The sequence below is a fragment of the Gossypium hirsutum genome, chromosome D07 (genome assembly GCF_007990345.1).
Source record: "Gossypium hirsutum isolate 1008001.06 chromosome D07, Gossypium_hirsutum_v2.1, whole genome shotgun sequence".
Taxonomy (NCBI): Eukaryota; Viridiplantae; Streptophyta; class Magnoliopsida; order Malvales; family Malvaceae; genus Gossypium; species Gossypium hirsutum.
The window spans coordinates 55,558,082-55,630,170 of record NC_053443.1 but is presented as its reverse complement, the minus strand read 5'-3'; the positions used below and the strand labels follow the sequence as shown (position 1 = coordinate 55,630,170).

The following is a 72,089-nucleotide window of genomic DNA, read 5'->3' as shown; positions in this document are numbered from 1 at the left end:
GGAATGGAATTAACCCATCAACCCAAAACCCTGTAGCAGGCCTAATAATTAGAAAATTAGAAAATTATTTAATGCCATCAATAGAATAATACAAGTAACATGATTATTGGGCATTAGCAGGGTATCAATTGAAGCAAATTAAAGAATAGCTTAGGCATCCTAACCTCAAAAACACAGCGCTCGAGAACGCACGAGCCACCTCCTTCCCATCATCGTATCCTATTATAATTCACTTCAACTCTATGAAAACAACCTCATTTAAATATCAGAAATTGATGAACTAGTTGAATAAAAAATATTAAGATTGAAAAGAGAAAAGAGCAAAGCACAAGAGATGGGTCAGTAACTCTTTACCTTTTTCCTCTATGCTCTGATTCCAAAATTCAAAGATCCCTCACTGCAGAAGATGATAATAAAACAACCCCAACAAGAATAAAAAAGGGGATAAGAATAAGAAAAACAATAATTGGGAATCAGTTTTAAGAACAAAATTTTTATATCTTTTCTTTAACTATTTTAATATAACAATCTGATTTCATATTAGTAGTAAAATCAGAGATCAACCCTTTCATGAAAAAAACAGAAGGGGATTTAAACAGTTAACCATAATTTTATGATTCACTAATAACCCAAATGGGAAAAGAGAAGACCCAAAAATATATATATCAAAAGTCAAAATTTTCTTGGTTCATCTTCGATTACTGAAGCCAAACCAGTCACGAACGTAATCCCAATCTGTGAGCTCTTGGGTTTTATTTCAGGTGGCTTCCACTCTCCTTTCTCCACCTTTTCCTTCCCTTCTTCTTCAGAGCTCTCAGACAAAGCAAATATAGACTCACCCAACTCAGCATCTTCAACCGAGTATTTATCCTCGGAATTCAATTCAGTAAAAGGTTGCTGATCTTTCTCTTTAGCTTTGGAATCAATTTCAGATTCTCTAAGTGTACCAGTTGTGGGTGTGCGTGTGGGTGTGGGAGTAAGTGGAGGAGGTGAAGGCGTGGCTCGGTTATAAGGAGAGAGCCATTTGGCGCTGACATACTCAGCTTTACGCCATGGAGGAATATGCATTCCCTTCTTCTTCAGGCTCTGCTTTGCCGCCTCGGAAACAATAGCAATTATCCTCTGGAGACGATCGGCTTTACCAACGAAGATGAAGGGAAGAATTTGGAGAATTGATTTATAGGTCTTTGTTGATCGTGCGATTTCGAATTCTGATCTGAAATCGATGTCGATCAGCAATCGCTCCCCGTCGATTATAACATCTATGTATTCATATTCCCCTGCTTGTCAAAAACAAGCTATTTATCATTCCAATAACTAAAAAAGATATTAAAAATCCACCCATAACAGAGGAAATGGATAGCATAACTTTTCCAGAATTATAGAGATTTTTCTAGAAAAAAAATGAGAGAGAGAGAGAGAGGGAGAGAGGGAGGGAGGGAGGGAGGGAGGGAGGGGGAGAGAGAGAGAGAGAGAGAGAGAATTTACCGGCAGGATAAGAGGGAGATTTTTCCCAACGAGACTTGCAGATAGAAGCATCGTATCCAAAGGCAAGTAATCCATCAATAACAATCTTCCTGCAGATATCATCTTTACGTTTAGAGATCTTGTTCTTCTCCATGATTCTCGCTGTATGCGCCAGTAAATTCCTTTCATTCACACTCCCACAAGGAACCAAGCTCTAGTCCATGAAAAAACAAATTAAAATTATAAGCTATGGCTTACAACAACAACAAAATGTTTTAATCTAACAAAAATGAGGCAGAAATTATTGTAATACCTTTAGAATTTCAGATGCTTCAGCTGAAGAAGAGAGATTGGAGTCGCTGAAACCGAAACCATCCATATCGTCATCGGAGCTGTCGTTGCAGTTACGATTGAAGCAGTTAGAGCGGTTACGGCTACACCTAACGGCACCAGATTGTTGTTTCTCGTTGTTATCTTCGATGAAATTTTGCACCATCTTCGCCAAGCAAAAGGAGCTCGGTTCCAGCTCGGCGGTGGTGCATTCTTTGCTAAAAGGCAGCTCATCAGCATCCACCTTCTCCACCGCGGAATTCCTCAGAATGCTAGGGAACTGGCGCTCAAACAGCCTCATGAACCGCGATTTCACCACCGGCTTCACCGTCTCCAAACGAGGCGGCACCACCTCTTCCGAAGGGCTGAAATCGATAGGCTGGATCTTCATTGGGAAAGGCATATTGATAATTTTCACAGCTTTTGATTATAAATAAATAAAAACAGATCAGAACAAAGACCCCTTTTGCTTCCACGGCAGCTCTTCAAGCTCTTTCTGATTCTTCGCTTTGATAACTGGAAGACATATTATGGCTTAGCGATGAGGCCTGCCAAAGGCCATCAACACAGAAATTCATAATATTTTTCTGGGGAGGGCCAAAATTCAATGCGGTTTACCAAGACTCGGGACTCATAAGCTTTGATTATTATATACTAATTCTGCCTCAGTTTTGCCGGACAAAGCATAGAATAACTTCAAAACTCTGCTAAGTTAAGTCGCTTTTGCTTGAGGGTTTTTATTTCTTTTCAGATACGGTTAAAGTTCCCGAAATACGCGACGGCACGAGGACGTAACGTGATTGCCTTGGGAATTCACGCGAACATCATCACTCACCAGTGCCTTCATCTCTCTTTCCCCCTGCGAGATTCTTCCGTTCTCCGGCGAACAATCGCCGGCGGTCGGTACTATTTAAAAAACAAGGAAAACCGATGAATTAAAAGAGTGGCAGAGAAAGCGTGAAAATGGAAATGAGAGTTTTGTTTTTGTTTGGCAGTCTAAGTGGTTCGGGTCATTATAAAGGCCGGTTAGGATTGCAGACGATTTTTAGAGGTCTAATTCTGAATCAATCCCTCTACTTTATAACAATTAAAAATCAGCCCTTCTAAACTTTTCAATAATTTATATGAAAGTAATTGCTAAAAATCAGTAGTTTAACAAATTAGCAAAAATCATGAATTCAAGTTACTGTATTGACTAACAACTGAAATAAATTCTCACTTTTGGTAAACTGCAAGGACTTGAGAAATTAAAAAAGAAGGTTTAATTTGTTAAATTTTATGAAGTATAAGGATGAAATTTAGAAATTGAACCATTTGAGCGGTCACGTTAATATCCTAGGTGGCGGAAGATCTAACCCGTTGAATTTGTGGGGGTGCGTGTCAAACAGTGACCCGGTTCAGCCCTCAGTCTGGGTTAGAAGATGCCACGCAAAAGAGCGTGAAGATAAGGTGCCAGTCTAAATTACTTGATTACCCTTTTACTCTTAGGCGACGAGTCAACTCGACTGACGCAGTGAAAATCCATCTTAAGACAATAATATCAAGAATTAATTTTATGTAGATAATGATTTATGATAATAATAATAGAATAAATTTATTAGTTATCCTCTACAACGGTTTGATTTAAATTATTTATTTTCATTTAACTCAAATTTTAAATTCTGACACCGTATATATAATTCAAAATGGATAGGAAAAATTATAATGGCAGTTTACGTGTATGTCATATTGGTAATTAATTATTTTTTAAAATTTATTTTTATATTTTTAAAATTTTAAAATTTAATTAATTATTGACGTAACATCCACTAACAATACACGTATATGTCACGTCATCAAAGTTAGCAGACATTAACTTTTCAATCAATCTTAAGTTGATTTAACAAACGATATAAATTCAAGAGTTAAAAGATGCGAAATTTTAATTAGAGGACTAAAATGACCCAAATAAGTTATTATGCCTAATAATTAATATCATGCATAAATTTAATAATAAACAACACCCAATTAAAACTTAATTTAAATTAAGCATATTTCATATATGGTAATCGATAATGACACATTGTAGTTTGAAGAAATAAATGAAGTTAAGCATGATTTAAGTAAATACTCATATTTTTATAATTAAAATATTTTTATTTTATATTATAAAACATTTATAATTAAATATTTAAAAATTCAAATGTATTTGTTTTATTAAAATATTTATATAATTTTAAATAACATATTAAGAATATTATTTAGAATTTAAAAGTATTATTGTTAAATTTTATATTAAAACAAAATTGTAATATTGAATAATTTATTAAAATAATAAATTATATTGAATATATTAATAATTTATCATATTATTAAATGTAAGTAATTAAATATGTATGTTTAATAATATCGAACATTATAATATTTGATATTAATATTTTAATATTTTTAAAAATAAAAATAAAAAATTTATTATGTAATATTAGGCTTTATTGAAGCTAGTTTGTATATAAAAATAAAATTACTCATAAATGAATTTTTTTTCCAAAAAATAACTTATACTTATTAAAAAAGTAAATCAATTTACTGAAAAAAATGATTTATTTTTCATTAACTTATAAGTCATTTTTCATGAGTCAAGTTATTTTTCATTAAACAAACATAGAAAAATGTAAAATATATTTTATATAAGTTATTTTCCGTGAAATGAATGCATACTAAGATATAATTTAATTTTCCATTGCGAATTTAAATTATAAATTATTGAAAGAGTTAAAATATAATTTTGCTTTTGCATTAATATAAGCTTTTATAAACTTCTAAGTGACTAAATTATAATTTTTTATTATTAGAGTGGTCATAATTAAATTTTAAAATTTTGAAGGGGCTAAAATATAATTTTACTTTTAAATTTGAATGAATTGTGGTTTTAGAATTAAAATTGCTCGTACAAGGGTCTAGAATCATGAGAAACGCGTGTGGGTAGGATGGTCATTTCAGTAAAAAGTGTAGCAAAGTGGCGAAAAAGGGCAAAGTGGATGAGGAAAAGAGGGGGTCCACAAATCAATGACCGTTTCATGTAGTTCAAATTGGTGAATTTACCACGGGGGACATGCGGTAAAGGTAAGCAAGACGACACAGTAGGGGGCTAAATAGGGAAAGCGGTGGGATTTTTACCTGTGGAAGCTTAAAAGCAGCTAATGTATGTCGTTTAGTTAAGGCACGCGGCGGTATCACGACAAGGACGTTATGTTACGTCTCACACTACGGTTGATGTGATCCGGTGTGGCCGCGTGTCACATTAATGGGTTCCTAATAACCGTTGGATTGATTAATTTTCCAAAACGACGAGGCGAACCTGCCTCTCACGGAAAACTTGTAACAATACGTTATTTTATGAAGCATTTCCATCACATTGTTTATGTGTTTATGGTCATTTCTTAATTATATAATGACATTTTAATGATTTTTTTATCCTGAATCATAAACTTCAAACTAGAAGTATCTATAGACCGGGCCCGATTCAGGTCAAACTCAACAAAAAAATTTTAAATCCAAGCCCGATCTAAATAAAAATACTAAAACTCGAGCCTTGACTAGCCCGCTTGTATTAATTTTTTATATATTTTTTAAAAATATATATTAAAAACATTAAAATAAAAATATTTTTTTGAGTAGTCAAGCTCATGGATAAGTCTACCTCGAACCCCAAATTTTGAATCTTGAATCTCAAACCTATTCAAGGCTCAAGATTCTCAATTTGGGGTTCAAGGTTTCAAGTTCAAGATTTAGATTTAGTGTTCGACATTTAAGGTTTGTGGTTTAAAGGTTTGAATTTGAGGTTTAAGATTTTATGTTCGAAGTTTGAGATTCAGGATTTAAGATTTGGGATTCAGTGTTTATGGTTCAAGGTAAAAAAAAATTTATCAACATTATGTGTCAATAGCATGGAAAAAATTGTTGAAATATCATTATATAATTGAGAAAAGACCATAAATGATATGGTGAGAAAGATCCATAAAATAATTTCTATTTTTTAATATATGTGACATTATCAAACTTCAAAAGATAATATTTACGATTTTCAAATTTGAAAAGAATAATAACACTGTGTTTGGTTCAATGTATTAGGTAATCCATTACTGACCGATTACGCGCCTATTACATTACGCCCCTAATCCGGCGTTTGGTTCGCTGTAATAGGTATTACGCGCGTAATACAATCCCGACCTAATCCCCAAATTCCCTGCTTTTCTAATCCCTTCCCTAATCGAGTAATAGGTATTACGTCTGGCTTCCCTCCCCAACTCTCTATTTTACCCTCCCTCCTACCCGACCCTCTCCTCTTCTGTCCCAAATCCGCAATCGACGGAGGCCCGGAACCCGACTCTGAATCCGCCCTCCTCCTCCGCACATTCCTAAAACCAGAAGACAAATTCAATTTGGGCTACATCATCTACTTCACTTTGGGTGTTGGCTTTCTCCTCCCATGGAATAGCTTCATCACTGCCGTCGATTTAGGATGTTCATGAGCGATATCGTACAGAGTCCCATTCTGAAGCTGCTGGGCGCTTTAATGAACGTTTTTTGTTATCTCTTGCATCATGCAAAGCCTGTGTGGTCATGGATGATGAGCTAAATATATTACCAATTTCATCTCATATAAAATCAATAACCCCAGTTCCAGTTAATGAGGTATCTATCTGACTTCTTTATTGAGTATGGGTCGATTGGAAATGTTCAGGTGTTTTGTACTGTGTATCATGATTCTAGAAACTATAAACATTTTTTTGTAGTGCTGTAGGAAACTTTAATTTAACCTTTTGTTTACAACCACATTTTCCAACATTCAATAGAAAAGTTACCAGAGAATGTGAGTGCCGTAGAAATCTTTGAAGTAACTGTTTGCTGGCAACCACATTTCTGTCAACATAAGTTAGGAAAGTCACTTGGGAATGTGAAGGCATTTTTATGCCTGTAACTTTTTTTCTGACTCTGATTGGCAAAAGGACCCTGAAGGGCTGTCAGAATCTGAGCGGGACCTGAAGAATTTAAAACAAGAACTAAGTGAGGATTTTCCTGTTGGTCCTTTGATAAAGAAGTGTTGTACACTGGATCAGGTAGGAACTGTATCTCCTTTACTATTTTCGCATGTGGCTAACAATTTTGGCTAACTTTTGCTGGAATATTTGATGGGTATATTTTTTTTTCTAGGGAAAAGCTGTTGTTACATTTCTTGATGCAATTTTGGACAAGAGCCTGCGCAGCACAGTTGCTTTGCTTGCTGCTCGTGGTCGTGGGAAATCAGCCGCACTCGGCTTAGCAGTCGCTGGTGCTATTGCTGCTGGGTAAGATGAATTTATGTTATGAAAATCTTTTACCTTTTATATAATTTCCTTTTCTTGTTTCCATTTCATCTTTGTTCAATCTAATGAGAGAACTTATTCTAATAGGTACTTAAAGGAGTCATTAGTACTTGAAAGTTGCATTGATTCGCCAGGTATGCAATAAAGCTCTTGATGACACTATGAACTCTGAATCTTGAACCACTTGTAACATTTTTCCTCTACCACACATGGTCTATGGCTATGCTTTTTATATGGTGTAATAGAAATTAAACCATAGTTACTATTAGTACCCATGTGGTCAGTAGTTTCACTTGAATATTCCTGGATACAAAATTCATTTCTTTCATTTTTTATCTTTTGTATTGAATCATATTATATGAAGAACTGTGCTGCTTCCTCGTCTAATGAAATTTTAATTTGTCAAATTGTTGGGCGCAGGGGTCCTTGTTTCAATGCTAAGGATCCTAACCAAAGCTGTATTTCCACAATGTGCTGATGGCTTGAGAAAGAGTGCCTACCTTTACTTTTTTACTAGCATTGTGTTTATGGTCATATGCATAGTCTTGTACAATGTGGCACACAAACTTCCGATTATGCAGTACTATGAGGAGTTAAAGGCTGAGGCTGTTAAGGAGGAAAAAGTAGAGAAAAGTCCCATGACCGGGCCTGTTTGGAGAGCAACCTTGTAGAATATAGTAGGAACAGTCAAGTGGTATGGATTTAGGATCGTCCTCATATATGTTGTAACTTTATCAATATTTCCAGGATACATCACAGAGGATGTGCACTCATTGGTTCTCAAGGACTGGTATCTGGTCCTCCTTATAACAGGCTACAATGTGTTTGACCTGGTTGGCAAATCGTTGACTGCAGTCTATCTCCTTGAAAATGCAAAGGTTGCTATTTCCGCTTGTGTTGTGAGGTTACTGTTCTTTCCTCTCTTCATAGGTTGCTTGCACGGCCCTCAGCTCTTCCGAACAGAGTTTCCAGTCTCGTTACTGACTTGCCTTCTAAGTCTAACTAATGGCTACTTGACAAGTGTGTTAATGATCATGGCTCCCAAATCTGTCCAGATACAACACGCAGAGACTTCTGGCATCGTTATGGTGTTGTTTCTAGTAGTTGGTCTGGCATCAGGATCAGTCATAGCTTGGTTCTGGGTCATCTGATCATCAGCCAAGATCTCTCCAACAGGTGGCCGCTATGAATTTGTGCTAATGATGTTTTTACCTTTGTAAAGTTTATCTAAAAGCCGTTGTTTGTAGCAGTGTTTTTCTTCAAATTGTATGATGAATACTGTGCCTGAAGTGTGCATATCTGCTTTCAATGTATGCCTGTATCTTAAAAACATGAAAAAGAAAAAATAGAAACATTTGGCTATTATCTGCTTTTAGTCTAGTTTGCTTCCATTGGATGTTGCAGCAAATATAGTTATAGAGTTTAAATAGGAAAATTGGAGTGAGCTACGGTATTGAATTTCTATGATGTTGCAGCAAATATAGTTATAATATATTTAATAATAATTATGTTAATTTATATTTTACAGTATCATATATTATGATTTGAGCAAATTCATATAAGAATATTAATTATTAAGAATTTTATTAAATTATATATTTTAATTAAAATATATTTAATAATAATTATGTTTAAATATGATTAAATTATTTATTATTGATAATAATAATCTTATTAAAATTTAAATAACAATAACAATAATCATTTACCAAAACAAATTTATGCTAAGGGTATTCTAGTCATTTTAGTTTTTTCCATTATGCTATTACACCTCTATTACATTCAACCAAACACAGTTTTACTATTACGCCTCTATTCCATTACATTCAACCAAACAGTTGATTTGCTATTACACCTCTATTCCATTACACCTCTAATCCAATCCAATACACCTCTAATCCAATACAGCGAACCAAACGTGCTCTAAATTTATTCAAAAAGAAAAGAAGAATAAATATATGCATTACGTAAAATAATTGTTATATATTGTCACTTTTTATAATAAAAAATAGTTTTTTAAAGCTTTAACGTATATAATGTACAAAACTAAAATACATTAAATTTATTATGGGTTAATATACGAAAAAAAAAAAACTCCTATTCCTTTTTTTTTTATATACAATGCATATCTTTCTGATTCATAAATAGGAGGACAATAACATTTCAGCATATTCGAACTCACATTCTCCTACAACGACAACAATGCTAATAAAAAATTCTCCTTTGCTATTCATGAAAATCTTTTATATTTGGCCTTTATTTGATAACTGATTGAAAAAATTATGTTAGCTGAAAATTAATATTTTCAGTGATTTAATTTTTTTATAATCCATAAAAAAGGAAATTTTTTTCTATAAAAAAATTTAAAAAATAATAAGTAGATAAGGAGCTACTTATCGAGTGAATTACACATATATGCTGATTGGGTTTTAAATTTTAAACTATATTAAGCAAGCAGTGATAATAGGAGGGACCAACTCCAAACTAGAGTTGATCATGAGTCGGGTCGGGTCAGGTCAACTCAAAATTTTAGGCTCGTTTTCTAGACTTGGGCTTGGCCTGACCTAAAAAATGTGCCTAAAATTTTGCCTAAGTCCGACTTGGCCCGCTCATATTAAAATTTTTTATATTATTTTTTATATAAAAATAAATTTTAAAAATATAATACATCAAATACATTAAAAACATTACAATAAATGTTTCCCAAAAAATGAAAAAAAATTATACTTAAATAACAATAAGATAAGCAAGCAAATACATCTGAAATAGTAATAAAATTAATAATAAAATAAGAGTTATACAATATTAAAATAATAACAAAAAATAGAAATATAATAGTAAAATGATAGTAAAACAATGAAAAACAATGGCCAAACACTAAAAACAACAGTTTTTTTTTTACAAATTCGGGTTGAGCCCGAGCCAAAAAAAGCTTACTTGAGGCCCGATCCATTTAGAAAATAGGCCTTCCTTTTTGTCTAAACCCATTTTTCGGACTTATATTTTTATCCAAACCTCTTACTTTTCGAGTGATCTAACCTATGATCAGTTCTACTTCAAACCCACATTTTCCTGTAAATACACCATTTATTCCAAAACCAAAAGGGATAAGGACAAGAACCATTAACCATCATATTGCTATAATACCATCCCAAATCCTCGTTCTTTGTGGCCCTTCGCCACACACATGATGTAAACCACCACTATAGTCATCTTCAACATCTTGAATAATTCCATTGCTATAACACAAGTTATGGTGTTTAATGATGCTACGAAAAAATTAAAAAATATATTTAAAAAGTTGGATAAACAAGAACTAATTTTGGTCGAAGATGATGAAAATGATAGATTGTAGAACTGATCAAGATGATGATAAGGAGAACTGATTGGTGGAGAAGATCAAGATTGAAAATTTTAAATGTATTTTTAATATTATTATATTTATTTTGAATTATTATATTAAAAGTAAATTAATATTTTAAATAGAAAAAATACGAATAAAATGTTTATATATGATTTATGCTACTTTCAAATTACATTTTTATTGTAATTTAAAGGGATAAATCTCAAAATTATACATCAACTTTGATTTAGTGCAATTATACACATGAAACTTTGATACTTTTATTTTGATTCAGCTATACACATTTAAAGAAATAAATACATCAATTTAATTTTATATTGGATAAATATAATTATTTATGTATACAATATATAAACATTAAATGATGCTATATTGTTAATAATTTGTGAGAATTGGAACAAATCAAAATTTCATGTGCAAAATTACATATTAGACTAAAATATTTTAATTATTTTATATTTTTTAAATTAAAATGTTAATTATGCATCTTTAAATAATAAAAAATTACTTTAAGTAAATAAAAACATATAAATTAATTAAATCAAAACACATGACATAATTAATCAAAACAAAAAGAATTTCCTTTTAGACATAAATTACATTTATACTATACCATATATTTAAAAGGGGCCTTCCTTTCGATTGAGTTTTAACTCGATTGACATAGGCATTGTTATCAATATAGGAGGATATGGGTTCGAGTGCGTTGCAGCACATTATCCTCCTATTTACGGGTTGAGGAGGGGCTATGAGTAGTTCTAAGCATTATGTCAAAAAAAACAAATATTATCAAAATCTATAATGAGATTGTTCAAAATGCAGTTTTGATGATTTTACTATGATATATATTTTATATCTAGTCTTTTTTTGACACAATGCCTATAACTATAGCCCCTTTCTAACCCATAAATAGGAGGATAATGCACTTCAGCGCACTCGAACCCATATCCTCTTGCATTGGTAACAGTACTCATGCCAATCGAGCTAAGACTTAATCTATATATTTAAGATTTATTTAATCTCATTATTTGATATTTGTAATTATTTTTATAGACATATATCAAGTATTTTTTTTAAATAGTGATAAACCTGAAATGGTACACTGAAAGAAATTGGTACCGGTACATACTAATACTAATAGAAAATCGATATGTCCATTGATACAATACAATGACATCAGTTTGTCAAAATAGTTAACATCCTTAGCTATTCTATTTAAAATGATGACTAGAATTTTTTAAAAAACACAAATTTAGTAAAAAAAATATTTTGGATTGAATAGTTGGAATATATATTTTTAAGAAAAGAATTCACCCTCGTCATTTTAATTGGACTAATTAATGGTGTTATCTATTTCGATAAAGTAATGATACTATAGAAGTATAAAGACCAGATCGTGTCAATTTAAAGTATAAATATTAAATCTTAAATTTAAACACGGTGGAAGAATCATAACCACAATTTGGTCTAAAATAAGCTATGCTTGTCAAAATATTTTGTCATTTGATGTAATAAAAAGTTTTGATATATTTTTAGAAAAGCATAATAATAAATTTAGCCTTTAATGTTTACATTTTTTTTGTCAATTTAGCATTTATTTTTTTAGCTAAATTTGATCATTAATTTAAAAAAAATATCAAAGTATTTTTTAATGAAAATGTTGACTAAAACATTAAATTTTTTACAATATTGGCGTGACAATCCACGTGTATTTCATGCTAATATGACACTATTTATCTTATATTCCACGTTACCAAATAATTTAAAATTTTATAAAATATTCAAAAAAGTAGAAATTAGAAAAACTATAAAAAATTTAAAAATCACATTAAGTACACGTGGATTGTCACGTTTAAATTTTAACATTTTAGTCAATATTTATATGGAAAACAATCAGCTCTTTTCAAAATATTAATAGTCAAATTCAACTCGATGTACTTTACAAGGTCAATGGTGAAATTTAACTTAAAAAAATAATAATGATAAAATACGTAAATATTGAAGACTAAATTTATCATTATACATTTACAAAATAAATTATTTTTAATTTAATTTAATTAGTTCAAATACTTATCTATTTATCTATATACTCAAATAAAAAAAACATTTATGAAAAAAAAAGAAAAGGAAAGAAATTGCATATGTGAAACAAATATTCATTTGAATTGAGTAACATAGGTACTAAAAAATACGCTACCTATTTAAACTCATTTTTAGTTCAATTAATATGAGTATTGTTATTAATGTAAAAAGACATGAGTTCAAATGCATTGAAATGTATTTTTTTTTTCAGCAACAAAATCTGTTTTGGCTAGAATTCCTTAAATCTGAAGCAAAGTTGATGATCCTATTATTACTATTATTAGTGGAGGCCAACCTTTTTTATGATGGCAAAAACCAAAGGCCAAATCCAAGAGAATAAAATTCAACTATTACTTTTTAAGAGAGTTTAAAAATGGAAATATTTAAATTAATTTAAATTGAAATATTAGTTATTGAAAGATTAAAAGTATAATTGCTCCATTTTATTAAAAGTATAATTTTATTAAAAATTAAAGTATAATTTTTGCTTGCCTTTCTTTTATATTTAAAATTTTTAAATGAAGGAATTTCATGATCTTGATCGGGATGATCATCATCTCAAGTATGGTCTGGGTTCAATTTACATTAGTTATATTTATTATTCGGGTTTTATCCTAGTTTTATAATTCACCAAAAGAAAATTCTAAATGAAGGAAAATAGAATATTTACCAAATAAGATGAATAAAGGAATTTATGAAAGAGAATTGCAAAATTAATGAAGCAAAGGGTATAAAGAGGCAAGATGATATCATTAAAGAATACCTATGAGGGTATATATATATATATATATTGGTGAGATTGTCCAAAGGCTACCCAATTGCCTAATTTGTGGTGAGATTGTCCAAAGACTACCCAATTGCCTAATTTGTCTAATTCACCTCTTCAATTGTTTAGTTGGTCCAACAAACTTTCTTTTATTATTATTATTTTTAAATCATTATAATATTAAGGGGAAGAATAGAGATAATGGTAATTCAATATAGATTCTACATCTTGGAATTAAGTCAAATTTGGGATCGTTTTAAGATAATGGAAGTATGGAACCAACCGGCAAAATACATTAAGGTCGCAAAGACCAATGCACTAATTTCAGTATAATAGAGTTGTAATTTATTAGTTATTTCATATGCTCGTCAAATATTAAAAAAAGTTAAAAATTATTTGTATTCTTTGAAAACTCTCACTAGACATTAGATCCAATGTGAGTAGGACTGCAACATTTAACTCGTGTTATTTAAATGTTAAATGAAAACTCTAGTGACTACTCTAAACAAGCCTTAACTATTAAAGTTTATTTATTACATTTAAATACCAAATATATTAAATGAAATAATTTGGATAATAATTTACTTTCACTATAGTTCCACCAAAATAATAGTTTTAACATCCTATGATTGCCTTTTCAAGGACATGTGACATTTAAAAATCAAACTATTTTAGGTAGGATTGGGCTGGGCTGCACTCTCTTTGCTTTCAATATGCTATGATTGCCCTTTTTGTAACAAAGAGAAAGAAAAAGTTAAAAACTTTCAATTTGCTATGGTCCTACACTTAAATGTAATTAAAGGGTTGGATCATATTTGCTCTTTTCGACATAATGTCTAGAATTATTCATAGTTTCTTTCCAACTTATAAATAGGAAAATAATGCGTTTCAGCACACTCGAATCTACATCCTCCTATGTTGACAATAATTTTCATACCAATTGAGTTAACGCTCAATCGACTTTAAAATTTTATAATAAAAATATCAAAACTGATTGAATTTAACTATTTAAGGGTCCCATCAAAAAAAGAAGGAAAAAATGGTCCAACCTAATTGATCTGAAATTTGATATGATGTTGGGAGGTATGCTGGGCCATGGAGGTAAAGGACAACCATGTGTCTCACCATAGCAAAGGACCCTTATCTTTCTTGGTGGGCCTTCTTCACAAATGATGTCTCCCCCAATTCATGCCCTCATTTCTAAGAAATACTAATTATTATTTTACTTTTGTATATTTAATCTATATTTTTCTAATCATATATACCAATTAATGGTCCTTTTGTTACTTATTTTCAATGCTATATTTATCTTATGGTGAAGAAAATAAGTTTCGTAAAATTTTTGTTTTGATCACTTAATTATTCAAAAGTTTTCATTTAAATTATTGGACTGTTAAAATCGATATTATATAGTTTTCTCTGTTCGTACAGTCTATATCAATCGAAAACTCTCTTTCTTCTTCTCTTCTACAATTCAACTTTTTTTCATGAAGCAACTTTTAACATCACAAACCTGCGAACCGAAATTTAAATAGCTTTTTCTCTTATCTCCAACATTGACCGTCAGATCGACCTAGATCTAAGGTATGTTCTTCCACTCATCAATAGGTATTGATCCACCGTACTGATCGTCGAATCGTCGCTTGGAGCTCATTGACGGAACTTTTTAAAAATAAAAAACTTAATAGCCTAGTGACTTAAATAAAAAATTTTGAATAGTTCAGCTACTTTAACGAAAACTTTCGAATAATTTAGTGACCAGATTGTAAGTTCTTTTAGTTAAGTAATCACAACAAAAACTGACTAATTGTGTAGTTTACCCTCAAGAAAAGTTAAATAATCATTTATAATTCACATCTCTGTGCCAATTATTATTATGCCCTCCACAACCTTTGGATTGTACTATGTTATGATAATGACCCCATAACATATAATAAATAAACCTTAGAATGCTAGTAAAAGGTAAAAAGGAAAAAATATATAGGACAATCCATTATACCTAAACACTAGCCGAAGAATCATTTTTATAGCCAAAAGAAAGAAGAAGACTAGCCTTTTTTTCTAGTGTACCCTAAGACCCTACTCCCTACATAAGAAAATAAGATCAATGTGGTAATAATTTTTTTTATGATGATTGAGTAAGATTTTAGGTTTGAATTTTGTGAATAAAAAAAGTTGTAAGCACTTTATTCTCATTTTAAGATTCAATTTGACTCGTGTAATACCCAAAATTTTAGTCTTTGAGAAAGTATAAGTATTTAAAAGTTGGATTAAGTATTGGGAGAGAAAGTATGGATAATGAAATTTAGTAAGTATTAAATTGCAAAAATTTGAAAGATAAAGGACTAAAATATTTTTTATGAATGTGATGTGGATATGTATTGAAATGGAGCGTTGGAAAATCAAGATAGGGGCTAAATTGAATAAAGTGGAAAATTATAGGGACTAAAGTGAAATCTTTCCGTTTTATGGGGGAGGAAACTAAATGCAATTTTTTTTTCATTTTTAATTTGTATTTAGGGACATAATGATGAGATTAAAATCCCATAGCTGATAAGGTGGAAAGTTTGGTGGAAATTATTGTTGAAAAGTGTTGACATTTGATTGGAAATTGAAAATAAAAGGATGAAATTGAAAGAAAAAGAAGAGTGATATTTATGATTTGTGAATAAAGTGAATATGTGAAACAAAAATGTCATGAATGCGTTTATGTGGTTCAAAGTGAATAAATAATATGATACAAAGTGATATTTCAAGTATGTTATATGAAAGTGATATATGAATAAATGCCTTGATGAACTCAGAGGGAATATGATATATGATAATTAAATGATTTTGAAGTTGTGTGGGGTTGGGGGTTTGAATAGGAACCAGGTTGGTGATACGGGGGTTTGAAGGGGATTAGGAGAGGAAGTATTGAGTTATGTGATACTTTTACTAGAGTTCTCATATATTTCTCTGGAGTTTCCATTATCAAAGTTTCGTTATAGGGTGGGGGTTCATGTTTGGCCTGAATCTTTGCAATGTATCGAAATTATTGAACTCCTCTAAAACTCATTAAGGGCTGTAGAAGTGATACGTGTTTTAGTAATACATGTGAATTAAATGTTAAATGAAGTATGTGAATTAAGTGTTTATGTTATATTTGCGATATGAGAAAAAGATCTTGATATGTGAATCTAAAAGTTGTTTAGTGACTATACGTGTTAAAGTAAAAACTATAAGTTATAAAGTTAATTTAAACGATTTTATGTTTTGGAAAATGAATTAAAAGTTTAAGTATATTATGTGAATAAATGTTATTAAAATTAATAAATTGTATACATATAAAATGGTAAGATTGAATTCAATTGAGTACTTACTAAGCTATTCACATAGCTTAACACGTTTGTTTAAACATGTGGGTGAAAGAAAGTAGATTGAAGATACGAGAAGGATTTCTACATAAAGATCACATCAGCTCTCAAAGTTTCAAGACTCTTTTAATATATGATCTTGGACTATGTAAGTTTATTCATTAACTTTCCCCCCAAAAAAGTTATTCATTAACTTTGTAAGGATGTTTGTTATTATGGAAATTGATCCTTTTATTGAGAATTTAACTGGTAGAAGAGTGATTCTCGTGTTTGATATATTAAAAGTATTAAATATAAAATTTATACATAAATTTTGGTCTAATGTACAATTTGATATATGAACTTTGATTTTGTATAATTATATACATTAAGCTTGAATTGCGATTCGTATGTATACATGAAACTTTGATTTTTATTAAATTGTATAAATTTAAATAAATGAATACATACATACATACATACATACATACATACATACGTTTATTTTCATATTGTATTAATATAATTGTTTGTATATGTTATATAACAACGTAATATAGTGCTAATTCGATAATGTCGTTAGTGGTTTTTGAAAACTGAATCAAATCAAATTTTCATGTATAAAATTATACAAAATCAAAGTTCACATATGACATTGTATGTTGGATCAAAGTTCATGTATACTTTTGGTATTTCTCCCTCAGCTAAAAACTATGAACTTTCCTAATAATGCGATTCCTTTAAATATTTGTGGGAAAGTAACTTTCCCAATATGTTAAAGTTTATAGGCATTGCAATTTTTACGGTAATCTTGCTATATGTTCTAATTATATCTAGGTTTTTTGATATAATATCTAAATTTATCCATATTCTTTTTCTAACCCATAAATAGGAGGATATCACGCTTCAGCGCACTCGAACTCACATCCTCCTGTATGAATAACAATGTCCATACCAATTGAGTTAAGAACTTTTACACCTTTTTTATCATTGTTTGTAAAGATGTTGATAGCCCCACGGTGTCGGAAACAAAGTCACCATCATCCTATATTAGATTAATAAATTTTAAAATATAATTTTAATTGAAATGATAAAATTCAACTATTAAAAATTATAATATTTTGGTTTCAAATTTTATTATATAATTTTAAAAAAATTATATAAAAAATAAAAGTATTCTCAAAATAATATTTATTATTTTGTAAAATTAAGATTCTTTCAGTAAATTCTTTACTGAATTGATACTTGGTCGATGGATAACACCAATTCAATAAGAATCTTAAATATGAGTATAAATGTATTTGTGATAATTTGTGTGTGTATGAGATTAGATTCTTTGATTAAAGTTGCATAATTTCATCATTTCATGAGTACAATTTGAAAAGGAGAAAGAAAAAGAAAATGCTAATCAAATCACTTTATTTGGTCCCCCACATAGGCTCGACTCTTTTGAAATTTGGTATTTGATTCTTTTAGTTAACAAATATATAGTTTGTACATGATGTAATGTTATTAACTAGTAGTTAAAAGAATGGCCCATGGGCCAAATTATATGGGTGCGAGTAAAGAAACAAATTAGGTCTAAGAAATTATATAATCGAGTGTCATAAGTCGTATATTAAAGTTCGTAACAAATATATATAGAGTGCCTCATGGTGGTCAACTGATTAAGTGTAGTTCGTGTAATCCACTTAAACTGACTCGATTTGTGGAACATATGTAAAAGTTCATCTATTTGAAACCTTGGTTGCCCAGTAAAACGTTTTAATAAAACTATAGTTACCATGATTAATGTAAATATTAAGGAATAAAATTATATAGAGTTTAAATCCCTTGGGACTCTCATTTTGTAGATAAGCACTAATTTCAACTGTTGTTGTGATTTCATCTATACCATTGGATTTGGGGAGCTTAACTATAAACAGAACCCTTTCCTTTTATTTTGTAATCATCCTTTGTATTTCATTCATAGTAATTAAATATATTTGAGAGTATGTACTCAAACACCTTTGGAGAATTTTCATTAAGAATTCTCACTTTCAAAAGTAAGATTAATTTAAGCGGATTTGAAACTAAAATATTGCCTAAGGCCGCAAAGTCTGTGAAACTAAAATTCTAGTTAAAAATATGTAGTTTGGACATGATGTAATGTTATGGGTTAAAAATTATTGGGCTCTTATAAATGTAATAATCTCATATTTATTCTCTTTTTCTACTTATAAATTCTAACCTTACACATACAATCTAAATAGAAATAAGAAACTCTAGGAAAACAATAATTCAAACTATATTTATATTATCACTTTTTTAATTATATTTTTAAAATTTTGTTTTTAATAAATTTTCAAATTACTTTAATTCTTCTCATACCCTTCTTGTAATGTCATTTTTTTAATTTGATATTTTAATAATTACATTTTTAATATGTTTTTTTAACTAATAAACTATATGTTAATTATTTTGATAGATCATCCAACCATTGCACCAATATATCTGACACTTAGTGCCTATTCGGAATGCTTGAAGAAAAAATTGCACTCCGCGCCTCATCGATATGAACCGAAGTATAATATTGTATATTAATCCTATGGCATGCCAACTATATCTTACTCTGTCAACTAAGAATGTAACCATTGATTCTAACACACACACGCATATATATATTCATGGTCACATATTATAATTTTATGTAATACTCATTTTTACCATGCTCGTCGCTATCCAATCCACAACATTTCTCATAAACCAAATCATGAGACAAGTAGAATTCTTACCTCAAATAAATTGGTTTGTAACAAATCATGTATGTATGTATGTATGTATGTATGTATGTATGTATGTATGTGTGTGTGTGTATGTATGTATGTATTGAACTCAAATCATTAAAGTACAAATCGTATACATTACTCATCTACGACTCTTGCATTTCCTTTCTCTCGATACGACCCGATGTTGTCTTTAGCTACGTTCGATAATTCAATCATAAAAATGATGTTAGATTCCACTCATTCACATGAATATATATATAATCAAACATATTTTGCATTTTATTCATTGTAGTCATTATATATGAAGTACTCATATTTTTCGTTATTTAGCATCAAATCAAAATCTAATTTCATATCCTTTCATTAGGGGCTTTGTACTTTTAATCCATAGCATAATTTTATGAATTTTTCAATTTATTTAATTTAGCCTCTAATGTCACAAAATTAATTATCAAACCTTTGGATAATTGCTAACTATGTCCTCAAGCATTTTTTAATTTAAAATTCAATAGCAATTGAACTTTTTATAATTTCGTCCGTAAACTTTAATTAATGATCTTTCTTGGTTAATTTGGTAAATCTATCTTTAATATTATTCATACTAACTCCTTAAAGATTCCATTTTGTCATTACAAACTCGATTTACGAAAATAGGATTTCAAAACCGCATTTTTTAACCTTGTCTAAAATTGGGTCATTACACCCTTTAGCAATGCTATGACAGACTTTGAACTCTCATTTAAAAGTTGGATTTATCTTTTGAATTATCTTGAGTAATTATCTCACAAAACCCTTCATAAACAAGTCTCTGAATAGCTTCAAATACTTTAATCATGATAAGGATAATGATAAGAATAAGAAACTTCTAGCTCAAACTCTTCTCATTCAAGTTAGTCGAATGGATGAGGATGATTAATCCATATTCTATAGGGTCATGAGCCGCAGATCAAAGCTTGTGACGAATGTACACAAAGCATCCCATAGAGGTCAATTGATTAAATGAGGCTCATTTGACCCACTTGAACTGACCTGATTCGTGAAACACATGGAGAAACCCATCTACTTGAAGCCTTTGTGGCCCAGTGAAACACTCCAATAAAACTAGAGTTACCAAGGTAATTATTGTAAATCCTAAGGGATAAGATTATATAGAGTTTAAATCCTTTAGGACTCTCATATTGTAAATAAGCACTAATCTCAATCATTGATGTAATTCGACTTATACTGTTGGATCTGAGGGAATTCAACTATAAATAGAGATTTTTCCCCTCATTTGTAATTTTTCCACTCTTTGAGTTAAAATAATACTTTTGAGAGCATTAACTTAAACACTGGGTGTGCTATTTTTTTCTTGTGACTTTTCTGTTTGAATTCAAGTTCCTTAGTCTTTTCGATTTTGTTTCTGCTTTGTTTTCAGTGCCTTAGAGAATTTAAGCGAGAATTCTAATTTTTTGAGAGTATGGTTGACTTAGGCGAATTTGAACCTAAGAAATCGCCTAAGACCACATGATTCGCCAGACTAAAGCTCTAGACTCGTAACACTAGCGCGAAATTCATCAATTTAATGAGATGTAATCAAGGCTCATGTGATAGTCAAACATGTCAACTACATAACTTTGGTTGCACCATAATTATTGTTGTATTTATTGTTTGAACATCAAGTGAAACAAGCACTCAAAATTTTCAACAAATTGAGTTTTACATAGGCAACAGAAATAAAATTACATTGCCGCCACACATGCATCGATTTGCCACTTATAGTCTGCTTGTAACCAAATTAACTGCTGTCAACTTTTAGTTGCAGCGAATAACAATGAGTTAATAGTGTTATTAATTTAATCCTAAATGAGACGAATTTAAAATTCTAAAGAGTAGAGGGATTGAATGCAAATTTATACCAAAGATTCTGAGTTGTTGTTTGACGCGTGAACCACTCTAGGACGAAAAAAAAAAACCTCTATTAAAATAGTCACTTTTGTTTGAAATGTTACGTTTTAGTCACTTACGTTAGCGTGTTATAACATTTTAGTCACTGAGTCGTTAATTGCAGTTAACGGTGTAATGGTAAGTTGACGTGGCACGTTAAACCATCATTTCAAACAAAAAATTTAGTTTAAATTATACAATCAGTCTCGTAATTTTTTTGTTTTATGTTATTTTAACTTTCCTTTTTTTCTCCTTATTTTTCATTCACTTGTGCTTCTTTGGGAAGAAGAAAAGAAAAAATAAAGAAAAAAAAGAAAAAAAATTAAATTGTTCAAAAAAGAGAGAGTATAGGGACTAGTTTTAACAAATAGAAAATATAGAAAAATTACGTTAAAAGAGATGGAAAAGCGAGAAATAGAAGAGAATGAAAAACAAAGAAAAGAAAGAAAATTAAATTGCTCAAAATGAAAACATATGGAGACTAATTGTATAATTTAACCTAAAATTTTTGTTTGAAAATGATGATTTAACGTGCCACGTCACCTTACGTTGCACCGTAAACGGCAACTAACGACTCAGTGACTAAAATATTATAACACGTTAACATAAGTGATTAAAACGTAACATTTCAGATATAAATAATTAAAATGTAATATGAGGTAAACAAAAATGACTATTTTAATAGGTTAGGGAAAAAAAAGAAAGAAAAGAAGACCAAGCCCGTTCATTCCATCATGTGGGTCAGCCCGTTCAATCTAATGGGTCATTTGTTTGGACCAACTCGGGATTTTGGGAAAAAGGGAAGGGTATTTTGGTGATTAAAGTTGAAAATCCCATCGAAAATTTTTGAAATGTCGAAATCGATGAAGTTTCCCACCTAAAATTAACCGCCATTTCATTTTCCAGCATTTAAAATGACGACCAAATCTCAAGCTAATTAAAAATCCCTCAAAAACTCTTATCCTATTCTTTCTTGTTTTCACAGTTTCTTCACTCACTGGCCCAAGTCTCTCAGGTCTCTCTTTCCTCCATCTTTTATTTCCCTTTAATACATTATCAATTCAATTTTATAAACGTTTTTGAGAATTTCTTTGACTAGATCTGATTAGTATTTAGCAGATCTGGGTTTTAGTGATGTTTTGTACGAATTTAAATTTAAATTTAAATGTTTTTTTATAGGTGAACGGAGATGGCAGGAAAAGGTGGAAAGGGGCTTTTGGCGGCGAAAACAACTGCAGCTAACAAGGACAAGGACAAGGATAAGGACAAGAAGCGTCCGGTTTCTCGTTCATCTCGTGCTGGAATTCAGGTGATTCTCAAAATTTATCATCGTTTACTTGGTTTTATGCTAAGAAATATAGCATCGTCTTTCTATATCTTTCCATTGTATGTTTTAAATTATACGTGCTTGGTCCCTTTGGGTTCATGAATTGTAGATCAAAATAAAAGGAGTAAATCGGAAATATACGCTTTTAGTTTTATTTTTGTAGGTTTGATAATTGTACATCTTTTTATTATTTCGTGAAATATTATGAGATAATTTCTCTCCATATTTAGGTATTATATAAGCTTAAAGGCTAAACAAACAACATTTAAAGTTTAAAGTACTTGTGGTTGATGATCGAGACATTTGCAAGTTGTTCATTTTTTTGTTAAAAGGGCCAAATTTTAGATCTTAATAGTTTCTCTGAAGATGCTGGACTTGTCCTTATTGAGATTAGAGCAGTGTTACAACCGTACTTTTTCACATTTTGTACATATTTACTAGGTTTATATTAAACTTATGTTTTTTATGAGAATGTTTGAAATGAAAAAACAAAGAATAATCTATTTTTATTTTTGTATATGGGTTTTCAATGATTTGTTGTTCTTGTTTGTCATATAGAAAAATATAAGTCTAGTTTGTAGAAAATTTAGAAGCTAGGTTGAATTTGAGCGAGTCTTTAATCTTTTGTTTTGCCCTATGTCCTTTGTTTCATTTCTCTTCTCTCTAAAGTGTTTTATTGCATTGGTTGGTACTAAGATGAACTTGATGAATCTGTCAGCTAAGTATCTATATATTGTGTAGCTGATTATCTTTGACTAATATGTTCATGTGTACTTGGTTAATTGCAATGTAAGTCTTGGTTGTAGCCGTATGCCTTTTTCTCTCAACAACACCAACCCTTTATACACTTCATTTGTGTTGATATTAGTTCCCAGTGGGTCGTATCCACCGTCATCTCAAGTCTAGGGCATCTGCAAATGGGAGAGTTGGGGCCACAGCGGCTGTTTACTTGGCCTCTATTCTTGAATACCTGACAGCTGAGGTTCTTGAGTTGGCTGGAAACGCAAGCAAGGATCTGAAAGTGAAAAGAATCACCCCAAGGCATCTGCAGCTGGCTATTAGGGGGGATGAAGAGCTTGATACCCTCATCAAGGGTACCATTGCTGGAGGTGGTGTTATCCCTCACATTCACAAGTCTCTAATCAACAAAACTACCAAGGAGTAGTAGTAATGTCTGATTTTAAACTAGATGTTGACTGTTGTGTACTTTTTATCTGTTATGTCAGTGTGTTATTTGTAGGCTTTGTTTTATCTGTCTAGAACATCTGGTCAGTATATAAGTTGTAGTAACACTCTAGGTTCTTGCCTTTGAACTTATATCTTTGTTTAGGGTAGGGATGATGATGATGTTTTGTTGGATACTTTTTAACTGTGGTTTTCCTTAGATATTTTTATCACCTTCTGGCTGTGAAGTTCTAATATTTGCATATCAGCCTTTGCTCTTTTGTTTAGTTGCATCCTACTGCATGGCATGGTCACTCATTTTCTTTCATATATTCACCATGTAAGCATTTCTTGAGATTAAATTATATAAATGTGACAGTAGGTGATATAGATGTGTTTAGTTAATTTTAAGTGAAAGGTTTGATGGCCAAGTAAATAATTTAAAAAGCTTGGCCAATTTTGGTAAAGTTAAGGTATTTTTTTATAGTTTACAGAGATTAATATTTTTGGAAGTTTATACTTGTGTTTTCTACTAATATTATTTTTAAGATTTGAAAATAGGTTTCTTTGAGTGTAATGTTGGGTGATTTTTAAGATTTTAAAATTAGATTGATAGTTGAATTGATTAAGCCATCAATGTATTTGATTTGATTGAATAAATTATTAAAAATTATAAAAAAAATTAATTTAATTGATGATTAAATAGATTTTTAACTTGTAAGTGTTATGTTTTGTATGAAATGCTTTTTTTTAATTATAGATTTTTGACAGTTTAAAATTAATATGGTCCAATTATTATAACTTGTTTGATGGGATGATGAGATTTGGCTTCTCAACTAAAATTTTAAGTAAATTAAGAAAATATTTATTTTCTTTATTTTTTTTAATTCATTCAAACACATAGAGGTGTTTAAGTGGTTGGTTCGGTTATTAATTAAATTGAATTGTATAATTTTTTAATCGTTAATTGAATTAAAATTTTTTGAAAAAAAAAATCAAATTGAAATATTTTGATTAATTTGGCCGATTAATTGAATTGATCAAAATTTGTTTGTTTTTGTCTTTTGGTTATAAAATAAGTATAAAACATATAAAAAACATATTAAAATTAACTAAAATATATGTTTTTGTCTTGAAAGTTAACCAAATTAACCGGAATTTTATGTCTTGAAACATTACATATGTTTTGAAATTAACACATAATATTAATTATTAAGTTCGATTAATTATCCGATTTCAACCAAATTAACCGATAATTGAAATTTCAAAAAATCATTAATTGACCTCTGACCAAACTAAATTTGACCACCGGCCGATTAATCAAATTAAATCGATTTAGTCGATGAATTCAATTTTAATCGAAATTTGAACACCTCTATAAATACAATACAATTATTTATCTAATTTTATATTTTTGTTAGCCTAGTTGGACTTCGGTGCTATTATCCAATTTGAAAGTTGTCTTTACTCCTTATAGCTGCATAAGCATCTACAAAATTGCGTTCTTCATAAAGATTCCATATTTCTTTCATTTATGTACACATTCAAGCTTTAGAAGCCTAAATTTTGGACAGATCTCATTAAAATATGCATCAGTTCATCAAATTTGATATTATATTTTAAAAATTAACAATTAAGTTCTCTTGGTTTTTTTTATAATTTAAAAGTCTTAGTTTAGTTATTAATGATAGTATTTCTTATTAAAATTTGTCAACTTGATATATTGGGTAAAAGTACCATGGAAGCCCTTGTATTATGACTTGAATTGCATTTTGTCCCTTCTACTCAAAAAATGAGCAAACTAATCATTGTACGTTGGATCAAAGAGCAAATTGATCTTGTTAAAAATCCCATCCATTTTTACTGTAAAAAACTGGTTTTAGTATGCTAGCACAAAGTACATGTGGCACACCACGTATAATTGTTTGGTTATTCCGTTAACCATGCTAGTTTTTTTCTTTTTAGTATTAACCAAGGTATCCACAATCAGCAACGCTGATTAATTCCCTCATTGTGGGTACTCTTTGAAGAGATGAATGGTTAACCATAATATGCTCCAATCCATTGAGCGGGGATCAAACGCCTGACCACATGGTTAAGGGACAATGTGAGCAACCACCACACCCTATGATTTAGTTTTTAATGGTAGAAATTGATGATATTTTTAAAAGAAATGACTAGTCTGCTCTTTGATCTAACAGACAAAGATTAATTTACTCATTTGTTTTAGTTAAAGAGATAAAATGTAATCTGACTCCTAATACAATGATTTCCATAATATTTTTACATGACATATTGATTAAACTATATCCTCGTATTACACGACATATAATTAACCATTTACCAAATCCAAAATTTTGTCAAAATTTATGAACTTATATCATTTAACCTTTTTGATAAACAAATTTGGACCAAGCAAATTGAGATCCACATACTAATTTTGGGGCTTGAATTGAATTACTTGGCCTAGGAAAAAAGGTGGCCACTGGTTTTTTGTAAATAAAACGACATAGCTGAAGTGATATTGTGAAGCATTGAAATTTTCAATTTTTCCACTGAAAATAAAAACAAAACGTCACTAAAAAACAGCATTAAATCTCCACTTGTACTACTGGTATTGTTAAGAGCTCAGCATTTGTATTTCCCCCAATACCAACAAAAGCTTACCACCAAAAACAGCATCTTTAAACACCACCTTGTGGTTATCTAAGTATTGCGAATCCCAAAAAAAAAACCCATTAAATATATCCCCTTGTTTATGTGTATATGTATATATATAGCCTTTCTCCAATATGCTTGACATGCACATTTTGTTGTTATATGCTTAAACCTTCCTCCTCCATTCATACAAATTTCATTAATGGAAGCTAAGGTAGTTTTACAAAGCAGGACTCCGACGGGGACGTCATCGCAGGGAGTAAATAAACAGCGATGTTCTCCGGTTCGGGCAGTGCTAGCGAGGCCGGCTGAAAGCATAGTCGGAAGTGGAACGAAGGAGAGGTTGAGGTTGAAGTTAAAGCCTGCAGATAGCAAACGTGAGGTAGCACAGGACAGCAGTAGTTTCCATAATGATAACTGGTTTGATCTATGGGCTATTAATTATCTATCCCAGAGTTTACAAGCTGCAACAGGTTTCATTTCCATGTGGATACCATGATTTTTTTGTTCTATGGGAAGGTGATCAGAAAAAAGAAATGTTGAAAATATGTGTGTATATATATGCAGGGGTAAAGAGCATGTTGAGTGGGTATGAGAGCTTGGTAGAGACAACAGCAATGATGTCCAAGAAATTTAATACAAAAACACAACAGGAGCTTGTCATGCAAGTTCTTGACACCGCCATCCCCAAGCTCATTCTAAACATGGCAAGTTTTATTCCTTTCTTTTTGTCATGCTAAATGCATTACAGCATGCAACTCATATGAGTTCTTTTACCAAACAATGGCGTCCAAGGATAAACCTAGAAAAGTGATGTTTGCATGATAATTTACGTGTTCATACATTATATAACCTTGTCTTGGGTGTTTTTTTAAATGAAGGGTAAATGGTATATTGGTAAAAGTATCATGAAGGCTTTGTACTAGAAGTTAAATTGCATATTGCCCCTTCTACTAAAAAAATAGACAAATTAATCCCTCTACATTAGATCAAAGAGCAAATTGATCTTTTTTGTTAAAATTTTCATCAATTTGTATTGTTAAAAACTGACGTGATTAACGGAATAATTAGATAGTGACATGTGGTGTCTCTCGTATATCTCATGTTAATATACGAAGATCAATTTTTAACAGTAAAAATGAAATAAATTTCTAGTAGAAGAATCGATTTACTTTTTGACCTAATGTACATGGATTAATTTATCCATTTTTTTAGTAGAGAGCAAAATTTAATTTGACTTTTAATAGAGGTTACTTTTACCTGGGATATTAAATTAATAAGGATGTAAATGATGGGGTGGTGATCTGGCAGATAAAAACGTTGTTACCCCAATCTCAATTCACAAGGGAATATTTCGCCGCCTTCACCACAATGTTTTTTGCTTGGCTCATTGGACCTTCTGAGGTAAGCCTATTAACTTAAACTATATTCCTTTGCTATACTAATTTTTATCCTTTTCAATGTATGCATATAAGGATATAACAAGAAAGCATGCATATATATATACCATTATGAACTTTATGAAAGAAATCTAACATTCTTATGGAATCAATGCCACAAGGTTCGGGAATCGGAGCTCAACGGAAGAAGGGAAAAGAATGTAGTGTATGTGAAAAAGTGCAGGTAATTATACCAAACCTCTCAATTATGTACAATAATTAGCACTATGGTCTAATCCAAGATGGAGACCCACCTCACCAACTTAAAGAAACTCTCATACGGTAGATAACCTGTTCCAATGATTGTGTGGTGGACTCCCGTTTTTGTCCATTGCTATCATGATGGTCTTCGTCGTCATCATCATCCTCGTCGGAAATATCAAAATCATCGTTAAACTTTGCATCACCCTTAGATCATCTTGGTAATCCTCAAATATCTGCTTTCTTTGTAGGTTCCTAGAGCAAAGCAACTGTGTAGGAATGTGCATCAACCTATGCAAGATGCCATCTCAAGCCTTTATTAAGGATTCCCTAGGAATGCCACTCAACATGGTTCCAAGTAAGTATACCGTCATTCAGAACCTGTATTTTCATCATTCACATCAATGTTGACGTCGATGATTAAATCAAATAAAACCCAATTTCCTATTAAAGGGAAAAAATGCAAGTATTGAACAGGAAAAAGGGAAAAGAATAATAATTCCAAAGAGTAACAGTGGCTGCACTAGAATGTGGAGGTCATGCTCATTATGTCAAAGAAGGACCCGCATGCTTAAGCACTTAGGGTGCAAAGCTGCAAGTGGACCCATCCAACCTCAACCGAGTGTACTAGCATGTAAAATAACACAAAATGCAATGCATTATGCATATATGAAATCATGATATTAATTCTTATATTCAATCTAGGCCGTAAAACTTGGGCATAACAATCTTATGATTAATTCCATGTATCAACTCGTTAGGAAAGAGGCTCAGTTCTTCTGGTTCCCATGAAGCCAATCATTATTCTACAACCAATTCCGTATAGAATCACAATGTGATTAGAAATTGTATCATTAAAAATATCAAAGTTGAATTTTATTCACACTTCCACGTACCTATCATTCATGAGAAGCAGAAGATCATTACTATTTACACTCCATTTTAGTTGAGAAGTGGCCATGATAAAGATGAATGAAGCCAATCCATCAGAACAGTTAACAGAAACAGTAATCCACTTTAACTGCAGATTTTGATGATATGAGCTGCGAGATGATTTTCGGTCAGGATCCTCCAACACCAAATGATGATCCGGCGCTCAAGCAGCCTTGCTACAAATTATGTAAAAATTTATTTAAACTGCCCTTTCTGTACAACTTCATCTTTTTATTTTTACTCATGATCCTCAGTTTATCATTCTGGTGCATAGTAGAATCTCATATTAGGTCCTCCATCTTGTCCAACTCAATGCTGTTCCTGGCACAAATGAGCTTCCATGAGTGCCTAATATGACAGTGGAAATTGTATTTCTGACCAAAACTATCCTTTTCAAAATATCATATGCAGGTAGGGCAAACCAAAAGCACACAGTGAAGAGCTCAGGCTAATGCAGAGAGGTACAGAGGGATGCTTTCATTAGGGTTTTCATTGATGATAACAGATAACCTGAAAATCTTCACTATTGTTCAATACAAAGATTTGTAAAATACTGAAAGTTTTCTTGTTGGAATTTAGAAACATTTCATCCTACACTATAATTTCTTCAGTGCAACCAGTAAAAGCCTTTTCTTTTCAAGAAACTCAAGACAAACATAGTTCCTAGAAAATTATATGTTGAGGATTTTGGTGAGCTCTTTTCACATTTTAAATAGAGTAACAGTAAAATACTAAATTAATGTCGTTTTTCATAATTCAAACATGAGAATGCAATAAGAGCATTGAACTTGCACATAAACACAAACAACCATACAAAAATAAGTCTAATAGAAAAGGAGCATGTTGCATTTTGGGCAGTAAAATAAACAATACAAAGGCACTGAAAGGGTGTTAAAAAAATGCAGAACTTGGCACAGATCTAATCTTCGATTAAGGTGTGTTAACCAACCTCAAAATATATTCTCTGGTAGAAAGTTGAAACTTAAGTCATAGATAATACTAGTCATATGGCTTGACAGTACAAAAAAAAAACAAACAAGTAATTTTAGCATTCCAAACTAAGATTTAGCTTACATGCAGATATTATGGCTAAACAAGCAAAGCTTGTAAACAAGATAAATAAGGATAGATATCATAAATGATAGGAACTATTGGTATTACACAAATTGGGAACTCTTTAATCTAAATTATCATTTCTTACTGAAGAGAATTTCATCTTAGAAAATTTATTGCTTAGTGTTTTAAGAAAAGGATTTAGAAGACTATGAACTTTGCAGAAAGAATTTGTTTCACATGCTCAAAGAACAATGCCTATTTTAATCCTCCATTAAATCTCAAATCTGCAAGGGAACTCAACCATCCCAGGGATGATAGAAATTATCAATGAATTGCTTCTTTATCACTACACTACTTCTGCTATTAGATCTCTGACAAGTATCATATCACCCTTCAATGTGTAGAAACAGCTTACTTAGCATCTCCCTCACGAACACACTTTTTTGAATGCTCAAAGAATACACTCACCAAGTTGCACATATTAAACTAGAGCACCCCCTCTCTCCAACCCACAAAAAAAGGGGTTCTTGTTAACAGATTATAAAATGGATGATTTTTTTATTCTTAAAACTGTAACAGCACTTAGCAAATTCTATAAGCAGAGAAATGGATACACTAGAGGTTTCTTTGAGCTTTTGATGAGGAGTTTGACCATGATGATGTACTTCTACTATTTAATTAACGCTAATGGAAAAGCCAACTATCTTTCCTATTAGGAGAAGTGTTTTTGACTGAAAAATCATTGTAGGCTTTGGGGTCAGCAAGAGTGGACCAGTTGTGTCTCCCACCTTAGGTGCTGCCAAGTGAGCAATCTAAGATTCTGCTTTCCTTTATTTCTGTCTCAATGAGAAAGTGACTGGTAGACCCACCATCCCCTTGAAATTCAGCCGAAAGTTAATTCCCTTCATAATAATGTTTTGAAGTTAATCGGCATTCAAATATGAGACAACAGGAACAAGTGGGAGGACAAAACATATTGGAGACTAGAAAGAAATTTGTGTCACTCTAAGATGACAACGTTTGGATTTCAATAGCACAGAATGTGAACAAGAACTAATATTGGTATCATCAAAATGCCAACCGGGCCTAAGGTATTCAAAAATAGCTAAAAACACACGGTTTTAAATCTTGGTTGTTGAAGAATGTAGTTACAGGCTGAAATTCCTAAGACTCTGTCATCTAGCTCTCTTGCTAAGTTATTTTAACACTTTAAGAACTCTACTAGATGACCTATATATATTTTTATTCCCTTCTATATTCACAATTCACAAATAAAGGGCATAATGTCCCCAAAGCCTCCATATTAAGCAATGTTACCTAACACATGCTGTCACTTCATGAAACCAAAATCAAATAGTTAATACAAGTACAGACAAACTGATGGTTTTCGGTTTACATAGAACCTTTGATTTATGATGATGATTACTTTGGTTCTTACACCAAGATCAGCGATCCAGGAAATTTAGTTCTTACATACCAAATAAGCAAAAATTAGGATGACCAGAAAGGATTTAAGACAAATGTAGCAAAGGAAAGTCAAATTCATAATACCATTTTGGCCAGAAAATAACTACTACTATCTAATATGGCTTCCTATACCTAAAGATTAAGGGAGTGTGAGGTTAAGTGTTAAAGTGGAAAGATGTAAAGAGGGAGTAGAAAAGTGAATAAATTTTGATTATGCTTGGTATGAAAGAGAAGTGAGAGGAAAGAAAAAAGAGATATGATCATTTTCCGTCCTAATGCATAAAAACAAATCATTCCAAATTGGAATGATAAGCGAAGAGGTAATGAAAATGAGATATAAATTAGTTCAAAATTATGCATTTTCCAAAAGTCTCATTTCTTTCCTCTCATTTTTCATCTTTACTACCAAGTGCACCAATAGAAATAAAAAAAAAAAGAAATTCTATTTTTCTGTTTTCCATCTTTCCAATTTTCTTTCTAGTTTCCAGTCTACCGAACAAAGCCTAATATTTCTTTTTTTTTTTCTTGATAAAGCTTCACCTCCAGCCCCTTCATCTCAAATTGCAATGCTCCACACAACTTTAAACATGTTGCCTAATGAACATCCCACATCTAGCCATAACAAATGCCCCCGAGCTAAAAAAAGCTAGCACTTGCACTAACAACATTCCTAATGAAACAATATCACAATTCACATGCTTGTTTTGATTCCCAGATGATAACCAGTGATCTTTACTTTAAACAATAAAGATGAGGTCACATTTGGTTCAAAATGACATCAGTTTAGACTGAATTCAGAGCTTCCAATCATATAAAAGTAGAAAGCAATTGATTAGGTCACCATGACCAATTCTCATTATTATAATTATGTCTTCAAAAATCAAAACCCCACATTTTAAACTGCAAAAAAAAAAAAAACCATTGTAAAGTGTCTTCCAAGAAAAACCCAAAATTGGAATACTTTCAACTTTCCAGTTTCCACTATGTCTGGACTAGAGGCAAAGATGAAAGGAAAAAATGCAAGCAAGTCAAAGAAATCAAACTTTTGGCTAGAACTCTCTAAATGATTATAACTTTAATGATGTAACAATAAGTTTAGAAAAAAGAAACATTGAAAGACGAAATATGAGAAGTAGCACCGTAGACGGAAAATCATCGATTTTCACGTTCCACCATTTCCGGCAATTCGTCTATGGAAAAAAAGAAAAAATAGTTCTTCTTCATCAGAAACAGCTCGGTGCCATATGGGTCCAATCCAATTTTGTTTTGTGTATTATAACGGGCGTATATGCAACCACCATAGCGCCAATTTGGCCCAAATTGTTTGGATTAAAGTAAACCAAAGCCCAAGTTCCTATGTCCTCCCCAAGAAGCTAAGCTTAGCCTATATAATTTGTTTAACCATGGTCTCAACTCTCTACTTTATGAAAATTAAGAAGTTAGTACGATCGGGTAATACTGTTAAACCTTTCTATTAAATCGTTGGCCTAGAAATTAATTGTTTAATAATTTATATGAAATAAATTAGGGAAAAGAACAACAATTCAAATTCACGTGCTTACCAAAAATTGGCTTAACTTTTAATTTTCTTAAAAGTATGAGGTCTAAATTTTGACAAATTAAAGCAGAGGGATTAATTTTTTTAGTTTTTGTAAAGTAAAAGAATGAAATTCATAATTAGACCTTTTAATCGTCGCTCTTTCTTATAAGGCCAAGTATAGGGGCATAAATAAAGTGGCTAGGGGTGAAGCTAGAAAATTTTTTAAAGGAGGTTGAAATTAAGTTGTATATTTTTACGATAGTAAAAATGCAATTTCACCATTTTAATAGCCTATATCTTTATAATTTTAAAGGATTAAATCAAAATTTTGTCATTTTTAGGAAGGCCAAAGTGCAATTTTACCATCACTAATTTAAACTTTTATAAATTATAAAGGGACTAAAAGGAAAATTTTCCATTTTAAAGGGACCGAGGCCCTTGCCAACTCCCTGGCTTTGCCCCTGAAAGTGGCCACAAGCAGTGGCCTCGGCTCCAAAATGGTAAATTTGTCATTTAGTACCTTTAAAATTTATGAAATTACAAGTTAATCTAATGATGAAATTACACTTTAACCCTTAAAAATATACCACTAATCTTTGGTCCCCTTAAGCAAATTTCTACCCACACCCTTGATAAGTATGATTTTTTTTTGGGTAAACTACACCGTAGGTTACTCTAAAATAGCGTCGTTCCTATTTTGGTTACTTTAATTTTTTTTGTTAATTTAATCATTCTAATTAAGATAATTGCTTGAATTTGTCATTGTCGGTAAATTTTCGTTAATCCACTAACGGATTACTAACATGGCATTTTTTTTTTTTACTTTTGGCTAAAGCTAAAGACCTCTTTATAATTAGTCCAAAACACTTTTTTTTTAGTTATTTGCAATATAAGACTAAAGTTTGTAAGTTTTCTCTTTTTCCTCCTTCTTCTTCTTGTTTGTTTATTAGGAAAAGTAATAAATAAAAATGAAAATAGTTTTGACTATTTTAAAACAACCTAACCCTACTCTCATGGATGACAGCTAGTAACTGAGGTCGTTACTTCTTCTATTAGTATTACAAGCGCAGGAAACAAAAATTTAAATACTAAAACTTCAAAATTTTCATTAGTTAATATTTTAACAATTAAAAAAGAGAGAAAAACTCCTCCAATTTATCTTCAACTCTGTCAATTTCCTTTTATATTTGAAATTATAAAAAAAGCTTAGAATGTGGTTGGAGATCATCTGCGGAATTATCATTTACTAATTGTCCCAATGCTTCTCATATGACGGAAACGATGTTTTAGATGTCAAAACCTCTTATTTTAATGATATTTTCTTTGTCACCAATCGATGCTTTTTTTTTGACAATTTTAGTATTTTAAAAACAAAAGTTATAGTAAAATTGTTTATTTTGGTACAAAATGTTGCTAATATGAATTTGATTGTGTAAATATTACTGGATTGTTAAGGCTTGCTTGATTTCTTGGAAAATTGAATTCGCAAGATGAACTTGATTACCAATGGCTAGAAGGACCCTATGGCAAACAACAAAGCTAGAACCAAGAGAAGAGAAATGGTGATGAGGATGTCAAGTTGAGGGTGAGAGTGGGGCTGGGTTGTTTTAAAACAGTCAAAACTATCCTCATTTTCCTTTGTTACTTTTCCTAGGAAACAAGTAAGGAGAAGAAGGGTTTTGGACTAATTATAGAGAAGTCCCTAGCTTTAGTCAAAAGTAAAAAAAAAAAGCCATGTTAGCAATCTGTTAGTGGATTAACATAATTTTTAACGGCAGTGACCAATTCGAACAATTATCTTAATTAGAATGACTAAATTGACAATAAAAAATTTAGAGTGACCAAAATATGAATGACGTTATTTTAAAGTGACTTGTCGTGTAGTTTACCATTTTTTTTGTGCTAATTAACCTCAAGAGTGAAAAGAAATATTGGATGTATAATATTATGGGGACCAAGGTTTTATGAATAATTGCTTTCTCTCGGTATGCAAGCACAACAATTGGTGAGTGATAGATGAAGTTTCATTCTATGGTTCCATCATCCAGCTAATGATAAAAAAAATAGATGTAACAATTCGAAATTCAGTGGTGTCAGAAATTATGATTTCAAGATCTTATTTTCATAAATTGAGTTCGTAAATATTAAATATTAATATTTACATGTATAATGTATTGTTATATTAAATTTTGGTCTGGTAATTTTACCGAATTAATAGTTAATTAAAGCTTAGGGATTAAATTGTAAAAGTCCAATCGCTATAGATTTTTAATTAGGAAATGACTTAGGGACTCAAATAGCAATTATCCAAAGGACCAAAATGGTTATTAAACCATTGTCCTTTTAAAGTTAGTGGGAAATGATGATGGATGACACTTAGTTTAATTAACAATAAATTAATGTATAAAATGTTTTAATTAATGGTTTGAGAATGGTTAATTAAGTTAGTTAGGCTTGTAATCCTAGTGTAAATAGTTAAGAAAGTGGAAAGAAATCATCTTCATTGCCGTCCACCATTAAAATAATAATAAGAAAATTTCAAGCTTCCATCGTTTACATTTGATTATAAAATTGACTAAGGTAACTAAGGCATTTTTCTTTAATTTTTATAGATTTTTTTATAATGAGAACTTAATTTAGTTCGCCCATGTATTAATTTGATCAATTGGCAAATTTTGGTAAGTTACCATTGTTGAAAATTGAATGATTTAGGTGTGAAATGGTTAGAAATTAAGTTTAGATTATGAAAAGGACTAAATTGTAAAGCTTGATTGATAACTTTGTACATTATGGATCAAATTGAATAAAATATAAAATTGTTATGAAATTTCAGTAGGAATAGAAAATAAGAGGTCTCTAATGAGTAAATACGAATCAGATTTCAATTTGAAGCATTAGATTGAAAGTTAAGTTTGTCTTGGGTTTAAGGACTAAGCTGAATAAATTGGAAAATATGTATGACTTTGAATTTGAATGTAATTTATATGAAATTTGATACTGTTTTATTGTTGAATTATTAGTCATAGCTAAAGACGACGCAGGACCATTTAGTGGGAAATGAAATGCGAGAGCTGACGACGAGTGACACGAGTTTTCGGTTTGCATCTCTATGACCCAAGATCAATCTAATTTTGCATATTCATGTTAAATTGCATGATTTAGTAATGAGATGAGTATATAATACTTGTATGAGTTAAATTGTGGTGATTGATATAGTAAATCGAGATAGATGATTAAATTGAATAAAATAAAAAAAACATAATTTAATTGATATATGGTACCTGGTATGAAATTGAGTTAAAACATGTTATTGCCTTGATTTGTTACCGTTAAAACATAGTAAGGATTGAGTATAGAGTAATCGAGAGAATTATGAGATTATAAATAAGTGTTGAAATTCTTAATTAAGGATATATGAAACATTTTGTCTTTTTCTCCCTTCCTTTATCTTATTGTATCTACTTTATTCAATCACAATAGTGTGATCTTATAGGATACTTTAATGTTGATAGTAACATTAAAAGAAGTCTAATGTTATAAAAACTGAGTGGCATTTAGCGATGCGTCATTGCTATTTAAGTCACATGAAGTCGTGGTTCAACATGGTCTTTTGTGACAACATTATTATGTAGTACATCCCTTTGTCCTTTATATCTAAATTAAACAAAAGTCATGAAATAGTCACACTTGTATAGTCTAATTTCTTGTTTATTGATTCCCGAATAGACTAAGATAAACAAATAGTGTAATATTTCATATAAACTAATTTAAGCATGACCATGCATTTCTAGTCTCACTCGATTAAGAGACCTGGAGTATTACTCCCATTATGTAAGAGAGATAAATCCTATCTTGACCACTTACATCTCACTACATAGATTGTGACACACCCAACATTAGCCTTTATAATATAATCTTTTATGAAAGATGTTTGACAGTGTCAAAGCATACGACTCATGATGTTGGAATAATGATGGTATCAAGTCTAAGGATCATACATATAATTATGGCTATGATGAATGTTATAACTATTACATAATAATTCAAAAAACATTTTCATGGTGGGTTAGTCCAATACATTGTTCTCTAATATGTACTTATGCATTGATTTTAACATCCTTATATCAATGATAACACTCTGTCATTAATCAACTATATAGTAGTCTCAACGCATTATTGTTGTCCAAACCAACAATAATACTTAACTAAGAACCTTTACAAATAATTATATTATTCTTAAAAATTTATTATTACAAAGTTTATTTATTACACAAAAATAGAAACTGAAATAATAATAACAACATTTTTTATTAATAAATTAGGTAGACAAGTATGCAATTACAACATCGATTGGTTTTAGGCATCTCCAATAATATATATATAAATGAATTTAATAGTAAAAAAATTGTCATTTACCGAAATTCAATTTAAAATTTTAAAAATATTATAAATGCATAAGATAACAACATCGGTAAAAGAGAAAAGCTGACAGTGACTCAATCATGCTCATGCTCATGTTTCTTGTTTCTTTTTGTTTTTTAAAGTAAAATAGAGGAAAAAATGTGAAAAAAAAATGCTAATTTTCTTAAAGGAAGATGTGATAATGAGAATGAATGGTTAGTTAATTTTTTTTCGAAGAACATTTATGATAAAAAAATTAATCATTACTACTAATAATACCTTGATCAAGACAAAAAAAAAGAGAAGAAGTTAAAAACACAAATGTATTTTACTCCAAAAAAAAAAAACCAATGTATTTTTTATGAGCAAGAGTCAAGGACAAATTCAAAGAGAAAATTAAGTTACCTATTTTTATGTAAGCTAAAATATAATTTTATTATCATATTAGCTTTTAACTTTATAATTTTTAAAAAATTAAATAAAAATTTTATCATTTTTTGAGATCAAAATACAATCTAACTATTTTTTAATTTATAATATTTTAGAGTAAAAGTGTTATTTTCTGCTTGGCAGTCCCTGCCCCCTCCAGGCGATTTTGTTAGTTATAATATATATGGATATATATATATATATGCACTCTAATTTCTTATGTTTTCTATTTGTAAAAACTAAAGAGAGAAGAAAAGGAAAATAAAAAATTTTAAATTGTTTAAAAAATAAAAAAATATAAGGATTAATTTTAACAAATAAAAAATATAAAAAAACCACATTAAAAGAGATGATGAAGAAAAAGAGAAAACAAAAGAAAAAGCAGAAGAGAATAAAAAAAAAGAAAAAAAGTTAAAAGAATATAAAAGAAAATTTAAATTGCTCAAAATAAAAAAAATAAAAATTAATTGTATAATTTAACCTAAAATTTTGGTTTAAAATGATGATTTAATGTGCTATATCATCTTACCGTTACATTATTAATGGCAATTAATAATTCAATGACTAAAATGTTACAACACTTTAACATAAGTGACTAAAACGTAACATTTCAAACATAAATGACTAAAATGTAATATAAGACTATTTTAATAGTTTATCCATTCTTAAATAAGGAAAACAGCAAAGAAAATAATAATAATAAAACTACAATAAAGCGCCCGAAGAATTTTTTTCCCCTCTTTTTTCATCAGAACACCAGCTGCCTACGAATTTTATTACTTTTCCCAAAAGCAGCAGCGAGATCCCAGATGGTTTCGACGATCAGGTCTTTAAATATTACCCGTTCAATATTGAGGACTGATTCGGACATCTCGATGGGGTAATCTCCCCAACCGTTAATGGCATCCCCTGCAAGGTCTTTTCTCAACACACTACAAATCACCCCAAACAAGTCATCCGACGAGTCTCTCTCCCGAATCTTTTGGAATTCGGACCAAATTTGCCGCAATGATGGCTGTTCTCCACACCCTGATTTCGTACTACTTACGAGCTTCCATGCCGGCAATTGTCTCTTTCGGTTGAGGATTTCATTGATGGTGTCAAATATAAGCTTTCTTTGGAGTCTAGACACCTTGGAGGTGTCTTTACCTTTTAAATGTTGTTGCTTCTCCAGCAACAAGAAGACATCGGAGTCATCAATCAAGTAATTGGATGCCCTCAGGATATCAAAAATGTATATGAAATCACAAACGTCTGATTTGTCTACGGACTTGGAATCATCGGATGAGATTGCCGCTGGACTCCACGTATCATCTTTTGATTTCAGTATGGGTCATGCAACAAGACAAAGGAGGTGATGTATATACAGTCAAAGAAAAAGATGAAATTCATCATCGTTATCACTCTCTTTCCTACGTGTTTACGTTGTGAATGAGAAACTATTTGACTCCTCTGTAGTGACAGTCCTAGGCCAAAACTACAATCAAGTCTACCAAATCATAGCAGTACTACTTGCGTCATCATAGTCGAATGCAAAATAATCTAGCAAATCGAAATCAGTTCGTATATTGTTTTCTTACCTTTGAAATCGATGCTCCGTTTCTTAACTGGGGAAACAGACGATTCATCCTTGTAAAACGACGAGTCAAGTACCGAGACAGGACTCGACTGCAACTCAGTTGTAGCGACCATCTCTGCAATGCTGTGAAGCAGCTTATCACACCTTTCCAAGAGGCTTCTCCCATCCTTGTATTCCTCCACCTTCGATCTCTGTAAAGAACCCAGAATGTAAATAACAACAAATTACTTTAGTTTAAATGGATGACGGTAATTATGCGAAATTGAATGGCGAAATCTCTGCCGTGATTTAGTAATTTACCTCCGTATCGGTTTGAGAAGACGTGCTAATGCTACTCTCTGAAACGGTGGATGTTTCATCCTCCGCTGGAATAAATATGACCTTCTCTTCTTTCTGATAAATCTCAGCCGTTGGTCTCCTGTTACTAGATGATCTATTGGTCGTCTGATCCAATCCAATTTTTCCCACATTAACACGAGGGGACTGAACCAGAGATACTCGTCTCTGCTCTACATTAGCATTCCCTCTCCTCTGCGTTTCAACGCTCAACGGCCTTCTGTTAGGACTCCTCACGCCGCACTCACTCTTTGTAGGAGATATTGAACCCCTACGCTTGCTTTGGTTCCGTTCATTCCCCAGCCGATCACGTCTAGGACTCATCACCGGCGGAACATCGATACTCAAGTTCCGGTGAGGACCAGGTCTTGACCTATTACTTGAAGGAGGCGAATCGTTGCCAATCCTTCTGACAGCGGAAGCTGGTGATCTTACCTGTTTGATAATGGGAAGCGGAGATTGTTCATGTTCATAAACAAAGTTTCTCTTATTCGTTTGGTTTGGAGGTTTCTTGTTGTGTAACATGCCTTTGAGTTGCGAAGCTTCTAGGATTTTCTTAAGTGTCTCGAGATCTTTTACCGGCTCATCGATTCCTCTACGCTTAAGCCGTTTCTCAATCTCACTGTAGATGGAATCGATTTGCTTTGGCTCGGGAAAAAAGTCGGCTGAATCGAAGAAACATTTCCTTTGGCCTATTCGTCCAACCGGAGCTTTAATTGGTTCGGTTCTTACGTTTTTCAAGATTTCCGATCTGTTACCAATCAAATACTCTTGTTTGGCTCCATTTTCTCTCACTACATTGCACGGAATTTCTTCGTTTTGGAAATTTTGTTGCAGGTTCTGTTTTAAATGGAAATTAACTCCATCAATGAAATGATACTGAAACAGATCTCTGCCTATAGCTTCCGATGCGGATCTTCAGAGCTCCGCGTTTCCATTAGGTTCGGGATCCGAATTCGGTAAAGATTCGAGTCCCATGAGCCTCGCGATTACACTAGGCGACCGTTGTTTGTTGTTGTCATCCGCTCCGTTTTCTTTGCTGTTACTTTTGCATTGGTTGGTACGGATCTCCCAGGGCTTAAGGCTTCCTGTAGCATCAGCGACGGCTCTGCTGTCGAGTGAGAGCCTTGGAGCATCTTTGGATAATTTCCACGGTGACCTCGCGCCACCTTCTTTGGATTCGAAAATGGGAAGCAGAAGGGATGTCTTGTTCTGGCTTTCCGTCGGAGTGGACGGTTCAGGCGCCGGAGACCGGAGCTCTGATATAACCGGAAATCGCTTTGAACGTTCCGGTGACGGTGCTAACCGACCTTGTGGCCGCTTCTCTAATTCTCTCGATGATACAGGTGACTCAATTGCCTTCTCTTCCTCTGATGTCGTTTCACTCGCTTGAAAAAAAAACAAGGAAAGACAATTAAACATGATCCACCGTAGTAATAAATCTCCCAGAGACCCACATTAAAGAAAAAAAGGTCAACCGGCGAAGGACGGAGACGCTTGGTGGAGTACAAGCGTTTGCCGGTAAGAATATGGTGACGATCAAAGATCTGAAGGAAACCAGCCATGCAACCCATTTGTTTCCTAATCTGCTCCTCTAGATTTTGCTCTTGCATTATTCCAGTCGTCATATAAAATAATTCCCTCTCCGTTTTAACTCAATAAACTGATTATCTTTTCATTAAATTTCCATCTTAAGATTTCTCTCCATATTTTTTCTATTTCTGATTTTCTCCTTCGTTTCCCTTTCCTTTTTCTTTGTGTCTGAGTGGCGTTGCGACTGCAGTCTATATCTGCATCTCCCGCTTTTTTGGTCTTTTAAAGGGGTGGGCGAAGTTCAAGAAAAGAACACTTGTGGTTAAGGCAGGTCGAATGGACTAATTTGCCCTGGCGTTTTAACCGAATGACAAATTTGTACAAATCTTAATTATTATAGTTTAACGACGTATGAGGAAAATTTAGATTATTTCCTATATAATTTATGGGAAACTGGGGGAGTTTTGTAATTTTACTGGACTCGGTTTGTTGCATTATAAGCACAGACCCTGCAGCTGCAGGTGAGTTTCCGTGGGCAATGCTTTCTCCTAACGTGTCATTCATCTGATCCCTTAAATTTCGTGCCTTTGAACGACGACCAAACCCCTTTTATTCTTATCTCCTTTCATTGATTTGGGGTTTACAAATTACATTGATTCTATAGATGTTGGATGTTTAGGTGATTAGGTGAGTGCAGGAGTAGGGTTGGACTGTTGCATATGAATGAAATTAAAAGCCGTCCAAATGGAGAGAATGAAGCTATTAACAGGAATCATATGGAGATAAAAGACGGTGCCAGTTTGCAACTAAAAACAGAGAACAAAATGTGGCTTTTACCAATGTAAACCACAGACGTGATAAATTTATAAAGTTACTCCCATTTAATGAGTTGAACGTTCAGATTTTAGGGAAATGGGTATTTAATGGTTATTAAGTTAGAAATTTAATATAAATATAAAAATATATAATTATTATTTAACATATATAATTAATATAATAAATTTTTTATAACATGTGAGCCGAGTTTGAGTTAAAAAATCTTATCTAATGCCAGACTCATATAGAAAACAGGTCATAAATTTTATCTAAGCCCATTTTTAGGGAGAGCCTTCAGGCATATACAACTATTCGCAATTTAGCCCCATATTTTTTTTGAATTTCTCAATAGACTTTGGAAATTTGTTAATACTTACGATTTATTCCTATCTTTCAAATTTTTGGGTTAGTAAAGATATCCGGGTGTTATAGACGATGTCAGAGATCATATCATAATCCAATTTGAGATGGTCTTGTGACATACCTGCAACAACTCAAGTATTTCAAAATTAGTAAGGCAATGTCACAGATCAGGTCAAAATCTAACCTCGGATGATAATGTGATGGATGTATTTTCTACAACACAAGTATATGGAGCGTTATATTTTTTAATTGACTGGAACCCCGTCTCTTTCTCATAGATACCATGATTTTTCATGGACATTTGCTGTCACGCATTGTGCACTTGGCCTCAAATTTTTCTGATCGGGATTTTGTAACATGGAAGTTCATCCTATGCTTTATGCTATACTACTCACTGCAGCAACAAAAGTATCTTTCAAGAAAACTCCATTCCAACTTGTAAATCTCCAACATTTAACGAAAAACTTGCATGGCTCGATCTTCTATGAGGAAGTTCTTGTTGGAAAAAAATTGGTTTAAAAACAGTTTTCTTGCACAACGGAAAATTGAAATTTTGAAAACCGACCCAGTTTGTGATATTTATAGCAATAAATCTTAGATCGAAATTGTACCTGTGTTGTCGGATAAACGAATCCTTAATGTTTTCCAACTTTCAACCAAACGATCTTCTCCGCTATTTTTCATACCATGAATTGCATCGAGTGTGGGCTTGAACCAATTAAATCAAAACACAAAATTAGAAAAAGTTTTATTTTCCTTTTGGGTGAAAATGAAAATTCCCTCTTCTTTAATTAGAAACCGGTATAATTGCTATTATAGAAAAATATATTTAATAGTTGAGAATAAATTCTCTCTATTTTTCGATAGAGTAACAATCTCCTAAAGTTGTGTAAATAACTCTACCGATGCCATCTATTTATAGGGAGAGTAGGTAAAACCTTATTTGAATTGTAGAGATTTATTTCAAATAGAAAAATAACTTTCTAGTCCAACTAGGATAGGGAGATGAGCTAATAGGGTGTGCTTCTCCTTATATGTATTATGATGGAGATTCGAGCCTCTCATTATATTGGGCCTAATTATATGTGCTTTATGGACATTTAACCCAACACTTAATAATTTAATCCAACCCAATACATAATTTTCTATTTTCCTAAATAAACATTAATTTTCCAAGTAAATAATTTTCTCATTCCAATTTTACACCCCATAAAATTATGACAATTTTACCCTTGGTAAAATTTTCAAGAAAATATATTCAGTATTTCGCAACTCAACTTGTTTACTATGGCCAAATGATTTATTTTCATTTTTGGACTTTAAAACTGCCCAAAAACATAAACTCATTCTTTTGATCATTTCTGAGTAATCCATGTACATTTGCAAATGATTCCTTTCTCATATTCATTGCATTTTCCATTTTGAGAAAACCACATTTATTTCTAAATGATTCCAGTTCCCCATTTCAGAGAAAACTATAATCATTTTTGAATGTTTTTTTATTTCTTTATTTCTATTCATTTTTATTCAAACGCGCAATTAATTTCTGGTTTCAACGAGTTGGCGGATGACTAATTGGACATATGTAATTAGGACTTAAATGATTTAGAATTCATTTATGTTGCCCTGAGTGAAGCATATTCGTTTGTAAACTTGTAGTTTTTTTGATCAAATTTGTTAATAAAACAAATTCATTGATTACATTAATATACTTTGTATGATTATCATCATATGGTTTTTGCTCGCAAAGCAAAATGGAAGTAAATGTTGGACATTGGTTGTCTAATGTCTAAACTAGTACTAAGTGTAACACTCCAGATCCGACTTAGACGTTATGGCCGAATCTGACGATGTCACAAGGTAGTGCTTTTTAAAAAATATGTCGTCGCTCAATCCCCTTTTCTATTTAACCATTTTTTTCATTATCTTATGTTAATTTCAAATCGTGTCATTCGTTTCCAAAATATTATTTATTTACAAATCTTTATTCAATTTCAAAATGTTTTTTTATTGCGGAAGTTTTTAAACAGTTTGCATATTCGTGGTATTTTTGATAAAACATTAATTTCATTTGAAAACCCGAGTTTTACCTAACACTAGTAGATTTAAATCATAAAATCGTATAAAAACCAAATTTAAACCAAAATCCACAATGACCATAATTACAGCAAAATACTCCCAAATAAAAGTAAAATCATAAATAGGTGAAAAATAGTGTAAAAGAAGTCGTGTGGCCACCACTGAGTCTTCTGCCACACCGATTCGCCTAAATCTGGGGATTACCTGTACAGATTAAACAGAAGGGGTGAGTTTATGTAAACTCAGTGTGTAATCCCCATACAAATGAACAAACAGTAAACAGATAATCATAGTTTGGGCTTAAGCCCTTTTCAGTATCAGTATCCGTCCAGTTTGGACCTTAGCCCATCTCAGTACAAAAACAGTCATGCAATAGGGTTTTATCCCATCACAGTATTAGTAGCAGTAACAAATATGCAGTCACAAAAATCCTACCCATCCAGCCTCTACACACCATCTTCGTCCAACCTTACACTCCATGTGGGGATATAATCAACCCATCTATCCTTACACTTCAAGTAGTACCGAATGCGACACTAGGGTATACAGTATCAAATCAGTGGGACATCATCAGGCTTAATCATATCAGTTATACAGTCATTTCAGTCAATTAGGGGTCTAGGTAAGCTTACCGACCCTACAGTAGGTTCACAGTCGACTTGGGCGACCTGTGCAACCTTACCAATCAAATAGTGAAAATGAGCCTACAAGCCCATGATGTTCGCTTGTGTGGGCCCACATGACCCAAATTGGCATTGGCCTCGTGATCTATTTTAATGTAACCCGTGCTAGTTAATTATTCATATGTGTTTCCACTATTTACTCATATGATCCTTCAAAGCTATCTACTTGAATCACTGTTACTAAATAATTTTTATCTTAAGATACAAAATTTCGAATTAAGATCCGTAAATTTTTCTTGAAACCAGACTTACATATCTTCTTACCATAAAATTTTCAAAATTATTGGTTTGGCCAATAAGTACTGTTTATTCTTTAAAGTTTTTCCTATCCTACTGTCTAATAGTTTCGACCTTTTTCCACTAAAAATTAATTATCTTCTCGTATAAAATTTGGATGATGTTCCTGTTTGTTTTTCTTGAAAGTAGGCTTATTCAAGATTTTAAACATATAAATTCTAACCTATAATTATTTTTATAAAATTTTTAATAATTTTCCAAAGTCATGACAGGGGATTCCAAAATCATTCTGACCCTGTCTCACTAAAATTCAAATATCTCATAATATGAAATTCTTTTCTTACTTCGTTTCTTCTATGACAAACTAGACTCAAATATATTTAATCCCATCTTTTTTTCATCCTCTAATTCGATTTTCACAATTTATGGTGATTTTTCAAAGTTAACCTACTGCTGCTGTCCAAACAGCAAACAATTTTGGCTTTTCACCGAATCCCTTATTTTTGTGTTTCGGGTACACACCTGGTTTCGTTTGATGCTAAAATAGTCCATGAGCACTCCAAAGCCTATAATTGAACAAATAACACCATAATCAGTCTTACCTCGCTATTAATCAAAATCCCGAAACCAAAATACTTACTCATAAAATGATGAACACTTACCTCAAAAACTTCAAATCGACACGTTTACGAAAATCACAAGGAGAGCCTTAATCCTCGCGAAATGCTACTACCAACACCCCGAAATTAGACTATTGAACACAAAATAATCTCTTAAAATGATACCCAACAACTTATTAAATTTTCACAAGTCTTGCTTAAAGCTACGAAATCAAGAGGAAATAATGGTTTAGAGGGAACAAGGGAATTTCGGCAGTAGAGGAAAGAAAAGAAAATATAATTGAGTAAGAAACAAAGAAGAATTTTTTTTGATAGAGATGAGTGAGAGAAAACGTCAGAAAGATGGAGAGAAAAATGACTCTTTTTTTTCGAAAAAGGAAAAAGTGATCAGATTTTGGATATTCTCCCCCATAATTCCCTAATTCACTCCTAAAATCGCTCTCCCACTTCCCACTACACATCCACGACTCAGAAACCCAGTTCAGCACAACTCTTGCCGAAATTAAGAGGAAAAATACAACCTTTACTGTCCCAAAGATTCGAACCGATGACCTTCATTACACTAACACTCCACTTATCCACCAAACCAACAGGCCCATTTTGTTAATTATTTGCCAACTTTTACTTAAAAGCCTACTGACCAAAGATAGGGCTTATTCATAAAAATACCAAAATTTGCCTAAGTCCTGGCTTGAACTTGGGACCTCCCAAACACTCCTAGAACACATAACCACTAAAGTTGACAGATGTTTGTGTCACACATTCACAATACCCAAAATTAAAATTTTGGGGCATAACACTAAGCGATATTACGTGGTCGAATCATAATACGAAAAGATAACTTATATTAGTTAATGAACCTAAACATGTCCTTAGTCTAATAAAAAATTAGCAAACCAATTGAAAGACTAATATGTATTTTATCAAGTCCAATTGGGGAGATGCTTTGTCTTGGGCATCGGAGCGGATGGCTTATAGAAGATAAAGATATAGATGTGACTGAATGGACTAACAATACATCAGACTGGACCTAAGATGAATAGATCCTGAATTCATTTATGGATTTATTCACTTGTGACGTTCATAGTATGACATACCTAAATCTTGAGTGGATGACAAATTATGTATGCATTGGGTGTACGACTTCTGCAGTATGTAGCGTCATTCACAACAGTGAAATTCATAGCCTATGAAATGGGTAAATGATATCCTTTTATTGACATTACATGGTTGTTGAAAAGTAAACATCGTCACGAGTCGTTCGATTTTATGATGAATGACTTGATTACTATTTGATAATAATTGACTTTTCATAAAAAAATATGATCATATTGGGCGAATAGATTGTTGGGAAATGTGCTAATATTGTAGTAAACATGTATCTATTTTCTATTTATTTGAACGATGAATAAATAAATAAAGTTAATTTCACATTTCACTATTATGTCTTTTGTATTTATGTCTTATATTTTGCATGCATAGCGAAATTGTGACAAACAAATATTAGCTCATTGATTATCTAAAGTTCAAACTAAAGATAAGTGGCATTGTAAAGAACATATACATCGCTAGAAAGACAACTTACTGCAGTAGATAACCTAAATAAGTTCGTAATCCCATAAAAGAATCAAAGTGAGTATTTGAATCAAATGCTGAGAATAATCATTATGTTGTTTACAATTCCAGTTTGGGAGATGACTAGTCTCGGCTATCGCAATAGTTAACTTTATGAGTGGAGGCATAGATGTATTTATTGGTAGAATGATACATTGGACTAGACACAAGATGAATTAATTCTGAATTCGTTTGTGAATTAATTCACTTGTGACTTTCATGGTGTGATTTACCTAAATCCTGAGTTAGTCATTTATCACGAGTATGCAACTTATGTGCTTTGATATAAGTGGAGGCTTATGCTCTAAAGATGACCGAGCCTATAGCCAGTATGGTGGGTACATGACTTGTGTATGACATGGCTTTACTAGCAACAGTGGAATTCATAACTCAATTAAATAGTAAATAATATCCTCTCATTGGCATTGTGTGGATTGATAAATATGGAACGTGGCCACGGGTTGTTTTTTCTTGAACGAGCAATTTATCATAGTAACTTATTGATAGTGGTCATATTAATTATTAAGAAGACAAAATGGTGACAATGAGATAACGGATTTAACTCAAATGAATCAAGGATATCATATGAGAGCAACACACACATGATGAGGTCATTGGACAAAGTAGTTGGATGAATTGTTTTTGTAAAGAGTATACAATAAGGAGTTTTCAATCATTGTACTTCTTGTGGACTGATTGCATGATTAAGTAATTGCGAAGTATCGAAATGATGCTTCTGGACACAATTGCAATCATTAGAGCCTAATTGTATATGTCCAATTGGTCCATCCGCTAGCTCAAGAAAAGCTCGATCGGACTGCATTTGAATTAGAAGTTTGACTTTGGGAATAATTTACTAAGTCGATTTATTCGATGTAGAATTAAATTAGGTGGTCGTGAGAATTGTTCAACTAGAGAATTTGATTAAAGAATTTTCTTGAAAAATTAATTTGGAAAATCTAAGTGATTTTTGGAAAATTAATTTTGATTAAGTAAAATTAAATTAATTAAATTAATCAAATTAATTAAAATTAATATGATATTTTTGGAAGTTAATTTTCAAGTTAGATAATTGACCCAATGGGTAATTGAACTTGAAAATTGGACTTGGGATCGTAAATTGGGCCTGGGAGCCCAAAAACAAGAGCAAGACTTAAAAATTAGTTGAACCAAGCCCAGTATATGAAATTGGACCGATGATCCAACCGGTGGCTAGACCGAACCGGTCGGGTCAACATTGACCCAAACTGAACCGGCAACAATCGAATCGGCTTGAGGTGCCATAAGAGTGTCGCACTTGTATCATCGGACACGATGGTGTTAGTGGCTATGACTGCGGCGTCTCGATGGCTGACGACGGTTGGTCGACCGTGGTCAAGCAGTGGAGGAGTTACACTTCTACTGGGATTCTACTAGATAATTTGATTTCAGATTAATTATTCCAAAAATAATATTATTTTAATAGTTTAATATTAAATTTAATTTAAGACTTATTGTTAATAGTATTTTATTAATTTAATATTAAAGTGATTATCTTAATATTAAATTTAATTTAATGTTTATCTTGTAGATAAATAATCTATTATTTTAATAAGATTTAATATTAAATTTAATTTAATGTTTATCTTGTAGATAAACATTCTATTATTTTAATAAGATTTAATATTAAATTTAATTTAATATTTACATTAAATTAAATTTAATATTAAAGTGATTAAGTTTAATCATAGTTGAACTCTCTAAACTCTCCCTGTATAAAGAGAGCCTTGGGTTATTATTTACATACACTTGAATTCAAGAGAAAGTTGCAGAAAGATTCCTGAAAATTTCTAGGATATTTTTTTGACTTACAACTTGACCTAAAAGTTTAGAGAAATTTTAAAGTTACCCCATTGGTAATTTGTTTGAAAAATTTTCTAATTCGAAGCGAGCCTACACTCGGTAGACATGAACTTGAGGATAGCGGAGAAGACAACTCGGTCGAAGCATACATCCTTGACGAATCGAAAAGGTAGAATTTTGATTAAGTGTTTATTAATTTAGATATCACAACCAATATCTTATTTTGGAAAATTTTTTAAAACTTTGGTTTTTCCCGAAATTTATTTTCTACTGCGTTTTCCAAACCCCTTTTTTCCAACACAGATATCATTCCAAAGAGATCAAAGATATCTTACGAGGGTAATACACTTATGACAAGGTCATTGGATGAGCACTGTGTAGTCGCTTTTGTAATGGTATGTCGTTAGGGAGAGCTTAATCATGGTATTATAGTGGAATGACTTTATGACTAAATGAGTTTATAATTAATAGGTGAAAAGTTGGAACTTAATTATAAATCATTTGAGCCTTAATTGCATATGTCCAATCGGTCCCTCCACTAGCTCGTTGAAACTAGAAATGAATTGCATGTTGAATCTTATGAACATAAATGAATAAAAATGATGAAATGGAAAACTGGAATCATTTGAAAACGAATGTAGTTTTCTCCAAAATGAAAATGCAAATATAAATGAAAAAGGAAAATAAAAATGGCCTGAAAAAATGAATTTATGTTTTTCGAATTAAAGGAAGTTCAAAAATGAATTTGTTCATAGTGAACTGTTGAATGCGGAATTATTAAATATATTTTATAATAGATTCTTTTACGGTAAAGTCGTTACGATTTTAACGAAATTAGAATGGGGTTAAGAAAATTATTTAATTGGAAATATATTGAAGTTTATTATTGGGAAATAGAAAAATAAATATTGGGTTGGATCAAATTATAAAGCATTGGGTCAAAAGCCTAGGAAGTACTTGTAATTGGACCCGATAACCCTAGTATTATTAACTATGGTTGCCACATTCGAAATCCTAGTTAGAGTAGTAGTTTGTTTTTCTAGTTGAAATAAAATTTATAATTCAACAATGGTTCTAACTTCTCTCCCTATAAATAGATAACACCGGTGGGGCTATTTACACAACTTCAAGATATTATTATTATGCCAAAAAATACAGAGAATTTATTCTCAACTAGTAAATCTATTTTTTCGGAATAACAATTCTACCTACTTCTATTTGAGAAGAGAATTTTCATTTTTATATTAAAGAAAAGAAAACTATTTTTAGTTTTGTGTTTGATTCGAATAGTTTAAGCCTACATTCAAACTAGTTTGTGGTATGAGAATAACGAAGAAGATTGTTTAGTTGAAAATTGGGAACGACAAGGATTCGTTTATCCGAAAACACAGGTGAGAATTTGGTCTAGGGTTTATTACTATAAATATCACAAATCGGATCGGTTTTCAAAATTTTTATTTTCGGCTGTGCAAGAAAACCATTTTTGAACTATATCTTTTCCAAGAGGTTATCCCTTTGCCAGTGCAGGTTGTAAGGAGTACATCATTCGATTTTATAAACCCTACGTTAAAACTAAAATCATTTACAGATTGCCTACCGATGTAACTTGATGGCATACCTTTATAAGTGTTTCTAACATAGAACATCAGTGTTTGGAAGTTGAAATCAAAATCACTCATAGAATGGCATGTTGGGGTGTCAAAGTTCGGGTTACCAACTAACGCTGACTGCTGGATGGATTGTGCGCCAAAGTTGAAATCGGGGGGTTGAAACTAATGAATTCCTTCCCATTGATGATTCCGACATTTCATGATAGGAGCTTTGCAACAATGCTGTGTGTAACACCCCTTACCCAAAACCGTTGCCGGAGTCGAGCATGAGGCGTTACTTGACTTAACTTAAAAGTTCGGGGCATAAAATTTTACTTTTGAAATTAATTTCACTATTCACAACAAAGCTGTCCACTTGCGCAGCAGTTATTAAATTAATTATAACTTGAGCTACGAACTTGAAATTTAGATCCGTAAATTTTTCCTGAAACTAGACTCATATATCTTTTTACCATAAATTTTTCAGAGTTTTTGGTTCAGCTAATTAGTACAGTTTATTAGTTAAAGTCTCCTTTGTTTCACTGATCGACTATCCTGACCTCTCGTCACTAAAATTTAATTATCTCATTGTACAGACTTCATATGATGTTCTAACTTGTTTCCAAAGAAAATAAACTCAATAAGGAATCTAGACATATAAATTACAACTCATAACTATTTTTGTACAATTTTTAATTTTTTTCCAAAGTCAGAACAGGGGATTCTGAAACCACTTTGACATTGTCTAACTAATATGCAAATATCTCAGAATACATAATTCCTTTGTCTACACTGTTATTTTTCTATGAAAATAGACTTAATAAAATTTAATTCTATATCTCATCCACCCTCTAATTCATTTTCTAGTATTCTTGGTGATTGTTCAAAATCACGTCACTACTACTGTCTCAAAACTGATTCACTACCAATTTTTACTTTTTCATGATTTCTATGCATAATTTATCACCTAGTCTTTTATAACAACAAACACCTTCATACTTAGTCATTTTAATAACTATTCATCATCAAATATTTACATATCATCATTTGGTCATAATTTAAGAATATACAATCGAAATGACTAAGTCCCTATACATGCCATAGCTTGAAACATTTATCGTCTTAAAATACCGAGTTGTGGTGGTTGATAGTGTGAACAATCTTCGACGTCTTCAAGATCCCAACTATGCTTGATAATACTATATGAAAGAAAAAGAAATAAAAGAAGTAAGCATAAAGCTTAGTATGTTTACAAGTAAATAAATAACAACATTTAACACAAATAATGATATTCAAGTATCATGTTCTTAAGTTTCCTCTTTGCTTACTCTCATTTACTTGTTTATTTACTTACCTATTTAGATAATTTAAGATTACAGCTTACTCTTCTCTTGCTGAAATATTGGTTCTCACTGATATCATAACATATTCTTAACTCTTATAACTCACCTGAAGTTGCTAATTATACTTTTACTTGAACTTCTATAGAACATAATCTATTTTCTAGCCCGTTGAGCCACATTGGAATAATAAGGATACTTGGGTCTCATATCTGATAATAACATGCCAAAGCCATGTCCCAGACATGGTCTTACATGGGATGTTTCCTGTACTGCCAATGCCATATCCCAGATATGGTCTTACATGGGAGTTCTCATATTGGTGCCCATGCCATGTCCTAGACATGGTCTTACGGGGGACCTCTCATCTCGGTGCCAACGCCATGTGCCAGACATGGTCTTACATGAGACCTCTCATAGTCTTAATGATGCCAATGCCATATCCCAGACATGGTCTTACATGGGATCTCTTTACCCAAATGTCATGACATTTGTATCCGATACATTCCTTATGTTTCAACGGGACTTTTTAACACTGATTCTCTATCATATCATACTTGAGTCAACATTAAATAAATTCATGAAATAAATATATAATTGCTGGAAAGTAACAACATTAATAATAATTATTAAAATATTGTATTTATTTACCGTAAACTTACCTTGATACAAAAATGTGATCAAATCTAACACTTTAGTCCTCAATCTTTTTCTTTCCCCGGTCTAGCTCCGGATTTCGTTCTTCTTGATCTATAATAGAAAATTTAGCTTATTTAATACTCACATTCATCAAAACAGTCCTTGACTAAATTTTGGAAAAATTACAGTTTTGCCCCTAAACTTTTGCATATTTACACTTTTTCCCCAAAGCTCGGAAATTAAACTTCATATCTTATTCTTATTTTTTATAACATGCTAAAAATTTTTTCATTCTATGACAACATCAAATTCTTACTCTAACACTTATGAACATTAGGTATTTTTGCCAATTATGTCAATATACTCGTTTTCACTTAAAATCGACTAGCAAAAGTTGTTTAACATAATTCCTAGCTTCATATTCTACCATAAAACAAAAAAATAAACATATTTCACCTATGGGTATTTTTCCAAATATGAACCCTAGGTTAAATTATTGCTAAAATAAGCTAAATTAAGCTACCGGGATTCCTAAAACGTAAAGAACATTAAAAACGGGGCTTGGAATCACTTACTATGAGCTTGAGAAAGTGAAGAAACCCTAGCTATGGCTTCCTTCAAGTTTTGGTAGCAATAAAGGATGATGAACATAATTTTTACTTCTTTTTCCCTTTTAATTCTATTTATTTACTAAATGACTAAAATGCCCTTACTTAAAAAATCCTATTTCACTTATCTCATGTCCATTTTTGTCCATCACTAACTAATGGTCTAATTACCATATAAGGACCCCTAATTTATAATTCCTTAACAATTAAATACCTTTAACATATAAAACTCAACTTTAACACTTTTTACAATTTAGTCCTTTTGACTAAATTGAGTGCCCAAACGTCAAAATTTTTGAACAAAATTGTCACGAAATATTTCCGTGAAATTGTAGGCCATAAAAATATAGTAAAAATAAATTTTTCCTCATCGGATTTGTGGTCCCGAAACTACTGTTCTGACTAAGCCCTAAATCAGGATGTTACACTGTGAACCCACCGCACAACCATGTGGTTGGACTTTCTGCTTCTTGTTCTATTTCAGCATTAACTGGAAATGTTTTTGAACTTGGGACACCTTCATTGACATCGACAAAGTTGGCATATAACTCTAGTATAGCTGATCCACTAGAGCAATGTGAATCGAGCATCGCCTCAACCTTTATGTTGCCTTTAAGCTAAAATATATCATAACTAATGTGGTTCAATGATGTTAGATATCTGTATTTAAAGCTCAAAATTGTTCTCCAGCTTGAACTTGTCACTTTTCTCATAATTTTTGACTGGAGCTCGTGCAATTTTATGCTTTAGTTGAAAGCCAATTCTGTAGATTGGGATGATGCAAAAATGACCCCAGTTTTGGTGTCACAAATTTGACTGTTTTAATAAATAACGACTCTAAGCCGTATACTTATTTTTAACCAAATAATTTGTTTCACATGTTTAAAATGAAAACATTATATAGAAAAAAGAGTACGAATTATCCAAAAATAATAACAATGAAACTTCCTTGAAATAATTTACTTTTTTGGGTTGATTTTTAAAATATAGGTCTTTAACATAAAGAATTTTCTCCTTATGCAAATCTCCTTATGAAAACAATGTGTTCGAAATTTAATTATGGAAGTTATCCAATAGAATGGTGGCTCATTTTATAGCAAATACTACCCCTGTATATCAAACATAACTTCAAAATGTTGGAAAATGTTGGACATGATATGTCTGAAAAACACTTCTAACAACAAGTGTTTTTCTAAAAAATCTAAATAGTTTTTTAAAAACACTTCTCGTTAGAAGGGTTTTTTTAAAAAATGGAATGAGATGTCTGAATTTGATTCAAGATTCTCTAGCCCAAGAATTTTTGGTTTAAGGTTAGGGTTATGGTTCTAATTTTTTTACGGGTTAGGGTTAGAGTTGAAAATGAGAGAGAAAAAAATGCTCTCTGTATGACGCGTTTTCAGTTGAGGTGGCAGAATGGATGCTGAAAGTGTGTGTTATAAGACACACTTTCAGCCTATATGGTAGCCACCTCAGCAGAAAATGCGTCTTACAAAGTGCGCATTCAGAGTCTCTTCTGCCACCTCAGTTGAAAACGCCTATTGGAAGAAGTGTTTTCTTCCCTTCCATTTTCAAGCTGAACCTTAACCCATGAAAAAAATTCAAAACTTGGGAATTTGAGATAATTTTCAGACATCTTGTGAATCTCGAGATAATTTTTAGACATCCTATCCCATGAATCCTGATCACGGGCTCCCATATTTTTTTAAATATTTCCCATTCGGTTGCCTATATAAAAGAGGGTTTTGCTCCCCTCTAATCTATGAATTCTCTCAGCCACTATCCCTTACAAAATAAAAAATTACCTCTAATCTATGAATTCTCTCAGCCACTATCCCTTACAAAATAAAAAATTATCTTCTATATTATTTTTTTGTTGATTGTTGAAATTTTTGGATGGAAAGATTTATTGTATTTATGTTTAAGGGAGACAATATGATAGTTTTAAGGCATGTTTTAGTTCACAGTGATGTATTGGAGCTTGGAGACCCTAATATTTCATCTGTCGTGTGGGGATCGAACTATCACTTTAAAAGCCCATCGCATTGCAATTCGGGCTCTCAGTTCACAATGGTTATACGATCAGGGGTTGAAGTATAACTAGGGCTCCTAGTTGACGGTGGTTATGCAGTCATAGGTTGAAGTATAACTCGGGTCCCTAGTTGACGGTGATTATATAGTCACGGGTTCAAGTTTAATACCATCGGAAGATGGTGCTTTATAGATCTCATACATAAGTTTGACACCATAACCATACGGAAAAGCTAAGGGCTTTCTAGTATAATCAACTTATTTTTGTCCATCTCCACCAAAGTAGTATCCTTAACCTCATTGTTAGAAACTTGTGACAGAGATAGGGGCAAGAGGACTTTTAGGGGGAGGAGTGACTGTGGTGTTAGAGAAAAGCTGAAAGTCCTTTCGAGCTGACAACAATTGTTGTGATTAAAGAACTCATTAATAACTACAACTGTTATTGCCCCAACTCGAGTTTTAGCTTTCTCTCCACTGGCACAGTCACTCCCCTCCTGAAAGTCCTCTTACCCCAACTCTATCACATGTTTCAAATAACTATGTTAAATATACTGCTTTGGTGGAGATGGAGAAAAAGAATAAGATGATTATACTGGAAAGCCCCTTTATTTTCCCCTATGATTATGGTCTTAAACTTATGTATGGGGTTTATAAAACATCTTCTTCTAGTATCATAAAACTTAAAACCGTGACCATATAACCACTCTCAAATGGGCTCCTGAGTTATACTCCAACCCGTGACCGCATAACTGCTATCAACTAGGAGCCCTGGTTATACTTCAACCTATGACCGTATAACCACCGTGAATTGGGCCTGAGTTGCAGTGCGACGAGCTTCTAGGTTGATGGTTCTATCATGACATAGTGGATGAAATGTGTGAGTCTCTGAGCTCTATTGCATTATCGTGAACTCAAATATACCTTGAAATTATCACAATGTCTACCTCAAACACAAACAAAAATAAATCTTTCTCCCCAAATTTTCAACACCCAACACAAAAAAAAATTTTTTGGGGAGAGAAACTGAAAACGTGTTCTGTTTCTCTTTCCAAAATCGGCCTATTTCCCTAAATATGGAAAAATAACCTAAAACCTTAAATATTTTTTAAAATCGACATTTTTATCAAATTTACCTTTTAAACCTTGGTACTTACAAACATTATTCGTGCATAATATATATATGTACAAAAATCATATAATATATTGTTTTGCATATATTATATAAATAACACAAAACATATAAATATTCATTATATAACAATCCTCCATTTATTTTTCAAAAAAAAATTTTTTTTTCTCTAAATATTTAAATAGTATTTAATCAGAAGTGACCAAGACTTAACTTTTGAAATGAAAGTTAAACATAAACATATACTTTGGTACCACAAATGTAACAACCCGAAAGTTAGTGATGTCAAAAAATACGGTTTCAGAACTTTATTTTCATAAATTGAGTTTGTAAATATATTATTAAATATATTTGAATTTAGTATTCAGATAAATTAAAGTTTGGATGGGTAATTTTGTCAAATTAGTGTTTAATTAATATATAGGGTCTAAATTGTAAAAGTGGTAAAATTTCAATTACTATAGAATTCCTAATTTGAAATATGGACAAAGGACTAAAGTGGTAATTATATCACCTTAGAAAATATGGTCTACGGTTGGTAAACTAAAGTATAAAAGATGTTATAAAACTTTGTTTTAATTAAAATTATAAAATATAAAATAAGATAAAACATAAATATAATAAAATCTAAAAGTGAAAAGAAAGAGAAACCTGTTTTTCTTCTTTTTTCATCCATGCCGTAGTTGATGGGAGAAGGAGAAAACTTTTGGCCTTGAGGGTTTTAATTTTAACAACAAAATTGTTTAGTATAATTTAGTTATTTTCTTGTAATTTTTATGTTTTTGAAATCATGAGAGCTTAATCTATCTAGCTTAGGTATCAATTTTTAAAATTGTTAAAAATTTGAAAGTTATCATAGTTGAGAATTGAAAGTTTTAAGTGTTAAATTGATAGATATTAAGTTAGATGTGAAAAAGGACTAAATTGTAATGTTAATTAATAGTTTTGTACATTAGGGACTAAGCTGCATAAAATGTAAAATTTATTATAGAAATAAGAAATAGGAGGTCCCTAATGAATTTTGGTGAAATCGAAATTTAAATTTGATTTTTAATTTGAAACATATGCTAGTCTTAGTTTTAGGGACTAAATGGAATAAATTGCAAAATATGTATGATCTTGTAATTAATTGTGAATTGAGTTGGAAATTAGTATTATACATTGTCAGATTATTATTCGTAGCTAAAGACGACGCGGGAGTAACAAAATGAAAGGGAAAGGCAAAAATTGGCAACAAGTTGTTCGAGTTTTCGATAAATATTTCTATGGTTTAATGCTTATCTAAATTTTATATTTTTATGTTGCTTTTCATCGTAGATTGTCATAATGAGCTATTGAGGATGAATTGAATTGAATCGAATTGGGGTACATTGAGGTTGAATATTGATACAAGGATAAAATGAATAAAGTATAAATTATAGATTTAATTCACATTTAATTATCAGTATGAGATTTTAGTTGAAGCATATTGAAACATATGATAACTGATGAATTTTGAATTATGAAATATAAATTGGTTCGTATGAAATGAACGGAAGGATGGATAACTTGTAGCCATACAACATGTGAAAGAGTAATTGGGAAGCCATCGTTGCCAAGCAATTCGGGTTGGTAGGTCGTCGTTGTCGGGAAATTTGAGATGATAGAATTGAATCGATAAACCATTGTTATCGGTAATCCGGGGTGGCAGCTCATCATTGCTAGGCAACCCTGGATAACAGAATTATATCAATAAACCATCGTTGCTAGGCAATTCAATGTGGCATGCCATCGTTACCAGGAAATCTGAGGTGGCTGGTCATTGTCACTGGGTAATCCAAGATGATAGATTGAAATAAGTTGAAAATGAACTCGTGAGCTCGGAATATCATCAAAAAGATAAGACGTTTTGAGATTTTGATTAGAAATGCATATCGAATGATGATTTTGTGCTTGAGTTATAAGGAACAAGATTTTTAGATAATGATTCTATGTGTTGGGAATTATACCATCTCCTTATACTGTTTCAGATTTATAGGAATACTACTGAGTGGCATACTTATCATGCGGTTTATTTCCCGTGTGTAGTATAGGTTCATATCTAAGTTTCAGACATCCACTTCAGCATGTTATCAAGATTCTTGACTCCATAAAGTTTGTGCCTCTTGTTTCTAGTTAAATTTGGCATGTACCTAGTGAGTCTTATAAGTGTTTTGGTTTTGCAAATGATGTTAAACATAAATGTTGGTAGGTAAAGTTCTTTTTTGATATAATATGTATATGTTTTTTATATGCATAGGTAAAATAAGTACATGCAAATTATAATGGCTATAGTTTAACTAGTGAGTTGGATAAGGTGTTATGTATGTTAGTTAAATGCTATGGATGGTGTTGGTTTTATGGAACTAATGTTTTGGAAGGCGATATAAGTGTTCTTTGGACATGTTAAAAATGCATTAGTGTAATTGTTAGGATTTAGTGTCCTTAGTGTAATTGTTTCGTCATTAATACTTGTAACTTTTTTAATAGAATGATTAATAAAATTTCATTTTTTAAATTATTATCTTTCATATACTTAATGATATTTGCACGAAAAGAAAAATGTAAAAGAAAACTGTATAAGTAAATATTGGCTCACTGATTACCTAACATTTAACTAATATTAAGTTGCACTATGTGATTGGATCATGATGTGAGAAGACAACTTATATTAGTAGGTAATCTAAATGGTTCGCAGTCTGAAGAATAAAAATTGAACAAATTGATTCAAGAGACTATTATGTTATCTATCAAGTCCAACTGGGGGAGATACCTTATCTTGGGTAATTAAGCGGATGACTCCCAGAAAGGTTCTTTTTCACACATAGGTGTGATTGTTTAGACTGATAATACATCGAACAAGACCCGAGTTAAATTTTTCTTAGATTTGTTTGTGAATTTATTCACTTGAGACATTCATGATATGACTTCCCTTAATCTTATACATTGATATCTTAAAAGCCCTACTAGTTTAATTGGTAATAGAGTTGAAAGGTGGTATGTTAGGTATACTACTTATGTATGACATAGTTTTACTTATAATAGTGAAATTCATAGCCCAGTAAAGGTAAATGATACATTCTCACTAACATTGCATGGCTAATAGAAAAGAAACATGGTCACAAGTTATTTGTCTAGGATGAATGATTTCATTACTATGTGTTAAAAATAAACTTTTTCATGAAAGAAGATATAATGGTTATCATGAGATAAAATAGGATCATATTGAGTGAATGAATTTCACCCAAAGAGATGAATGATATCATATGAGGGTAACACACTTATAACAAGATCATTGGACAAACATAAGTATAAGTTACTTTCTTGATGTATATAATAATCCAGAGTTCAATAATGATACTTTTAGTGGATTGACCCAATAACTAAATAATATTGTAATTAATAGACGAAGAGTCAGAACTTAATTATAAATTATATGAGTCCTAATTATATATGTCGAATCAATCCCTCCACTAGCTTAACACAACCCTTTATGAATTGCATGTGAACTAATACGTTGAGTAAATGAAAATAATGATAGAGAAATAGATTGCATGTGCCACTATCTGCAGTGAATGCATTTTCCTCCAAAGGACAAGATGATTTAATAATTAATTTAATTTCTTTGAATTATTATATAATTGATTGTAATTAAATAATTGAATTTTGAAGTGAAAATTGAATTAATTATGTAACGATCCAATTTTTCTCGGTGTCAAAAAATTCGATTTCAGAACCGAATTTCGTAGAACAAGTTAGTTGGAATTGTTAGTTAAGATAATTATATGGCCAGTAGGAAATAATAGTATTAATTTACTAAGTGATTAAATTGATTAAACTATTAAGCATAGTACATGAATTAGATTTAAGGTGATTAAATTAGAAAGACTGGGTTATAAATTAGACAAGTCCTTAATGTGCTAATAGGCCAAGCCTTAAAAGCAATTTACCCATAATTAAATTATGATTAGTGGGCAAGCATGGCATGGACCATTAGATACCACTAGGGTTAGCATTGAACAACCATGACCATTGGATTATATTTGTTAACTAAGATTAAATGTTAATTATGTATATATATATACTAAGTGGGAAAGACAAAGAAGTATATACTTTTATCATCTTTTTCAATTGTCATCCTTGACAAAGAACGAAGCAAGCTTAGGGTTCTTCACTACCATGACCGTGAGCCCTCCCAAGTAATATTTTCTTTTAATTTATGAAGATGAGGATAGAATTTATTAAACGAACCGTCAAAAGATTTTTATCGAGCAATTGAAAAGTGAGTACAAAAATAAAAAAATAGAAATATTAGTAATTAAATTGATTAAACTATTATATAAATAGTAGAAGGACTAAATTGTATAGTTGTTAAAATTAGTTGAAATTAATTTGGATTTGAGTAGGGGTTTAAATAGTAATTGAGCCAAGGTCTTGTGAGCAATAAGACCATTACTAATATTAATTTAATGGAAGCCTTAAATTGCCCATCAGACCCCATTAAACATTTCTAAAATCATTTCTAGCCATTAGATTTGTTTTGCTATAAGGTTAAAATGGTAATTAAAAGAGAAATAAAAGATGGAAATATGAAAAAGATTTGATCTATCTTTCTTTACATACAACAATATATATATACATATATATAGGAAAGCTTTACATGCTCAGTCCTTCTCCATGCCGTGAGTTAATTTCAAAACTTGGCGAGTTTAGCTAAATTATGAGATTGTTAATGTTTAGCTAAATTGCCATTATTGAAGTTATAAAAATATTTACGGAGTTAATATAAAAATATCTTGAAGTTTGGTTATGAAATTTAGTTGAAAATGTATTTAATTAAGTTTAGAGACTAAATTGTAAAAATCTAATCACTATAGAATTTTAATTAGGAAAAGGCTTGGGGACCTAGATAGTAATTGTCCAAAGGACTAAAATGGTTAATAAACCAATTTTAATTAGATGTTAGTGGATGGTGGTGGATGCCATTAAATTTGATTAACGAATGATTAGTGTAATTAAATTTAATTATAAATTAACCTAAGGATATAAGCTAAATTTAGTGGTAAAGATGAAAAAAGTCATCATCTTTAACAATTAGCATCGTCCAACATTTCTTAAAGAAAGAAGAAAGCTTTGAAACTTTTGAACATTTGACCACCATTACAAGTAAGTCCCTAAGCCATTTTTCTTTGATTTTCTATAAATTTATGACCATGAAAGCTTGATTTAGCTAGCTCATGTATTAATTTTTTCAATTGTTGAGATTTTAGTAAGCTTCTATTCTTGAGGGATTGAAGTATTAGGCTTAAAATTGATAGAAAATAAGCTTAGATTATGGAAATGACTAAATTGTAAAGCTTAGTAAGCTTGGTTCGAAACTTTGTTACGTTAGGGACCAAATTAAATAAAGTGAACAACTATTATGAAATTATGCTAGGAATAGAAATTATAGGGTCCCTAATAAAAGAATGTGAAATTGGATTTTGATCCGAAGCTACATATAGAAAGATATACAAATCTTGAGTTTAAAGACTAAATTGAATAAAATGCAAAATATGCTTGGCTTTGTATTTGAATACGAATTGGATGAGTTTGGATATTGTTTATTTGTTGAAATATCATTTGTAGTTAAAAATGATGCCGAGCCGTCAAGTGGGAAAGGAAAAGCAAGAGTTGTCGACGAGTGATGTGCGATCATGGTTTGTACTTTAATTATTTGAGATCAATTTAATTGTTTTCATATTCATGTTAATTACATGATTGAATATCGAGGTGAGTATAAAATAACTGTATGAATTGAATTGTTGTGATTGATGTTGAATATCGAGATAGTGGATTGAATTGAATAAAATAGAAAACATCATTATTCCTTTGAAGCATGATATATGAATTTAAAATGGTTTGAAACATGTATATGATATGATATGATATGATATGATGAAATTGTGAATTAAGAATGGTGAAATATGAATTGAACCATATAATGTAATTGGAACAATGGTTAACCTATTAGTTGTTCGAATAAGGTCGGATATAGTTGGCATGCTATAGGGCCAAGATATGATTAGAAACCATTGTTGTCGAGCAACTCGAGGTGGTAGAATGTACACATAGTGTCATCATTTTTGGGGAACTCGGGATGATAGATCACTCAGATTGTGAAAACCATCATTGTCGGGCAACTTGGGATGGTAGTTTGTATGTAATGCCCCTAATCTGACTCCGTCACTGGATTAGGGTTACAAAACATTACTAAACAATCAAAAACAGTTGGACATTATATCATTCAATATTATAATCACAACATATAACATTCATACGCATGCAAATTGTCCCTAAATCGAGCCCTTGAGGCCCTAAAAATAGCTTAGAAATTCAAGACCAATTTGAATCAATTTAGAAAGATTTGGGACAGAGCAGTAAAATTTGAAAATAGGGGACACATGGCCGTGTGTCTCAAATGGCTGAGAGATATGCCCGTGTCTTAGGCTGTGTAACCTTCGAACTAGGGACACGGCTGTGTTCTCACCTGTGTAAGTCTGAGTAGGGTCACACGGTCGTGTCACACGCTTGTGTGCCAGGCTATGTCACACGTCCGTGTGCCAGGCCGTGTAACTCATTGACTTGCATACAAAGGACCATCAGGTGTCACACGGCCGTGTCACAAGGCTGTGTCTCACACGGCCGAGTCGCACGCCCATGTCTCGAGCCTTGTGAGCCCAAATTTACTTATTTCTTACTCAACTTCGCTCCATTATGGCATAGGTACCTACACACTTTCAAATACACATATGAGAGGTGTAATTCAACTTCAAACATTCTCAAACATAATCACATACTCATCCTTAACTTGTAACCACAACACAATTATCTCTTTAAACATACATCCATTTCATTACAAGCATTAAGGTAACCTATAGCATACCATTTCATACTTGACCTATCAAACATATTTAAGTAACAAGTAGGAAATTACAAGTTGATCAAGTGTGCAACATGTCACTACATTTTACTCAAAAGCTAGACATTTGACATAACAATACATAGGGTCCTAGTACATGCCATATACCAAAATTGAGAAATTAAGTCTACCAAGATTCCCAGATAGTGTGATTTCTGGCGTTGAGCCAATCTTCTTAGCCTTCAAAATGTGATCTACAAAATGAAAAAATTTAAAGGTAAGCTTAAATGAAGCTTAGTAAGTTCATTTAGAAATTCATAACCTTTTCAATCCAACATAGGTTTAATCAACTTAAGTATAGAGATTTCCATTATACGCAGTTTATAACAGTAATCACAACCAATTCAGTAGTTTAGTATACTCAGTGAGCATTGCTCGATTGAAATTTTCATTAGTATATCCATATATTTCTACTCATTTGGGCTTCACTCAGTATAACAGTAGAATTTGTTCGATTTAAACATCAGTTAGTAAAACAGTAAGATTTACTCAATTAAGCTCCATTCAGAATAACAATATGATTTGCTCGATTGAACTTCATTCAGTATAACAGTAAGATTTGGCTCGATAGAGCGCACTTACAGTATATGAAACGATGTTCATTAACATGTTAACAAGAATGTAAGCATTTAGGAGTATAATTAAACATACGAACTTACCGCACTAATTTGCAGGTGATTTTATAATACATGACTATTCTGTGATTTTCTCTTTCCACGATTATTAGCACGTTCTTGATCTAACAATAATAATTTCATTCGATCAATTAGAATAACAACACAATTTGATCCTTTCATTCAACTAAATCCATTTTGAAAAATTACCTATTTTCCCATTAACTTTTCATCTTATTCCATTCAGTCCTTAAGCCCTAATCATGCAATTTACTCATTTTTCCTAAACACCTATGATATCCAAATATTCCATAACTTCATATAAATCCCTATTTGCAATTATTTCACCTTAAGTACATGTAATTTATCATTTAATCAATTTAGTCCCTAAACATCAAAATCATCAAAACTCTTTTCAAAATATTGTAATCTATCATCAAAGCTCCATATTTCATCACAAACATTAAGAAATAACCTTATTCATCAATGACAGCTTTTATAACATTTAACAGTTTCACAAATTTGTCCTCGATTTAAATTGACCAAACTAAAATGAACTCAAAAACATAAAAATTACTAAAAACGAGCATCAATACACTTATCAAATCAAAGTTTAAAATTCAAAGTTGAAAACCCTAGCTTTTTCTTTCTTTTTCGTGGAGAAGATGAAGAGAAAATGAAATTTTTCTTTAAATTTTAGGTTTAATTTAATATATATAATTATGACATTTTTTTAAATACTTCAACTTTCTTAATTAAGCTTTAATAATTATAATTAATCCTAATTAAATCACTTTATTAAACATAACCTCATCAAATCCCATTAACTAATTTTTCCATGGTTAAATTGTCCATTTAGTTCCTTTAATTTAATTACTCAACTTTTACAGATTTTACAATTCAGTTCTTTCTACTTATTAAACTATCCAAACAAATAAATTTCTCAACTAAAATTTAATATGACTCTAGAAACCTCATAAATAGACTAATTAAATAATATTCAAGAAATATTCTGTCAGAATTATGGTCTCAAAACCACTGTTTCTGACACCATTAAAAATTGAGTTGTTACAATGTACATGTTTCAAAGTCAATGTTGCTGGGCAACCCGAGGTGACAGAGTATAGATCCGTGTAATTGTTCTAAGTTTGTTAATAGGGTTATAAAATATGATTTGGTGAATTGATAATTAAGATTAAATTAATTGAATTGGTATACTGGTATATATGTGTTATGTGGAAAATGACAGCATGCAGAAGACTATGCGAACTGATTTATACGAGCCTTGAGGGCCGAATCAATTTTGAACGAGTTAGTAGACTTGAGGAAGAGAATTGAATAGTAATATAAATAAAATTGGATGAAAATAAGATTGAATGACTATATAATTGTTATTAGAATGTATGGTATAATATATTTAGTGTAATTAACAATTGGATTGGTTTACAAGCATGGCATTTGAGTATTGATTATGCAAACTGGTTTTGTTGAATTGTGGCACATTTGGATTGAATTGTTATATTGCATATGCTCATTTTGTGGCTTGAATCGTAAAAGTACCTTTGAGCTTTATCATTCAGGGTACAGTTTATTTATTCTATGCCCAAGTTTAGGTAAATCTCAAAGATCTTAGACATGATTCAGTATCCAGCCAGCGGTCTTCGACTCAACAATGTTTGTATAGTCCCTTTTGTTTTGTTATTGACCGCCTCCAGACGTACTAACGTCCAGAGTGTGAATACTGCAATAAAAGATATATAAATGAAGCAATATCAACAAGTATACGGGTCCAGTTGTAATATGGTTACAATAGAGTAAGTGAGTACTCCGAGGATCATACCCAAGGGAGGTGAGTGCTAGATTAATATAAACCTAAACACTGAAAGAACTAATTATTACTTCAATTCAGCTATAGTACGAAAGTGAAGTAAAATGAGTTTTTTGGGGTTTTTATAATAATAAAAATAAAATAACAAAAAGAACTAAAATTTGAGAGATTGAAGGATAGAAATAATCAAATTTGAGTATGGGTGATTAGCTCGCTTCAGTAATCCCCATCAACTGTCGTTTTGGGTTCCTTGTCAATCAATAGTCACTATTCCAGTAGGATCTTCTGATCTTCCACTCGAATAACGAGTCAGGAAGGACTACTTATCTTCCTACCTTACAGTCCAGATCGGTTTGGGGTGAAGGTGTTCACGAATGGGCAATACCAATTTTGGGTTAATTCCCACATTGATGACTTCTTAGGGTTGTCAAGCCTAGGGTTTGTTTTACGTTCTTGTCAGGACGAGGGTTTGTTTTACGTTCTGTCTTTCCCAAACAACTTATCTATTGATTATCCCTACAAAAATAGTAACAGATCATACCTTCACTTGCTAATCCCCCATGGAGGTATTAATTCATCATGGTTTTCGTAGACAATATAGAATCGATATAAAAAGTAAACATGCTAAATAAATCAACAATATAGAGTTTATGAAAGAGCCTTTCCACAAGGTTTGATTGTCTCCACAATACAAATATCAAAAAATAGAACAAGAACAAATGAAAACAAATCTAACCTAAGAAAAGAGAAAACTGAATTTTAGGCTAAGTGAATGTTGTCCATAACATGTGAAAAAAAGCCTATTTATTGATTTTAGGTGGTTGTCGTCTTTAACCGTAGGTCAGCTGACGTTCCCAAGCTTTAAGTTTGATTGTGCATACCAAAATTTCTTTGTCTCGAGTTTAACTTCCATCTAGAGTCAATGTTGCGACACACCAGAACCTGTGTCGTGATAAAGTAGTCAGTGTACTCCTCTTAAGATATATAAAGGGGGATGTCACGACACCCATAGGCTGTGTTGTGACATCAAAGGTAGTTTTTTGATTTCTCTATTTTGCTCCCTATGTCGATGTTACGACATCAAGCATTCTGTGTTGCAACATAGCGACCAATATTTGTCTATTATGCCTTCTAGTGGTCTCCTGCACACTTATACTGTTCATCAGCTCACCCTGAGGCCTCATTTGGCCTTTAAAGTCAATAAAAGACTCAATTTGCACATTTTATTAATTTATTAAAAACTTACAAAAACATAATTAATCCTAATGAAAATATTTGTTTTCAAGCTCTTAAAGTGCGAAAATTACTTTAACCTATTACACCAAATTACGGTAGATCAATTATATGACATGTACCTAGGCCTTGAGTTGGTTTTGCATATATAACATGATCATGTTGATGTTTAGGCTAGTAATGGTTCACTAGACATGACATAATGGTATTGTACAAATTATGTTTTGAGATTGTTGATATTAAATGAAATAGGTATGCATATGTGATCCTAAGTTGGATGTAATGAATTGATATCAAGCAGCTAATAGTTGGTATGTGAAAAATGTTGTTGGTGACAAAATGAAATGGTGTTTTAATGTAAGTTGTGTTATATGCTTAGAAATGAGCTTAGGAATATAATTTTATTTCTTATTTGAATGAATAGTAGATTTGGTTTATATGATTTGGTAATTTGAGTAGGCACCAATAGGCGTTGGAAAAACGGGTTTGGAAAACACAGTGGAAAATAAATTTAGGGAAAAACTAGAGTTTTAATTTTTTTTCCAAAACAAGATCTTAGTTGTGATATTTAAAGTAATAAAAATTTAATCAAAATTGCATCTTTTCGACTTGTTTAGGATGAGCGCTTCGACTGAGTAGTCTTCTCTGCTATCCTCAAGCTCATGTCTACCAAGTGTGGGCTAGCTTCGAATCAGAAAAATTTTCACAAAAATTACCAGGGGGTAATTTTGAAATTTCTCTAAACTTTTGGGTCAAGTTGTAAATCAGAAAAATATCTCTAAAAAATTTCTGGAATAATCTTTTCAGAGAGTTTTCTCTTTACAACTTTCTCTTGAATTCAAGTATGTGTAAATAATGACCCAAGGCTCTCTTTATATAATGAAAGTTTAGAAAGTTCAATTATGATTAAACTTAATCACTTTAATATTAAATTAATATAATATAATTAGATTAAATTTAATAATAAATCTTATTAAAATAATAAAATATTTATCTATAAGGTAAACATTAAATTAAATTTGATATAAAGATAATCACTTTAAAATTAAATTAATAAAATACTATTAAGATAAGTATTAAGATAATCACTTTAAAATCAAATTCTCTGGTAGAGTCCCAGTAGGAGTGTACCTCTTCCATTGCTCAACCACCGATGACTAATCGCTGTCGGCCACTGGGACGCCACCATCGCAGCCACTGGCACCATCGTGTTCGGTGATGCAGGTGCAACAATCCTGAGCTGGTTCGACTGTTGCTGGTAAAGTCCATGTCAATGTTGACTTGATCGGTCTGGTCTAGCCACGAGTTGGACCGTTGGTCTGATTTCACATATCGAGCTTGATTCAACTAGTTTTTGGGTCTTGGTCTCAGTTTTGGGCTCTTATGCCTAATTTACGATCTCAGGCCAAATTTTCAAGTTCAATTATCCACTGGGCTAATTGTCTTACTTGAAAATTAACTTCCAAAAATATCATATTAATTTTAATTGATTTGATTAATTTAATTTTACTTGATCAAAATTAATTTTTCCAAAAATCACTTAGATTTTCCAAATTATTTTTCAAGAAAATTCTTTAATCAAATTCTCTAGTTGAACAATTTTCATGACCACCTAATTTAATTCCACATCGAATAAATTGACTCAATTAAATTATTCCCAAAGTCGTAGAATTTTCTTCTGATTCAAACGCAGTCTGATCGAGCTTTTGTTGAGCTAGCGGAGGGATCAATCGGACATATACAATTAGGCTCTAGTGATTGCAACTATGTTCAGAAGCATCGTTCTGACAATTTACAATTACTTAATTATGGAGTCAATCCACAAGAAGTACCATGAGTGAAAACTCTTTATTATATACTCTTTACAAAAGTAATTCATTAGATTGCTTTGTCCAATGACCTCGTCATGTGTGTGTTACCCTCATATGATATCCTTGATTCTTTTAAGTTAAATCTGTTCACTCAATACAATTCTATTTTATCTTATTATCACCATTGTGTCTTCTTAATGATTAATATGATCACTGTCAACAAATGACTGTGATAAATTACTCGTTCGAGAACAAGAAACTCGTGGCCACATTCCATACTTATCAATCCAAACAATGCCAATAAGAGGATATCATTTACTCTTTAATTGAGCTATGAATTCCACTGTTTCTAGGAAAGCCATGCCATACACAAGTCATGTACCCAACATATCGGTTATGGGCTCAATCATCTTTAGAGCATAATCCTCCAATTATATCAAAGCACATTAGATTGCATACGCATGGTCAGTGACTAACTCAGGATTTAGGTAAATCACACCATAAACGTCACAAGTGAATTAATTCACAAATGGATTCAGAATTAATTCATCTTGGGTCCAGTCTAATGTATCATTCTACCAAAAAATACATCTATGTCTCTACTCGTGGAGTCAACTGCTTCGATAACTAATACTAGCCATCTCCCCAATTAGAATTGTAGACGACATAATAATCCTCCTTAGTATTTGAATCAAATGCTCACTTTAACTCTTTTATGAGATTACAGACTCATTTAGATTATCTACTAAAGTAAGTTGTCTTTCTCGCAATGTAGACGTTCTTTACAGTATCAGTTATCTTCAGTTTGAACTTTAGACAATTAATGAGCTAATATTTGGTTGTTACAATTTCGCTAAGCATGCAAAATGTACAGGACATAAATACAAAAGATATAATAGTAAAATGTGAAATTAAATTTATTTATTTTTTCATCGTTCAAATAAATAGAAAATAGTTACATGTTTACTACAAATGGGCACATTTCCCAACAATAGGACCTTATGGAAATAAGTGGTCATGTTACGATGTTAGCTCTTTAATGTCGCGATAAGACCAAGTCATTGAGTTACATTATGACAAAAAACCCTTAAAGTTGTGACTTCAACCCAATATTTTGTAAGCTTTATAGTTTGGTGCTTATTTGACCTCGGGTCACCTTAAGAGCTTTCGTAAGCTCGTAAAGGACCTGAAAATAAATGTATATAATATTATGAATGAATATTATAACTAATAGTATGTATACATGGTTAAATGGAATCGTGGTTGATCGTAGTTGCTTTGGCAACAAATGTGGCATCTAATCGCTCGAACTCGGTGATCGGGTTGGGTACATTGCATCCATGAAAGAGTAATTATTAAGTTTGGATTATGTGAAGGAAAAGTTAAAATTGAAGTTGGTAATGTTGGAAACATGTTTGATTAAATGTAAGTTATAATGGTAATTATGTGTAAATAGGGACTTAATTGTAAGGGATGAGGACTTTGGGATTTATTGATATATAATGATAGTTTGAGGTCTTTAAAGTATAATTTTAAAATCTTATTTAGATTCAATTGGGTAAAATGTAAGATACATAAATATCGGATATTGGGTTTTTTAGGGACCTAATTGAATAAATGCATACATGTTTGATTTTAATGTTATATATATATATATATATAATATAATTGGTGCTTTCTAAAAGGAAATTACAAAGTCAAATTTCAATTTGATCGGGGAAATTGTAAAATACGGAGATTTCAGACATCATGATTAAAAAGGGACCAAAGTGAATATGAGTATAGTATGTTTAATTTGTAATGCTTTATATGTCTGATAATGAGAAACTGATATTGTTTCTATAACCATGTCCTTGAACAAGGCTAAATACAAGGATGAAGTGTCACAGGATAACAAAAAGATGAAAACGAGTGACGAATAGCGAAATCAGTTTGTGCTTCCAGAAGTTGATTTCAATTTATAACTTATTAAGTAGTTAATTTTACAAGGTAATGATAATGATTGATCTCATGAATTGTAAGTTATCATTACTCATAAGTTCCTTTGGATTCACTACACCTATGGTGCGGTAGAATCTTTTACCTCATAGCAACAATAACTAATCTCATTGTCATCGTTGTTTTTAAAGTCAAGTAAGCATAAGTTTAAATGTTGCTAAATAATAAATCATGTATATCTATTTGTGATTGTCACGAGGCTAGAACTTCCGTCTCGCAATCCTTGCGGCCTTAGGCGATTTCTTGGGTTCAAATCCACCTAAGTCGGCCTAACTCTTGTAAAGTGGGAATTCTTGATAGAAATTCTCCAAGGCACTAAAAATAAAGTTGAAGCAACTTAAAATGAAAGAGCAACGAAATAACAGAAAAATCTATAAGAAAGCAACACTCATAGAATTCTCTACTTTTCTGATCCAAACCTCATGATCATCACTCCATGTAGAGCTTTACGAAATTATTTCTGCTTCAGAGCAACCAAAGAAGATGATGAAGGAGGGAATAAAATAATACAAAATTGGAAAGAACTTACCCTGGGAATTCATTTCTCAACTATTTATAGCCCTTTACACACGATCTTCAACCATATAGAAACC

General features: G+C 31.6%; 3 protein-coding genes, 1 long non-coding RNA gene and 2 pseudogenes across 7 annotated transcripts; 3 read left to right on the top strand and 3 right to left on the bottom strand.

Moving 5' to 3' along the window:
* Window positions 1-477: 477 nt before the first annotated feature.
* Window positions 478-2,796, bottom strand: LOC107941654 (uncharacterized). Its single transcript, XM_016875229.2, has 3 exons — window positions 1,781-2,796; window positions 1,489-1,681; window positions 478-1,280 (listed from the first exon to the last, which is right to left on the bottom strand). The coding sequence occupies exons 1-3, from the start codon at window positions 2,198-2,200 to the stop codon at window positions 673-675; spliced, it is 1,221 nt and encodes a 406-aa protein (XP_016730718.2). The 5' UTR covers window positions 2,201-2,796; the 3' UTR covers window positions 478-672.
* Window positions 2,797-6,173: 3,377 nt separating this feature from the next.
* Window positions 6,174-8,522, top strand: LOC107941653 (equilibrative nucleotide transporter 1-like; annotated as a pseudogene).
* Window positions 8,523-22,206: 13,684 nt separating this feature from the next.
* LOC107941646 (histone H2A variant 1) lies at window positions 22,207-24,107 on the top strand. The gene is made up of 3 exons (XM_016875222.2): window positions 22,207-22,398; window positions 22,563-22,692; window positions 23,579-24,107. The coding sequence occupies exons 2-3, from the start codon at window positions 22,573-22,575 to the stop codon at window positions 23,873-23,875; spliced, it is 417 nt and encodes a 138-aa protein (XP_016730711.1). The 5' UTR covers window positions 22,207-22,398; window positions 22,563-22,572; the 3' UTR covers window positions 23,876-24,107.
* Window positions 24,108-26,512: 2,405 nt separating this feature from the next.
* On the top strand, window positions 26,513-29,699 carry LOC107941648 (beta-carotene isomerase D27, chloroplastic). Of its 3 annotated transcripts, XM_016875224.2 has the most exons (7): window positions 26,520-27,005; window positions 27,100-27,239; window positions 27,844-27,936; window positions 28,094-28,155; window positions 28,424-28,530; window positions 29,200-29,292; window positions 29,517-29,699. In XM_016875224.2, exons 1-7 carry the CDS (start codon window positions 26,735-26,737, stop codon window positions 29,555-29,557), a joined length of 807 nt encoding a protein of 268 aa, XP_016730713.1. In that variant the 5' UTR covers window positions 26,520-26,734; the 3' UTR covers window positions 29,558-29,699. The 3 variants fall into 3 exon arrangements, with proteins under 3 accessions (XP_040953890.1, XP_040953892.1, XP_016730713.1); XM_041097956.1 differs by having other exon boundaries at window positions 26,513-27,005; window positions 29,200-29,607; XM_041097958.1 differs by lacking the exons at window positions 29,200-29,292; window positions 29,517-29,699 and adding an exon at window positions 28,626-29,084 and having other exon boundaries at window positions 26,516-27,005.
* On the bottom strand, window positions 28,312-32,876 carry LOC121219575 (uncharacterized). 2 transcript variants are annotated; one of them, XR_005916413.1, is made up of 3 exons: window positions 32,768-32,876; window positions 29,069-29,426; window positions 28,312-28,553 (listed from the first exon to the last, which is right to left on the bottom strand). It is a non-coding gene; the product is annotated as an uncharacterized lncRNA (long non-coding RNA). The 2 variants fall into 2 exon arrangements; XR_005916412.1 differs by having other exon boundaries at window positions 29,069-29,420; window positions 32,768-32,862.
* A 5,611-nt stretch (window positions 32,877-38,487) lies between these two features.
* On the bottom strand, window positions 38,488-41,478 carry LOC107941652 (protein LONGIFOLIA 1-like; annotated as a pseudogene).
* Window positions 41,479-72,089: the final 30,611 nt, after the last annotated feature.

Excerpts from the sequence above, each read along its gene's own strand:
- LOC107941654 (XM_016875229.2), bottom strand. The coding sequence starts at position 2,200 with ATGCCTTTCCCAATGAAGATCCAGCCTATCGATTTCAGCCCTTCGGAA. Across the intron at positions 1,682-1,780 it reads AAGCATCTGAAATTCTAAAG|AGCTTGGTTCCTTGTGGGAG; the intron begins GTATTACAATAA and ends TTCATGGACTAG. Across the intron at positions 1,281-1,488 it reads ATCTCCCTCTTATCCTGCCG|GGGAATATGAATACATAGAT; the intron begins GTAAATTCTCTC and ends TTTGACAAGCAG.
- LOC107941646 (XM_016875222.2), top strand. The coding sequence starts at position 22,573 with ATGGCAGGAAAAGGTGGAAAGGGGCTTTTGGCGGCGAAAACAACTGCA. Across the intron at positions 22,693-23,578 it reads CATCTCGTGCTGGAATTCAG|TTCCCAGTGGGTCGTATCCA; the intron begins GTGATTCTCAAA and ends TGTTGATATTAG.
- LOC107941648 (XM_041097956.1), top strand. The coding sequence starts at position 26,735 with ATGGAAGCTAAGGTAGTTTTACAAAGCAGGACTCCGACGGGGACGTCA. Across the intron at positions 27,240-27,843 it reads CCAAGCTCATTCTAAACATG|ATAAAAACGTTGTTACCCCA; the intron begins GCAAGTTTTATT and ends GTGATCTGGCAG. Across the intron at positions 28,156-28,423 it reads GTGTATGTGAAAAAGTGCAG|GTTCCTAGAGCAAAGCAACT; the intron begins GTAATTATACCA and ends CTTTCTTTGTAG.